Source organism: Colletes latitarsis, chromosome 8 (assembly GCF_051014445.1).
Source record: "Colletes latitarsis isolate SP2378_abdomen chromosome 8, iyColLati1, whole genome shotgun sequence".
NCBI lineage: Eukaryota > Metazoa > Arthropoda > Insecta > Hymenoptera > Colletidae > Colletes > Colletes latitarsis.
This window is the reverse complement of record NC_135141.1, coordinates 9324055-9396143: the sequence shown is the minus strand read 5'-3', so window position 1 is coordinate 9396143 and position 72089 is coordinate 9324055.

Genomic DNA, 72089 nt, shown 5'->3' with positions numbered 1-72089 from the left:
TAATTGACTGCTACTGTGTGGTACCACATTACTACGTGATTCAAACCGGAAAAAACCCAGGATCTGGCCAATAAGTATGCGGAAAATGCAAATTCATGTGCCAGATTCGGGCATAATCCAGACCTAACCCAGACCTAACCGGTGTTATCCTCTAAAATACTGACCGAATCCAGGTTTAATTGACTGTTACTGTGTGATACCACATTACTACGTGATTCAAACCCGAAAAAAAACCAGGATCTGGCCAACAAGTATGCGAAGTTGGCAAAATCATCAGTCAGATGAGGGCATAACCCAGACCTATCCCAGACCTAGCTGGTTTTGTCCTGTAAAATATTGATCGAATCCAGGTTTAATTGACTGTGTCAATGTGGTACCACATTATTACGTGATAGAAACCAGCGAAAACCAAGGATCTGGCCAACAAGAATGCGGAAAAGGCAAAATCAAGAGCCAGATGCGGGCTTAACCCAGACCTAACCAGTGTAATCCTCTAAAATATTGATCGAAACCAAGTTTAATGGACCGTTTCTGTGTGGTACCACATTACTACGTGATGCAAACCCGAAAAAACCCAGGATCTGGCCAACAAGTATGCGAAAAAGGCAAAATCATGAGCCAGATGCGTTCATAACCCACGTCTAACCCTGACATAACCGGTGACACCGACCAAAATACTGACCGAATCCAGGTTTAATTAGCTGCAACTGTGAGGTACCACATTACTACGTGATTCAAACCCGAAAAAACCCAGGATCTGGCCAACAAGTATGCGAAGAATGCAAAATCATGTGCCAGATGCGGGCATAACCCAGACCTAACTCAGACCTAACCGGATTTATCCTCTAAATTATTGATCGAAACCAGTTTTTATAGTCTGCTTCAGTGTGGTACCACATTACTACGTGATTTAAACCAGACAAAACCAAGGATCTGGCCAGCAAGAAAGCAGAAAGGGCAAAATCATGAGCCAGATTCGGGCATGACCCACACCTAACCCAGACCTAACCGGTGTTATCCCCTAAAATACTGACCGAATCCAGGTTTAGTTGACTGTTACTGTGTGGTACCACAGTACTACATGATTCAAACCAGAGGAAACCAAGAATCTGGCCAACAAGAATGTGGAAAAGGCAAAATCATGAGCCAGATGCGTGCATAACCCACACCTAACCCAGTCCTAACCGGTGTTATCCTCTAAAATACTGACCGAATCCAGGTTTAATTAGCTGCTACTGAGAGGTACCACATTACTACGTGATTCAAACCCGAAAAAACCCAGGATCTGGCCAACAAGAATGCGGAAAAGGCAAAATCATGAGCCAGATTCGGGCATGACCCAGACCTAACCCAGACATAACCAGTGTTATCCTCTAAAATACTGACCGAATCCAGGTTTAATTGACTGTTACTGTGTGGTATCACATTACTACGTGATTCAAACCCGAAAAAACCCAGGATCAGGCCAATAAGTATGCGGAAAATGCAAAATCATGAGCCAGATTCGGTCATAACCCAGACCTAACCCAGACCTAACCGGTGTTATCCTCTAAAATACTGACCGAATCCGGGTTTAATTGTCCGTTTCAGTGTGGTACCACATTACTACGTAATTCAAACCAGAGGAAACCAAGAATCTGGCCAACAAGAATGTGGAAAAGGCAAAATCATGAGCCAGATGCGTGCATAACCCACACCTAACCCAGTCCTAACCGGTGTTATCCTCTAAAATACTGACCGAATCCAGGTTTAATTAGCTGCTACTGAGAGGTACCACATTACTACGTGATTCAAACCCGAAAAAACCCAGGATCTGGCCAACAAGAATGCGGAAGAGGCAAAATCATGAGCCAGATTCGGGCATGACCCAGACCTAACCCAGACATAACCAGTGTTATCCTCTAAAATACTGACCGAATCCAGGTTTAATTGACTGTTACTGTGTGGTATCACATTACTACGTGATTCAAACCCGAAAAAACCCAGGATCTGGCCAATAAGTATGCGGAAAATGCAAAATCATGAGCCAGATTCGGTCATAACCCAGACCTAACCCAGACCTAACCGGTGTTATCCTCTAAAATACTGACCGAATCCAGGTTTAATTGTCCGTTTCAGTGTGGTACCACATTACTACGTAATTCAAACCAGAGAATACCAAGGATCTCGCCAACAAGAATACGGAAAAGGCAAAATCATGAGCCAGATTCGGGCATAACCCAGACCTAATCCAGACCTAACCGGTTTTAGCCTGTAAAATAAAGATCGAAACCAGGTTTAATTGACTGTTTCAATGTGGTACCACATTACTACGTGATACAAACCAGAGAAAACCCAGGATCTGGCCAATATGTATGCGGAAAAGGCAAAATCATGAGCCAGATGCGGGCATAACCCAGACCTAACCCAGACCTAACCGGAGTTATCCTCTGAAATACTGACCGAATCCAGGTTTAATTAGCTGCTACTGTGTGGTACCACATTACTACGTGATTCAAACCCGAAAAAACCCAGGATCTGGCCAACAAGTATGCGAAGAAGGCAAAATCATGTGCCAGATGCGGGCATAACCCAGACCTAACTCAGACCTAACCGGATTTATCCTCTAAATTATTGATCGAAACCAGGTTTAATAGTCTGCTTCAGTGTGGTACCACATTACTACGTGATTCAAACCAGAGAAAACCAAGGAACTGGCCAGCAAGAATGCAGAAATGGCAAAATCATGAGCCAGATTCGGGCATGACCCACACCTAACCCAGACCTAACCGGTGTTATCCTCTAAAATACTGACCGAATCCAGGTTTAATTGACTGCTACTGTGTGGTACCACATTACTACGTGATTCAAACCGGAAACAACCCAGGATCTGGCCAATAAGTATGCGGAAAATGCAAATTCATGTGCCAGATTCGGGCACAATCCAGACCTAACCCAGACCTAACCGGTGTTATCCTCTAAAATACTGACCGAATCCAGGTTTAATTGACTGTTACTGTGTGATGCCACACTACTACGTGATTCAAACCCGAAAAAAAACCAGGATCTGGCCAACAAGTATGCGAAGTTGGCAAAATCATGAGTCAGATGAGGGCATAACCCAGACCTATCCCAGACCTAGCTGGTTTTGTCCTGTAAAATATTGATCGAATCCAGGTTTAATTGACTGTGTCAATGTGGTACCACATTACTACGTGATAGAATCCAGCGAAAACCAAGGATCTGGCCAACAAGAATGCGGAAAAGGCAAAATCAAGAGCCAGATGCGGGCATAACCCAGACCTAACCGGTGTAATCCTCTAAAATATTGATCGAAACCAAGTTTAATGGACCGTTTCTGTGTGGTACCACATTACTACGTGATGCAAACCCGAAAAAACCCAGGATCTGGCCAACAAGTATGCGAAAAAGGCAAAATCATGAGCCAGATGCGTTCATAACCCAGGTCTAACCCAGACATAACCGGTGACACCGACCAAAATACTGACCGAAACCAGGTTTAATTAGCTGCTACTGTGAGGTACCACATTACTACGTGATTCAAACCCGAAGAAACCCAGTATCTGGCCAACAAGATTGCGGAAAAGGCAAAATCATGAGCCAGATTCGGGCATAACCCAGACCTAACCCAGACCTAACCGGTGTTATCCTCTGAAATACTGACCGAATCCAGGTTTAATTAGCTGCTACTGTGTGGTACCACATTACTACGTGATTCAAACCCGAAGAAACCCAGGATCTGGCCAACAAGATTGCGGAAAAGGCAAAATCATGAGCCAGATTCGGGCATAACCCAGACCTAACCCAGACCTAACCGGTGTTATCCTCTGAAATACTGATCGAATCCAGGTTTAATTAGCTGCTACTGTGTGGTACCACATTACTACGTGATTCAAACCCGAAAAAACCCAGGATCTGGCCAACAAGTATGCGAAGAATGCAAAATCATGTGCCAGATGCGAGCATAACCCAGACCTAACCCAGACCTAACCGGTGTTATCCTCTAAAATACTGACCGAATCCAGGTTTAATTGACTGTTACTGTGTGGTACCACAGTACTACATGATTCAAACCAGAGGAAACCAAGAATCTGGCCAACAGGAATGTGGAAAAGGCAAAATCATGAGCCAGATGCGTGCATAACCCACACCTAACCCAGTCCTAACCGGTGTTATCCTCTAAAATACTGACCGAATCCAGGTTTAATTAGCTGCTACTGAGAGGTACCACATTACTACGTGATTCAAACCCGAAAAAACCCAGGATCTGGCCAACAAGAATGCGGAAAAGGCAAAATCATGAGCCAGATTCGGGCATGACCCAGACCTAACCCAGACATAACCAGTGTTATCCTCTAAAATACTGACCGAATCCAGGTTTAATTGACTGTTACTGTGTGGTATCACATTACTACGTGATTCAAACCCGAAAAAACCCAGGATCTGGCCAATAAGTATGCGGAAAATGCAAAATCATGAGCCAGATTCGGTCATAACCCAGACCTAACCCAGACCTAACCGGTGTTATCCTCTAAAATACTGACCGAATCCGGGTTTAATTGTCCGTTTCAGTGTGGTACCACATTACTACGTAATTCAAACCAGAGGAAACCAAGAATCTGGCCAACAAGAATGTGGAAAAGGCAAAATCATGAGCCAGATGCGTGCATAACCCACACCTAACCCAGTCCTAACCGGTGTTATCCTCTAAAATACTGACCGAATCCAGGTTTAATTAGCTGCTACTGAGAGGTACCACATTACTACGTGATTCAAACCCGAAAAAACCCAGGATCTGGCCAACAAGAATGTGGAAAAGGCAAAATCATGAGCCAGATTCGGGCATGACCCAGACCTAACCCAGACATAACCAGTGTTATCCTCTAAAATACTGACCGAATCCAGGTTTAATTGACTGTTACTGTGTGGTATCACATTACTACGTGATTCAAACCCGAAAAAACCCAGGATCTGGCCAATAAGTATGCGGAAAATGCAAAATCATGAGCCAGATTCGGTCATAACCCAGACCTAACCCAGACCTAACCGGTGTTATCCTCTAAAATGCTGACCGAATCCGGGTTTAATTGTCCGTTTCAGAGTGGTACCACATTAATACGTAATTCAAACCAGAGGAAACCAAGAATCTGGCCAACAAGAATGTGGAAAAGGCAAAATCATGAGCCAAATGCGGGCATAACCCAGACCTATCCCAGACCTAGCTGGTTTTGTCCTGTAAAATATTGATCGAATCCAGGTTTAATTGACTGTGTCAATGTGGTACCACATTACTACGTGATAGAAACCAGCGAAAACCAAGGATCTGGCCAACAAGAATGCGGAAAAGGCAAAATCAAGAGCCAGATGCGGGCATAACCCAGACCTAACCGGTGTAATCCTCTATAATATTGATCGAAACCAAGTTTAATGGACCGTTTCTGTGTGGTACCACATTACTACGTGATGCAAACCCGAAAAAACCCAGGATCTGGCCAACAAGTATGCGAAAAAGGCAAAATCATGAGCCAGATGCGTTCATAACCCAGGTCTAACCCAGACATAACCGGTGACACCGACCAAAATACTGACCGAATCCAGGTTTAATTAGCTGCTACTGTGAGGTACCACATTACTACGTGATTCAAACCCGAAGAAACCCAGGATCTGGCCAACAAGATTGCGGAAAAGGCAAAATCATGAGCCAGATTCGGGCATAACCCAGACCTAACCCAGACCTAACCGGTGTTATCCTCTGAAATACTGACCGAATCCAGGTTTAATTAGCTGCTACTGTGTGGTACCACATTACTACGTGATTCAAACCCGAAAAAACCCAGGATCTGGCCAACAAGTATGCGAAGAATGCAAAATCATGTGCCAGATGCGGGCATAACCCAGACCTAACTCAGACCTAACCGGATTTATCCTCTAAATTATTGATCGAAACCAGGTTTTATAGTCTGCTTCAGTGTGGTACCACATTACTACGTGATTCAAACCAGACAAAACCAAGGATCTGGCCAGCAAGAAAGCAGAAAGGGCAAAATCATGAGCCAGATTCGGGCATGACCCACACCTAACCCAGACCTAACCGGTGTTATCCCCTAAAATACTGACCGAATCCAGGTTTGATTGACTGTTACTGTGTGGTACCACAGTACTACATGATTCAAACCAGAGGAAACCAAGAATCTGGCCAACAAGAATGTGGAAAAGGCAAAATCATGAGCCAGATGCGTGCATAACCCACACCTAACCCAGACTTAGCCGGTGTTATCCTCTAAAATACTGACCGAATCCAGGTTTAATTGACTGTTACTGTGTGGTACCACAGTACTACATGATACAAACCCGAAAAAACCCAGGATATGGCCAACAAGTATGCGAAGAAGGCAAAATCATGAGCCAGATTCGGGCATAACCCAGACCTAACCCAGACCTAACCGGTGTTATCCTCTAAAATACTGACCGAATCCAGGTTTAATTAGCTGCTACTGAGAGGTACCACATTACTACGTGATTCAAACCCGAAAAAACCCAGGATCTGGCCAACAAGAATGCGGAAAAGGCAAAATCATGAGCCAGATTCGGGCATGACCCAGACCTAACCCAGACATAACCAGTGTTATCCTCTAAAATACTGACCGAATCCAGGTTTAATTGACTGTTACTGTGTGGTATCACATTACTACGTGATTCAAACCCGAAAAAACCCAGGATCTGGCCAATAAGTATGCGGAAAATGCAACATCATGAGCCAGATTCGGTCATAACCCAGACCTAACCCAGACCTAACCGGTGTTATCCTTTAAAATACTGACCGAATCCAGGTTTAATTGTCCGTTTCAGTGTGGTACCACATTACTACGTAATTCAAACCAGAGAATACCAAGGATCTCGCCAACAAGAATACGGAAAAGGCAAATTTATGAGCCAGATGCGGGCATAACCCAGGTCTAACCCAGACCCTACCGGTGTTACCGACTAAAATACTGACCGAATCCAGGTTTAGTTGATTGTTACAATGTGGTACCACATTACTACGTGATTCAAACCCGAAAAAACCCAGGATCTGGCCAATAAGTATGCGGAAAATGCAAAATCATGATCCAGATTCGGTCATAACCCAGACCTAACCCAGACCTAACCGGTGATATCCTCTAAAATACTGACCGAATCCAGGTTTAATTGACTGTTACTGTGTGGTACCACATTACTACGTGATTCAAACCAGTGGAAACCAAGAATCTGGCCAACAAGAATGTGGAAAAGGCAAAATCATGAGCCAGATACGTGCATAAGCCACACCAAACCCAGACTTAGCCGGTTTTATCCTGTAAAATATTGATCGAAACCAAGTTTAATGGACTGTTTCTGTGTGGTACCACATTACTACGTGACTCAAACCCGAAAAAACCCAGGATCTGTCCAGCAAGTATACGGAAAAGGCAAAAACATGAGCCAGATTCGGGCATGACCCAGACCTAACCCAGACCTAACCGGTGTTATCCTCTAAAATACTGACCGTATCCAGGTTTAATTGACTGTTACTGTGTGGTACCACATTACTACAGGCTTCAAACCCGAAAAAACCCAGGATCTGTCCAACAAGTATGCAAAAAAGGCAAAATCATGAGCCAGATGCGGGCATATCCCACACCTAACTCAGGCCTAACCGGATTTATCATCTAAATTATTGATTGAAACCAGGTTTAATAGTCCGGTTCAGTGTGCTGCAACATTACTACGTGATTCAAACCAGAGAAAACCCAGGATGTGGCCAATATGTATGCGGAGAAGGCAAAATCATGATCCAGATGCGGGCATAACTCAGACCTAACCGCATTTACCCTCTAAATTATTGATCGAAACCAGGTTTAATTAGCTGCTACTGTGTGGTACCACATTACTACGTGATTCAAACCCGAAAAAACCCAGGATCTGGCCAACAAGTATCTGAAGAGGGCAAAATCATGAGCCAGATGCGGGCACAACCCAGACCTAACTCAGACCTAACCGGATTTATCCTCTAAATTATTGATCGAAACCAGGTTTAATAGTCTGCTTCAGTGTGGTACCACATTACTACGTGATTCAAACCAGAGAAAACCAAGGATCTGGCCAACAAGTATGCGAAGAAGGCAAAATCATGAGCCAGATTCGGGCATAATCCAGGTCTAACCCAGACGTAACCGGTGTTACCGACTAAAATACTGACCGTATCCAGGTTTAATTGATTGTTACAGTGTGGTACCACATTACTACGTGATTCAAACCCGAAAAAACCCAGGATGTGGCCAATAAGTATGCGGAAATGCAAAATCATGATCCAGATGCGGGCATAACTCAGACCTAACCGGGTTTATCCTCTAAATTATTGATCGAAACCAGGTTTAATAGTCTGCTTCAGTGTGGTACCACATTACTACGTGATTCAAACCAGAGAAAACCACGGATCTGGCCAACAAGTATGCGAAGAAGGCAAAATCATGAGCCAGATTCGGGCATGACCCAGACCTAACCCAGACCTTACCGGTGTTATCCTCTGAAATAATGACCGAATCCAGGTTTAATTAGCTGCTACTGTGTGGTACCACATTACTACGTGATTCAAACCCGAAAAAACCCAGGATCTGGCCAACAAGTATGCGAAAAGGGCAAAATCATGAGCCAGATGCGGGCATACACCAGACCTAATCCAGACCTAACCGGTTTTAGCCTGTAAAATAAAGATCGAAACCAGGTTTAATTGACTGTTTCAATGTGGTACCACATTACTACGTGATACAAACCAGAGAAAACCCAGGATCTGGCCAATATGTATGCGGAAAAGGCAAAATCATGAGCCAGATGCGGGCATAACCCAGACCTAACCCAGACCTAACCGGTGATATCCTCTGAAATACTGACCGAATCAAGGTTTAATTAGATGCTAGTGTGTGGTACCACATTACTACGTGATTCAAACACGAAAAAACCCAGGATCTAGCAAACAAGTATGCGAAGAAGGCAAAATCATGTGCCAGATGCGGGCATAACCCAGACCTAACTCAGACCTAACCGGATTTATCCTCAAACTATTGATCGAAACCAGGTTTTATAGTCTGCTTCAGTGTGGTACCACATTACTACGTGATTCAAACCAGAGAAAACCCAGGATCTGGCCAATAAGTATGCGGAAAATGCAAAATCATGATCCAGATTCGGTCATAACCCAGACCTAACCCAGACCTAACCGGTGATATCCTCTAAAATACTGGCCGAATCCAGGTTTGATTGACTGTTACTGTGTGGTACCACATTACTACGTGATTCAAACCAGAGGAAACCAAGAATCTGGCCAACAAGAATGTGGAAAAGGCAAAATCATGAGTCAGATGCGTTCATAACCCAGGTCTAATCAAGACAAAACCGGTGTTACCGACTAAAATACTGACCGAATCGAGGTTTAATTGACTGTTACTGTGTGGTACCACGTAACCACGTGATTGAACCCCGAAAAAACCCAGGATCTGACCAATAAGTATGCGGAAAAGGCAAAACCATGAGCAAGATTCGGGCATAACCCAGACCTAACCCAGACCTAATCGGTGATATCCTCTGAAATATTGACCGAATCCAGGTTTAATTGACTGTTACTGTGTGGTACCACATTGCTACAGGCTTCAAACCCGAAAAAACCCAGGATCTGTCCAACAAGTATGCAAAAAAGGCAAAATCATGAGCCAGATGCGGGCATATCCCACACCTAACTCAGACCTAACCGGATTTATCCTCTAAATTATTGATCGAAACCAGGTTTAATAGTCTGTTTCAGTATGGTGCAACATTACTACGTGATTCAAACCAGAGAAAACCAAGGATCTGCCCAACAAGAATGCGGAAAAGGCAAAATCATGAGCCAGATTCTGGCATAACACAGACCTAATCCAGACCTAACCGGTTTTAGCCTGTAAAATAAAGATCGAAACCAGGTTTAATTGACTGTTTCAATGTGGTACCACATTACTACGTGATACAAACAGAGAAAACCCAGGATCTGGCCAATATGTATGCGAAGAAGGCAAAATCATGTGCCAGATGCGGGCATAACCTAGACCTTACTCAGACCTAACCGGATTTATCCTCTAAATTACTGGCCGAATCCAGGTTTGATTGACTGTTACTGTGTGGTACCACATTACTACGTGATTCAAACCAGAGGAAACCAAGAATCTGGCCAACAAGAATGTGGAAAAGGCAAAATCATGAGTCAGATGCGTTCATAACCCAGGTCTAATCAAGACAGAACCGGTGTTACCGACTAAAATACTGACCGAATCGAGGTTTAATTGACTGTTACTGTGTGGTACCACATTGCTACAGGCTTCAAACCCGAAAAAACCCAAGATCTGTCCAACAAGTATGCAAAAAAGGCAAAATCATGAGCCAGATGCGGGCATATCCCACACCTAACTCAGACCTAACCGGATTTATCCTCTAAATTATTGATCGAAACCAGGTTTAATAGTCTGTTTCAGTATGGTACAACATTACTACGTGATTCAAACCAGAGAAAACCAAGGATCTGCCCAACAAGAATGCGGAAAAGGCAAAATCATGAGCCAGATTCGGGCATAACACAGACCTAATCCAGACCTAACCGGTTTTAGCCTGTAAAATAAAGATCGAAACCAGGTTTAATTGAGTGTTTCAATGTGGTACCACATTACTACGTGATACAAACAGAGAAAACCCAGGATCTGGCCAATATGTATGCGAAGAAGGCAAAATCATGTGCCAGATGCGGGCATAACCTAGACCTAACTCAGACCTAACCGGAGTTATCCTCTAAATTATTGATCGAAACCAGGTTTTATAGTCTGCTTCAGTGTGGTACCACATTACTACGTGATTCAAACCAGAGAAAACCCAGGATCTGGCCAATAAGTATGTGGAAAATGCAAAATCATGAGCCAGATGCGCGCATAACCCAGACCTAACCCAGACCTAACCGGTGTTATCCTCTGAAATACTGACCGAATCAAGGTTTAATTAGATGCTACTGTGTGGTACCACATTACTACGTGATTCAAACCCGAAAAAACCCAGGATCTGGCCAACAAGCATGCGAAGAAGGCAAAATCATGTGCCAGATGCGGGCATAACCTAGACCTAACTCAGACCTAACCGGATTTATCCTCTAAATTATTGATCGAAACCAGGTTTTATAGTCTGCTTCAGTGTGGTACCACATTACTACGTGATTCAAACCAGAGAAAACCCAGGATCTGGCCAGGAAGTATGCGAAGAAGGCAAAATCATGAGCCAGATTCGGGCATAACCCAGGACTAACCCAGACATAACCGGTGTTACCGACTAAAATACTGACCGTATCCAGGTGTAATTGACTGTTACAGTGTGGTACCACATTACTACGTGGTTCAAACCCGAAAAAACCCAGGATGTGGCCAATAAGTATGCGGAAAAGGTATAATCATGATCCAGATGCGGGCATAACTCAGACCTAACCGGGTTTATCCTCTAAATTATTGATCGAAACCAGGTTTAATAGTCTGCTTCAGTGTGGTACCACATTACTACGTGATTCAAACCAGAGAAAACCAAGGATCTGGCCAACAAGTATGCGAAGAAGGCAAAATCATGAGCCAGATTCGGGCATAACACAGACCTAATCCAGACCTAACCGGTTTTAGCCTGTAAAATAAAGATCGAAACCAGGTTTAATTGACTGTTTCAATGTGGTACCACATTACTACGTGATACAAACAGAGAAAACCCAGGATCTGGCCAATAAGTATGTGGAAAATGCAAAATCATGATCCAGATTCGGTCATAACCCAGGTCTAACCCAGACCTAACCGGTGATATCCTCTAAAATACTGACCGAATCCAGGTTTAATTGACTGTTACTGTGTGGTACCACATTACTACGTGATTCAAACCAGAGGAAACCAAGAATCTGGCTAACAAGAATGTGGAAAAGGCAAAATCATGAGCCAGATGCGGGCATTACCCAGACCTAACCCAGACCTAACCGGTGTAATCCTCTAAAATATTGATCGAAACCAAGTTTAATGGACTGTTTCTGTGTGGTACCACATTACTACGTGACTCAAACCCGAAAAAACCCAGGATCTGGCCAGCAAGTATGCGAAGAAGGCAAAATCATGAGCCAGATTCGGGCATAACCCAGGACTAACCCAGACATAACCGGTGTTACCGACTAAAATACTGACCGTATCCAGGTGTAATTGACTGTTACAGTGTGGTACCACATTACTACGTGATTCAAACCCGAAAAAACCCCAGGATGTGGCCAATAAGTATGCGGAAAAGGCAAAATCATGATCCAGATGCGGGCACAACTCAGACCTAACCGGGTTTATCCTCTAAATTATTGATCGAAACCAGGTTTAATAGTCTGCTTCAGTGTGGCACCACATTACTACGTGATTCAAACCAGAGAAGACCAAGGATCTGGCCAACAAGTATGCGAAGAAGGCAAAATCATGAGCCAGATTCGGGCATAACCCAGGTCTAACCCCGACATAACCGGTGTTACCGACTAAAATACTGACCGTATCCAGGTGTAATTGACTGTTACAGTGTGGTACCACATTACTACGTGATTCAAACCCGAAAAAACCCAGGATGTGGCCAATAAGTATGCGGAAAAGGCAAAATCATGATCCAGATGCGGGCATAACTCAGACCTAACCGGGTTTATCCTCTAAATTATTGATCGAAACCAGGTTTAATAGTCTGCTTCAGTGTGGTACCACATTACTACGTGATTCAAACCAGAGAAAACCAAGGATCTGGCCAACAAGTATGCGAAGAAGGCAAAATCATGAGCCAGATTCGGGCATAACCCAGACCTAACCCAGACCTAACCGGAGTTATCCTCTGAAATAATGACCGAATCCAGGTTTAATTAGCTGCTACTGTGTGGTACCACATTACTACGTGATTCATACCCGAAAAAACCCAGGATCTGGCCAACAAGTATGCGAAAAAGGCAAAATCATGAGCCAGATGCGTTCATAACCCAGGTCTAATCCAGACATAACCGGTGTTACCGACTAAAATACTGACCGAATCCAGGTTTAATTGACTGTTACTGTGTGGTACCACGTAACTACGTGATTCAACCCCGAAAAAACCCAGGATCTGACCAATAAGTATGCGGAAAAGGCAAAAACATGAGCCAGATTCGGGCATGACCCAGACCTAACCCAGACCTAACCGGTGTTATCCTCTAAAATACTCACCGTATCCAGGTTTAATTGACTGTTACTGTGTGGTTCCACATTACTACAGGCTTCAAACCCGAAAAAACCCAGGATCTGTCCAACAAGTATGCAAAAAAGGCAAAATCATGAGCCTGATGCGGGCATATCCCACACCTAACTCAGACCTAACCGGATTTATCATCTAAATTATTGATTGAAACCAGGTTTAATAGTCTGGTTCAGTGTGCTGCAACATTACTACGTGATTCAAACCAGAGAAAACCCAGGATGTGGCCAATATGTATGCGGAGAAGGCAAAATCATGATCCAGATGCGGGCATAACTCAGACCTAACCGGATTTATCCTCTAAATTATTGATCGAAACCAGGTTTAATTAGCTGCTACTGTGTGGTACCACATTACTACGTGATTCAAACCCGAAAAAACCCAGGATCTGGCCAACAAGTATCTGAAGAGGGCAAAATCATGAGCCAGATGCGGGCACAACCCAGACCTAACTCAGACCTAACCGGATGTATCCTCTAAATTATTGATCGAAACCAGGTTTTATAGTCTGCTTCAGTGTGGTACCACATTACTACGTGATTCAAACCAGAGAAAACCAAGGATCTGGCCAACAAGTATGCGAAGAAGGCAAAATCATGAGCCAGATTCGGGCATAATCCAGGTCTAACACAGACATAACCGGTGTTACCGACTAAAATACTGACCGTATCCAGGTTTAATTGATTGTTACAGTGTGGTACCACATTACTACGTGATTCAAACCCGAAAAAACCCAGGATGTGGCCAATAAGTATGCGGAAATGCAAAATCATGATCCAGATGCGGGCATAACTCAGACCTAACCGGGTTTATCCTCTAAATTATTGATCGAAACCAGGTTTAATAGTCTGCTTCAGTGTGGTACCACATTACTACGTGATTCAAACCAGAGAAAACCAAGGATCTGGCCAACAAGTATGCGAAGAAGGCAAAATCATGAGCCAGATTCGGGCATGACCCAGACCTAACCCAGACCTTACCGGTGTTATCCTCTGAAATAATGACCGAATCCAGGTTTAATTAGCTGCTACTGTGTGGTACCACATTACTACGTGATTCAAACCCGAAAAAACCCAGGATCTGGCCAACAAGTATGCGAAAAGGGCAAAATCATGAGCCAGATGCGTTCATAACCCCGGTCTAATCCAGACATAACCGGTGTTACCGACTTAAATACTGACCGAATCCAGGTTTAATTGACTGTTACTGTGTGGTACCAAGTAACTACGTGATTCAACCCCGAAAAACCCCAGGATCTGACCAATAGGTATGCGGAACAGGCAAAACCATGAGCAAGATTCGGGCATAACCCAGTCCTAACCCAGACCTAATCGGTGATACCCTCTGAAATACTGACCGAATCCAGGTTTAATTGACTGTTACTGTGTGGTACCACATTACTACAGGCTTCAAACCCGAAAAAACCCAGGATCTGTCCAACAAGTATGCAAAAAAGGCAAAATCATGAGCCAGATGCGGGCATATCCCACACCTAACTCAGACCTAACCGGATTTATCCTCTAAATTATTGATCGAAACCAGGTTTAATAGTCTGTTTCAGTATGGTACAACATTACTACGTGATTCAAACCAGAGAAAACCGAGGATCTGCCCAACAAGAATGCGGAAAAGGCAAAATCATGAGCCAGATTCGGGCATACACCAGACCTAATCCAGACCTAACCGGTTTTAGCCTGTAAAATAAAGATCGAAACCAGGTTTAATTGACTGTTTCAATGTGGTACCACATTACTACGTGATACAAACCAGAGAAAACCCAGGATCTGGCCAATATGTATGCGGAAAAGGCAAAATCATGAGCCAGATGCGGGCATAACCCAGACCTAACCCAGACCTAACCGGTGATATCCTCTGAAATACTGACCGAATCAAGGTTTAATTAGATGCTAGTGTGTGGTACCACATTACTACGTGATTCAAACCCGAAAAAACCCAGGATCTGGCAAACAAGTATGCGAAGAAGGCAAAATCATGTGCCAGATGCGGGCATAACCCAGACCTAACTCAGACCTAACCGGATTTATCCTCAAAGTATTGATCGAAACCAGGTTTTATAGTCTGCTTCAGTGTGGTACCACATTACTACGTGATTCAAACCAGAGAAAACCCAGGATCTGGCCAATAAGTATGCGGAAAATGCAAAATCATGATCCAGATTCGGTCATAACCCAGACCTAACCCAGACCTAACCGGTGATATCCTCTAAAATACTGGCCGAATCCAGGTTTGATTGACTGTTACTGTGTGGTACCACATTACTACGTGATTCAAACCAGAGGAAACCAAGAATCTGGCCAACAAGAATGTGGAAAAGGCAAAATCATGAGTCAGATGCGTTCATAACCCAGGTCTAATCAAGACAGAACCGGTGTTACCGACTAAAATACTGACCGAATCGAGGTTTAATTGACTGTTACTGTGTGGTACCACGTAACCACGTGATTCAACCCCGAAAAAACCCAGGATCTGACCAATAAGTATGCGGAAAAGGCAAAAACATGAGCAAGATTCGGGCATAACCCAGACCTAACCCAGACCTAATCGGTGATATCCTCTGAAATATTGACCGAATCCAGGTTTAATTGACTGTTACTGTGTGGTACCACATTGCTACAGGCTTCAAACCCGAAAAAACCCAGGATCTGTCCAACAAGTATGCAAAAAAGGCAAAATCATGAGCCAGATGCGGGCATATCCCACACCTAACTCAGACCTAACCGGATTTATCCTCCAAATTATTGATCGAAACCAGGTTTAATAGTCTGTTTCAGTATGGTATAACATTACTACGTGATTCAAACCAGAGAAAACCAAGGATCTGCCCAACAAGAATGCGGAAAAGGCAAAATCATGAGCCAGATTCGGGCATAACACAGACCTAGTCCAGACCTAACCGGTTTTAGCCTGTAAAATAAAGATGGAAACCAGGTTTAATTGACTGTTTCAATGTGGTACCACATTACTACGTGATTCAAACCCGAAAAAAAAAGGATCTGGCCAACAAGCATGCGAAGAAGGCAAAATCATATGCCAGATGCGGGCATAACCTAGACCTAACTCAGACCTAACCGGATTTATCCTCTAAATTATTGATCGAAACCAGGTTTTATAGTCTGCTTCAGTGTGGTACCACATTACTACGTGATTCAAACCAGAGAAAACCCAGGATCTGGCCAATAAGTATGTGGAAAATGCAAAATCATGATCCAGATTCGGTCATAACCCAGACCTAACCCAGACCTAACCGGTGATATCCTCAAAAATACTGACCGAATCCAGGTTTAATTGACTGTTACTGTGTGGTACCACATTACTACGTGATTCAAACCAGAGGAAACCAAGAATCTGGCCAACAAGAATTTGGAAAAGGCAAAATCATGAGCCAGATGCGGGCATTACCCAGACCTAACCCAGACCTAACCGGTGTAATCCTCTAAAATATTGATCGAAACCAAGTTTAATGGACTGTTTCTGTGTGGTACCACATTACTACCTGACTCAAACCCGAAAAAACCCAGGATCTGGCCAGCAAGTATGCGAAGAAGGCAAAATCATGAGCCAGATTCGGGCATAACCCAGGACTAACCCAGACATAACCGGTGTTACCGACTAAAATACTGACCGTATCCAGGTGTCATTGACTGTTACAGTGTGGTACCACATTACTACGTGATTCAAACCCGAAAAAAACCCAGGATGTGGCCAATAAGTATGCGGAAAAGGCAAAATCATGATCCAGATACGGGCATAACTCAGACCTAACCGGGTTTATCCTCTAAATTATTGATCGAAACCAGGTTTAATAGTCTGCTTCAGTGTGGTACCACATTACTACGTGATTCAAACCAGAGAAAACCAAGGATCTGGCCAACAAGTATGCCAAGAAGGCAAAATCATGAGCCAGATTCGGGCATAACCCAGACCTAACCCAGACCTAACCGGAGTTATCCTCTGAAATAATGACCGAATCCAGGTTTAATTAGCTGCTACTGTGTGGTACCACATTACTACGTGATTCAAACCCGAAAAAACCCAGGATCTGGCCAACAAGTATGCGAAAAATGCAAAATCATGAGCCAGATGCGTTCATAACCCAGGTCTAATCCAGACATAACCGGTGTTACCAACTAAAATACTGACCGAATCCAGGTTTAATTGACTGTTACTGTGTGGTACCACGTAACTACGTGATTCAACCCCGAAAAAACCCAGGATCTGACCAATAAGTATGCGGAAAAGGCAAAACCATGAGCAAGATTCGGGCATAACCCAGACCTAACCCAGACCTAATCGGTGATATCCTCTGAAATACTGACCGAATCCAGGTTTAATTGACTGTTACTGTGTGGTACCACATTACTACAGGCTTCAAACCCGAAAAAACCCAGGATCTGTCCAACAAGTATGCAAAAAATGCAAAATCATGAGCCAGATGCGGGCATATCCCACACCTAACTCAGACCTAACCGGATTTATCCTCTAAATTATTGATCGAAACCAGGTTTAATAGTCTGTTTCAGTATGGTACAACATTACTACGTGATTCAAACCAGAGAAAACCAAGGATCTGCCCAACAAGAATGCGGAAAAGGCAAAATCATGAGCCAGATTCGGGCATAACACAGACCTAATCCAGACCTAGCCGGTTTTAGCCTGTAAAATAAAGATCGAAACCAGGTTTAATTGACTGTTTCAATGTGGTACCACATTACTGCGTGATACAAACAGAGAACACCCAGGATCTGGCCAATATGTATGCGGAAAAGGCAAAATCATGAGCCAGATGCGGGCATAACCCAGGTCTAACCCAGACCTAACCGGTGTTATCCTCTGAAATACTGACCGAATCAAGGTTTAATTAGATGCTACTGTGTGGTACCACATTACTACGTGATTCAAACCCGAAAAAACACAGGATCTGGCCAACAAGCATGCGAAGAAGGCAAAATCATGTGCCAGATGCGGGCATAACCCAGACCTAACTCAGACCTAACCGGATTTATCCTCTAAATTATTGATCGAAACCAGGTTTTATAGTCTGCTTCAGTGTGGTACCACATTACTACGTGATTCAAACCAGAGAAAACCCAGGATCTGGCCAATAAGTATGTGGAAAATGCAAAATCATGATCCAGATTCGGTCATAACCCAGACCTAACCCAGACCTAACCGGTGATATCCTCTAAAATACTGACCGAATCCAGGTTTAATTGACTGTTACTGTGTGGTACCACATTACTACGTGATTCAAACCAGAGGAAACCAAGAATCTGGCTAACAAGAATGTGGAAAAGGCAAAATCATGAGCCAGATGCGGGCATTACCCAGACCTAACCCAGACCTAACCGGTGTAATCCTCTAAAATATTGATCGAAACCAAGTTTAATGGACCGTTTCTGTGTGGTACCACATTACTACGTGACTCAAACCCGAAAAAACCCAGGATCTGGCCAGCAAGTATGCGAAGAAGGCAAAATCATGAGCCAGATTCGGGCATAACCCAGGACTAACCCAGACATAACCGGTGTTACCGACTAAAATACTGACCGTATCCAGGTGTAATTGACTGTTACAGTGTGGTACCACATTACTACGTGATTCAAACCCGAAAAAACCCCAGGATGTGGCCAATAAGTATGCGGAAAAGGCAAAATCATGATCCAGATGCGGGCACAACTCAGACCTAACCGGGTTTATCCTCTAAATTATTGATCGAAACCAGGTTTAATAGTCTGCTTCAGTGTGGCACCACATTACTACGTGATTCAAACCACAGAAAACCAAGGATCTGGCCAACAAGTATGCGAAGAAGGCAAAATCATGAGCCAGATTCGGGCATAACCCAGGTCTAACCCCGACATAACCGGTGTTACCGACTAAAATACTGACCGTATCCAGGTGTAATTGACTGTTACAGTGTGGTACCACATTACTACGTGGTTCAAACCCGAAAAAACCCAGGATGTGGCCAATAAGTATGCGGAAAAGGTATAATCATGATCCAGATGCGGGCATAACTCAGACCTAACCGGGTTTATCCTCTAAATTATTGATCGAAACCAGGTTTAATAGTCTGCTTCAGTGTGGTACCACATTACTACGTGATTCAAACCAGAGAAAACCAAGGATCTGGCCAACAAGTATGCGAAGAAGGCAAAATCATGAGCCAGATTCGGGCATAACACAGACCTAATCCAGACCTAACCGGTTTTAGCCTGTAAAATAAAGATCGAAACCAGGTTTAATTGACTGTTTCAATGTGGTACCACATTACTACGTGATACAAACAGAGAAAACCCAGGATCTGGCCAATAAGTATGTGGAAAATGCAAAATCATGATCCAGATTCGGTCATAACCCAGGTCTAACCCAGACCTAACCGGTGATATCCTCTAAAATACTGACCGAATCCAGGTTTAATTGACTGTTACTGTGTGGTACCACATTACTACGTGATTCAAACCAGAGGAAACCAAGAATCTGGCTAACAAGAATGTGGAAAAGGCAAAATCATGAGCCAGATGCGGGCATTACCCAGACCTAACCCAGACCTAACCGGTGTAATCCTCTAAAATATTGATCGAAACCAAGTTTAATGGACTGTTTCTGTGTGGTACCACATTACTACGTGACTCAAACCCGAAAAAACCCAGGATCTGGCCAGCAAGTATGCGAAGAAGGCAAAATCATGAGCCAGATTCGGGCATAACCCAGGACTAACCCAGACATAACCGGTGTTACCGACTAAAATACTGACCGTATCCAGGTGTAATTGACTGTTACAGTGTGGTACCACATTACTACGTGATTCAAACCCGAAAAAACCCCAGGATGTGGCCAATAAGTATGCGGAAAAGGCAAAATCATGATCCAGATGCGGGCACAACTCAGACCTAACCGGGTTTATCCTCTAAATTATTGATCGAAACCAGGTTTAATAGTCTGCTTCAGTGTGGCACCACATTACTACGTGATTCAAACCAGAGAAGACCAAGGATCTGGCCAACAAGTATGCGAAGAAGGCAAAATCATGAGCCAGATTCGGGCATAACCCAGGTCTAACCCCGACATAACCGGTGTTACCGACTAAAATACTGACCGTATCCAGGTGTAATTGACTGTTACAGTGTGGTACCACATTACTACGTGATTCAAACCCGAAAAAACCCAGGATGTGGCCAATAAGTATGCGGAAAAGGCAAAATCATGATCCAGATGCGGGCATAACTCAGACCTAACCGGGTTTATCCTCTAAATTATTGATCGAAACCAGGTTTAATAGTCTGCTTCAGTGTGGTACCACATTACTACGTGATTCAAACCAGAGAAAACCAAGGATCTGGCCAACAAGTATGCGAAGAAGGCAAAATCATGAGCCAGATTCGGGCATAACCCAGACCTAACCCAGACCTAACCGGAGTTATCCTCTGAAATAATGACCGAATCCAGGTTTAATTAGCTGCTACTGTGTGGTACCACATTACTACGTGATTCATACCCGAAAAAACCCAGGATCTGGCCAACAAGTATGCGAAAAAGGCAAAATCATGAGCCAGATGCGTTCATAACCCAGGTCTAATCCAGACATAACCGGTGTTACCGACTAAAATACTGACCGAATCCAGGTTTAATTGACTGTTACTGTGTGGTACCACGTAACTACGTGATTCAACCCCGAAAAAACCCAGGATCTGACCAATAAGTATGCGGAAAAGGCAAAAACATGAGCCAGATTCGGGCATGACCCAGACCTAACCCAGACCTAACCGGTGTTATCCTCTAAAATACTCACCGTATCCAGGTTTAATTGACTGTTACTGTGTGGTTCCACATTACTACAGGCTTCAAACCCGAAAAAACCCAGGATCTGTCCAACAAGTATGCAAAAAAGGCAAAATCATGAGCCTGATGCGGGCATATCCCACACCTAACTCAGACCTAACCGGATTTATCATCTAAATTATTGATTGAAACCAGGTTTAATAGTCTGGTTCAGTGTGCTGCAACATTACTACGTGATTCAAACCAGAGAAAACCCAGGATGTGGCCAATATGTATGCGGAGAAGGCAAAATCATGATCCAGATGCGGGCATAACTCAGACCTAACCGGATTTATCCTCTAAATTATTGATCGAAACCAGGTTTAATTAGCTGCTACTGTGTGGTACCACATTACTACGTGATTCAAACCCGAAAAAACCCAGGATCTGGCCAACAAGTATCTGAAGAGGGCAAAATCATGAGCCAGATGCGGGCACAACCCAGACCTAACTCAGACCTAACCGGATGTATCCTCTAAATTATTGATCGAAACCAGGTTTTATAGTCTGCTTCAGTGTGGTACCACATTACTACGTGATTCAAACCAGAGAAAACCAAGGATCTGGCCAACAAGTATGCGAAGAAGGCAAAATCATGAGCCAGATTCGGGCATAATCCAGGTCTAACACAGACATAACCGGTGTTACCGACTAAAATACTGACCGTATCCAGGTTTAATTGATTGTTACAGTGTGGTACCACATTACTACGTGATTCAAACCCGAAAAAACCCAGGATGTGGCCAATAAGTATGCGGAAATGCAAAATCATGATCCAGATGCGGGCATAACTCAGACCTAACCGGGTTTATCCTCTAAATTATTGATCGAAACCAGGTTTAATAGTCTGCTTCAGTGTGGTACCACATTACTACGTGATTCAAACCAGAGAAAACCAAGGATCTGGCCAACAAGTATGCGAAGAAGGCAAAATCATGAGCCAGATTCGGGCATGACCCAGACCTAACCCAGACCTTACCGGTGTTATCCTCTGAAATAATGACCGAATCCAGGTTTAATTAGCTGCTACTGTGTGGTACCACATTACTACGTGATTCAAACCCGAAAAAACCCAGGATCTGGCCAACAAGTATGCGAAAAGGGCAAAATCATGAGCCAGATGCGTTCATAACCCCGGTCTAATCCAGACATAACCGGTGTTACCGACTTAAATACTGACCGAATCCAGGTTTAATTGACTGTTACTGTGTGGTACCAAGTAACTACGTGATTCAACCCCGAAAAACCCCAGGATCTGACCAATAGGTATGCGGAACAGGCAAAACCATGAGCAAGATTCGGGCATAACCCAGTCCTAACCCAGACCTAATCGGTGATACCCTCTGAAATACTGACCGAATCCAGGTTTAATTGACTGTTACTGTGTGGTACCACATTACTACAGGCTTCAAACCCGAAAAAACCCAGGATCTGTCCAACAAGTATGCAAAAAAGGCAAAATCATGAGCCAGATGCGGGCATATCCCACACCTAACTCAGACCTAACCGGATTTATCCTCTAAATTATTGATCGAAACCAGGTTTAATAGTCTGTTTCAGTATGGTACAACATTACTACGTGATTCAAACCAGAGAAAACCGAGGATCTGCCCAACAAGAATGCGGAAAAGGCAAAATCATGAGCCAGATTCGGGCATACACCAGACCTAATCCAGACCTAACCGGTTTTAGCCTGTAAAATAAAGATCGAAACCAGGTTTAATTGACTGTTTCAATGTGGTACCACATTACTACGTGATACAAACCAGAGAAAACCCAGGATCTGGCCAATATGTATGCGGAAAAGGCAAAATCATGAGCCAGATGCGGGCATAACCCAGACCTAACCCAGACCTAACCGGTGATATCCTCTGAAATACTGACCGAATCAAGGTTTAATTAGATGCTAGTGTGTGGTACCACATTACTACGTGATTCAAACCCGAAAAAACCCAGGATCTGGCAAACAAGTATGCGAAGAAGGCAAAATCATGTGCCAGATGCGGGCATAACCCAGACCTAACTCAGACCTAACCGGATTTATCCTCAAAGTATTGATCGAAACCAGGTTTTATAGTCTGCTTCAGTGTGGTACCACATTACTACGTGATTCAAACCAGAGAAAACCCAGGATCTGGCCAATAAGTATGCGGAAAATGCAAAATCATGATCCAGATTCGGTCATAACCCAGACCTAACCCAGACCTAACCGGTGATATCCTCTAAAATACTGGCCGAATCCAGGTTTGATTGACTGTTACTGTGTGGTACCACATTACTACGTGATTCAAACCAGAGGAAACCAAGAATCTGGCCAACAAGAATGTGGAAAAGGCAAAATCATGAGTCAGATGCGTTCATAACCCAGGTCTAATCAAGACAGAACCGGTGTTACCGACTAAAATACTGACCGAATCGAGGTTTAATTGACTGTTACTGTGTGGTACCACGTAACCACGTGATTCAACCCCGAAAAAACCCAGGATCTGACCAATAAGTATGCGGAAAAGGCAAAAACATGAGCAAGATTCGGGCATAACCCAGACCTAACCCAGACCTAATCGGTGATATCCTCTGAAATATTGACCGAATCCAGGTTTAATTGACTGTTACTGTGTGGTACCACATTGCTACAGGCTTCAAACCCGAAAAAACCCAGGATCTGTCCAACAAGTATGCAAAAAAGGCAAAATCATGAGCCAGATGCGGGCATATCCCACACCTAACTCAGACCTAACCGGATTTATCCTCTAAATTATTGATCGAAACCAGGTTTAATAGTCTGTTTCAGTATGGTATAACATTACTACGTGATTCAAACCAGAGAAAACCAAGGATCTGCCCAACAAGAATGCGGAAAAGGCAAAATCATGAGCCAGATTCGGGCATAACACAGACCTAGTCCAGACCTAACCGGTTTTAGCCTGTAAAATAAAGATGGAAACCAGGTTTAATTGACTGTTTCAATGTGGTACCACATTACTACGTGATTCAAACCCGAAAAAAAAAGGATCTGGCCAACAAGCATGCGAAGAAGGCAAAATCATATGCCAGATGCGGGCATAACCTAGACCTAACTCAGACCTAACCGGATTTATCCTCTAAATTATTGATCGAAACCAGGTTTTATAGTCTGCTTCAGTGTGGTACCACATTACTACGTGATTCAAACCAGAGAAAACCCAGGATCTGGCCAATAAGTATGTGGAAAATGCAAAATCATGATCCAGATTCGGTCATAACCCAGACCTAACCCAGACCTAACCGGTGATATCCTCTAAAATACTGACCGAATCCAGGTTTAATTGACTGTTACTGTGTGGTACCACATTACTACGTGATTCAAACCAGAGGAAACCAAGAATCTGGCCAACAAGAATTTGGAAAAGGCAAAATCATGAGCCAGATGCGGGCATTACCCAGACCTAACCCAGACCTAACCGGTGTAATCCTCTAAAATATTGATCGAAACCAAGTTTAATGGACTGTTTCTGTGTGGTACCACATTACTACCTGACTCAAACCCGAAAAAACCCAGGATCTGGCCAGCAAGTATGCGAAGAAGGCAAAATCATGAGCCAGATTCGGGCATAACCCAGGACTAACCCAGACATAACCGGTGTTACCGACTAAAATACTGACCGTATCCAGGTGTCATTGACTGTTACAGTGTGGTACCACATTACTACGTGATTCAAACCCGAAAAAAACCCAGGATGTGGCCAATAAGTATGCGGAAAAGGCAAAATCATGATCCAGATACGGGCATAACTCAGACCTAACCGGGTTTATCCTCTAAATTATTGATCGAAACCAGGTTTAATAGTCTGCTTCAGTGTGGTACCACATTACTACGTGATTCAAACCAGAGAAAACCAAGGATCTGGCCAACAAGTATGCCAAGAAGGCAAAATCATGAGCCAGATTCGGGCATAACCCAGACCTAACCCAGACCTAACCGGAGTTATCCTCTGAAATAATGACCGAATCCAGGTTTAATTAGCTGCTACTGTGTGGTACCACATTACTACGTGATTCAAACCCGAAAAAACCCAGGATCTGGCCAACAAGTATGCGAAAAATGCAAAATCATGAGCCAGATGCGTTCATAACCCAGGTCTAATCCAGACATAACCGGTGTTACCAACTAAAATACTGACCGAATCCAGGTTTAATTGACTGTTACTGTGTGGTACCACGTAACTACGTGATTCAACCCCGAAAAAACCCAGGATCTGACCAATAAGTATGCGGAAAAGGCAAAACCATGAGCAAGATTCGGGCATAACCCAGACCTAACCCAGACCTAATCGGTGATATCCTCTGAAATACTGACCGAATCCAGGTTTAATTGACTGTTACTGTGTGGTACCACATTACTACAGGCTTCAAACCCGAAAAAACCCAGGATCTGTCCAACAAGTATGCAAAAAATGCAAAATCATGAGCCAGATGCGGGCATATCCCACACCTAACTCAGACCTAACCGGATTTATCCTCTAAATTATTGATCGAAACCAGGTTTAATAGTCTGTTTCAGTATGGTACAACATTACTACGTGATTCAAACCAGAGAAAACCAAGGATCTGCCCAACAAGAATGCGGAAAAGGCAAAATCATGAGCCAGATTCGGGCATAACACAGACCTAATCCAGACCTAGCCGGTTTTAGCCTGTAAAATAAAGATCGAAACCAGGTTTAATTGACTGTTTCAATGTGGTACCACATTACTGCGTGATACAAACAGAGAACACCCAGGATCTGGCCAATATGTATGCGGAAAAGGCAAAATCATGAGCCAGATGCGGGCATAACCCAGGTCTAACCCAGACCTAACCGGTGTTATCCTCTGAAATACTGACCGAATCAAGGTTTAATTAGATGCTACTGTGTGGTACCACATTACTACGTGATTCAAACCCGAAAAAACACAGGATCTGGCCAACAAGCATGCGAAGAAGGCAAAATCATGTGCCAGATGCGGGCATAACCCAGACCTAACTCAGACCTAACCGGATTTATCCTCTAAATTATTGATCGAAACCAGGTTTTATAGTCTGCTTCAGTGTGGTACCACATTACTACGTGATTCAAACCAGAGAAAACCCAGGATCTGGCCAATAAGTATGTGGAAAATGCAAAATCATGATCCAGATTCGGTCATAACCCAGACCTAACCCAGACCTAACCGGTGATATCCTCTAAAATACTGACCGAATCCAGGTTTAATTGACTGTTACTGTGTGGTACCACATTACTACGTGATTCAAACCAGAGGAAACCAAGAATCTGGCTAACAAGAATGTGGAAAAGGCAAAATCATGAGCCAGATGCGGGCATTACCCAGACCTAACCCAGACCTAACCGGTGTAATCCTCTAAAATATTGATCGAAACCAAGTTTAATGGACCGTTTCTGTGTGGTACCACATTACTACGTGACTCAAACCCGAAAAAACCCAGGATCTGGCCAGCAAGTATGCGAAGAAGGCAAAATCATGAGCCAGATTCGGGCATAACCCAGGACTAACCCAGACATAACCGGTGTTACCGACTAAAATACTGACCGTATCCAGGTGTAATTGACTGTTACAGTGTGGTACCACATTACTACGTGATTCAAACCCGAAAAAACCCCAGGATGTGGCCAATAAGTATGCGGAAAAGGCAAAATCATGATCCAGATGCGGGCACAACTCAGACCTAACCGGGTTTATCCTCTAAATTATTGATCGAAACCAGGTTTAATAGTCTGCTTCAGTGTGGCACCACATTACTACGTGATTCAAACCACAGAAAACCAAGGATCTGGCCAACAAGTATGCGAAGAAGGCAAAATCATGAGCCAGATTCGGGCATAACCCAGGTCTAACCCCGACATAACCGGTGTTACCGACTAAAATACTGACCGTATCCAGGTGTAATTGACTGTTACAGTGTGGTACCACATTACTACGTGATTCAAACCCGAAAAAACCCAGGATGTGGCCAATAAGTATGCGGAAAAGGCAAAATCATGATCCAGATGCGGGCATAACTCAGACCTAACCGGGTTTATCCTCTAAATTATTGATCGAAACCAGGTTTAATAGTCTGCTTCAGTGTGGTACCACATTACTACGTGATTCAAACCAGAGAAAACCAAGGATCTGGCCAACAAGTATGCGAAGAAGGCAAAATCATGAGCCAGATTCGGGCATAACCCAGACCTAACCCAGACCTAACCGGAGTTATCCTCTGAAATAATGACCGAATCCAGGTTTAATTAGCTGCTACTGTGTGGTACCACATTACTACGTGATTCAAACCCGAAAAAACCCAGGATCTGGCCAACAAGTATGCGAAAAAGGCAAAATCATGAGCCAGATGCGTTCATAACCCAGGTCTAATCCAGACATAACCGGTGTTACCGACTAAAATACTGACCGAATCCAGGTTTAATTGACTGTTACTGTGTGGTACCACGTAACTACGTGATTCAACCCCGAAAAAACCCAGGATCTGACCAATAAGTATGCGGAAAAGGCAAAACCATGAGCAAGATTCTGGCATAACCCAGACCTAACCCAGACCTAATCGGTGATATTCTCTGAAATACTGACCGAATCCAGGTTTAATTGACTGTTACTGTGTGGTACCACATTACTACAGGCTTCAAACCCGAAAAAACCCAGGATCTGTCCAACAAGTATGCAAAAAATGCAAAATCATGAGCCAGATGCGGGCATATCCCACACCTAACTCAGACCTAACCGGATTTATCCTCTAAATTATTGATCGAAACCAGGTTTAATAGTCTGTTTCAGTATGGTTCAACATTACTACGTGATTCAAACCAGAGAAAACCAAGGATCTGCCAAACAAGAATGCGGAAAAGGCAAAATCATGAGCCAGATTCGGGCATAACCCAGACCTAATCCAGACCTAACCGGTTTTAGCCTGTAAAATAAAGATCGAAACCAGGTTTAGTTGACAGTTTCAATGTGGTACCACATTACTACGTGATACAAACCAGAGAAAACCCAGGATCTGGCCAATATGTATGCGGAAAAGGCAAAATCATGAGCCAGATGCGTGCATAACCCAGACCTAACCCAGACCTAACCGGTGTTATCCTCTGAAATACTGACCGAATCAAGGTTTAATTAGATGCTACTGTGTGGTACCACATTACTGCGTGATTCAAACCCGAAAAAACCCAGGATCTGGCCAACAAGTATGCGAAGAAGGCAAAGTCATGTGCCAGATGCGGGCATAACCCCGACCTAACTCAGACCTAACCGGATTTATCCTCTAAATTATTGATCGAAACCAGGTTTTATAGTCTGCTTCAGTGTGGTACCACATTACTACGTGATTCAAACCAGAGAAAACCAAGGATCTGGCCAACAAGTATGCGAAGAAGGCAAAATCATGAGCCAGATTCGGGCATAACCCAGACCTAACCCAGACCTAACCGGAGTTATCCTCTGAAATAATGACCGAATCCAGGTTTAATTAGCTGCTACTGTGTGGTACCACATTACTACGTGATTCAAACCCGAAAGAACCCAGGATCAGGCCAACAAGTATGCGAAAAAGGCAAAATCATGAGCCAGATGCGTTCATAACCCAGGTCTAATCCAGACATAACCGGTGTTACCGACTAAAATACTGACCGAATCCAGGTTTAATTGACTGTTACTGTGTGGTACCACGTAACTACGTGATTCAACCCCGAAAAAACCCAGGATCTGACCAATAAGTATGCGGAAAAGGCAAAACCATGAGCAAGATTCTGGCATAACCCAGACCTAACCCAGACCTAATCGGTGATATTCTCTGAAATACTGACCGAATCCAGGTTTAATTGACTGTTACTGTGTGGTACCACATTACTACAGGCTTCAAACCCGAAAAAACCCAGGATCTGTCCAACAAGTATGCAAAAAATGCAAAATCATGAGCCAGATGCGGGCATATCCCACACCTAACTCAGACCTAACCGGATTTATCCTCTAAATTATTGATCGAAACCAGGTTTAATAGTCTGTTTCAGTATGGTACAACATTACTACGTGATTCAAACCAGAGAAAACCAAGGATCTGCCCAACAAGAATGCGGAAAAGGCAAAATCATGAGCCAGATTCGGGCATAACACAGACCTAATCCAGACCTAGCCGGTTTTAGCCTGTAAAATAAAGATCGAAACCAGGTTTAATTGACTGTTTCAATGTGGTACCACATTACTGCGTGATACAAACAGAGAACACCCAGGATCTGGCCAATATGTATGCGGAAAAGGCAAAATCATGAGCCAGATGCGGGCATAACCCAGGTCTAACCCAGACCTAACCGGTGTTATCCTCTGAAATACTGACCGAATCAAGGTTTAATTAGATGCTACTGTGTGGTACCACATTACTACGTGATTCAAACCCGAAAAAACACAGGATCTGGCCAACAAGCATGCGAAGAAGGCAAAATCATGTGCCAGATGCGGGCATAACCCAGACCTAACTCAGACCTAACCGGATTTATCCTCTAAATTATTGATCGAAACCAGGTTTTATAGTCTGCTTCAGTGTGGTACCACATTACTACGTGATTCAAACCAGAGAAAACCCAGGATCTGGCCAATAAGTATGTGGAAAATGCAAAATCATGATCCAGATTCGGTCATAACCCAGACCTAACCCAGACCTAACCGGTGATATCCTCTAAAATACTGACCGAATCCAGGTTTAATTGACTGTTACTGTGTGGTACCACATTACTACGTGATTCAAACCAGAGGAAACCAAGAATCTGGCTAACAAGAATGTGGAAAAGGCAAAATCATGAGCCAGATGCGGGCATTACCCAGACCTAACCCAGACCTAACCGGTGTAATCCTCTAAAATATTGATCGAAACCAAGTTTAATGGACCGTTTCTGTGTGGTACCACATTACTACGTGACTCAAACCCGAAAAAACCCAGGATCTGGCCAGCAAGTATGCGAAGAAGGCAAAATCATGAGCCAGATTCGGGCATAACCCAGGACTAACCCAGACATAACCGGTGTTACCGACTAAAATACTGACCGTATCCAGGTGTAATTGACTGTTACAGTGTGGTACCACATTACTACGTGATTCAAACCCGAAAAAACCCCAGGATGTGGCCAATAAGTATGCGGAAAAGGCAAAATCATGATCCAGATGCGGGCACAACTCAGACCTAACCGGGTTTATCCTCTAAATTATTGATCGAAACCAGGTTTAATAGTCTGCTTCAGTGTGGCACCACATTACTACGTGATTCAAACCACAGAAAACCAAGGATCTGGCCAACAAGTATGCGAAGAAGGCAAAATCATGAGCCAGATTCGGGCATAACCCAGGTCTAACCCCGACATAACCGGTGTTACCGACTAAAATACTGACCGTATCCAGGTGTAATTGACTGTTACAGTGTGGTACCACATTACTACGTGATTCAAACCCGAAAAAACCCAGGATGTGGCCAATAAGTATGCGGAAAAGGCAAAATCATGATCCAGATGCGGGCATAACTCAGACCTAACCGGGTTTATCCTCTAAATTATTGATCGAAACCAGGTTTAATAGTCTGCTTCAGTGTGGTACCACATTACTACGTGATTCAAACCAGAGAAAACCAAGGATCTGGCCAACAAGTATGCGAAGAAGGCAAAATCATGAGCCAGATTCGGGCATAACCCAGACCTAACCCAGACCTAACCGGAGTTATCCTCTGAAATAATGACCGAATCCAGGTTTAATTAGCTGCTACTGTGTGGTACCACATTACTACGTGATTCAAACCCGAAAAAACCCAGGATCTGGCCAACAAGTATGCGAAAAAGGCAAAATCATGAGCCAGATGCGTTCATAACCCAGGTCTAATCCAGACATAACCGGTGTTACCGACTAAAATACTGACCGAATCCAGGTTTAATTGACTGTTACTGTGTGGTACCACGTAACTACGTGATTCAACCCCGAAAAAACCCAGGATCTGACCAATAAGTATGCGGAAAAGGCAAAACCATGAGCAAGATTCTGGCATAACCCAGACCTAACCCAGACCTAATCGGTGATATTCTCTGAAATACTGACCGAATCCAGGTTTAATTGACTGTTACTGTGTGGTACCACATTACTACAGGCTTCAAACCCGAAAAAACCCAGGATCTGTCCAACAAGTATGCAAAAAATGCAAAATCATGAGCCAGATGCGGGCATATCCCACACCTAACTCAGACCTAACCGGATTTATCCTCTAAATTATTGATCGAAACCAGGTTTAATAGTCTGTTTCAGTATGGTTCAACATTACTACGTGATTCAAACCAGAGAAAACCAAGGATCTGCCAAACAAGAATGCGGAAAAGGCAAAATCATGAGCCAGATTCGGGCATAACCCAGACCTAATCCAGACCTAACCGGTTTTAGCCTGTAAAATAAAGATCGAAACCAGGTTTAGTTGACAGTTTCAATGTGGTACCACATTACTACGTGATACAAACCAGAGAAAACCCAGGATCTGGCCAATATGTATGCGGAAAAGGCAAAATCATGAGCCAGATGCGTGCATAACCCAGACCTAACCCAGACCTAACCGGTGTTATCCTCTGAAATACTGACCGAATCAAGGTTTAATTAGATGCTACTGTGTGGTACCACATTACTGCGTGATTCAAACCCGAAAAAACCCAGGATCTGGCCAACAAGTATGCGAAGAAGGCAAAGTCATGTGCCAGATGCGGGCATAACCCCGACCTAACTCAGACCTAACCGGATTTATCCTCTAAATTATTGATCGAAACCAGGTTTTATAGTCTGCTTCAGTGTGGTACCACATTACTACGTGATTCAAACCAGAGAAAACCAAGGATCTGGCCAACAAGTATGCGAAGAAGGCAAAATCATGAGCCAGATTCGGGCATAACCCAGACCTAACCCAGACCTAACCGGAGTTATCCTCTGAAATAATGACCGAATCCAGGTTTAATTAGCTGCTACTGTGTGGTACCACATTACTACGTGATTCAAACCCGAAAGAACCCAGGATCAGGCCAACAAGTATGCGAAAAAGGCAAAATCATGAGCCAGATGCGTTCATAACCCAGGTCTAATCCAGACATAACCGGTGTTACCGACTAAAATACTGACCGAATCCAGGTTTAATTGACTGTTACTGTGTGGTACCACGTAACTACGTGATTCAACCCCGAAAAAACCCAGGATCTGACCAATAAGTATGCGGAAAAGGCAAAACCATGAGCAAGATTCTGGCATAACCCAGACCTAACCCAGACCTAATCGGTGATATTCTCTGAAATACTGACCGAATCCAGGTTTAATTGACTGTTACTGTGTGGTACCACATTACTACAGGCTTCAAACCCGAAAAAACCCAGGATCTGTCCAACAAGTATGCAAAAAATGCAAAATCATGAGCCAGATGCGGGCATATCCCACACCTAACTCAGACCTAACCGGATTTATCCTCTAAATTATTGATCGAAACCAGGTTTAATAGTCTGTTTCAGTATGGTTCAACATTACTACGTGATTCAAACCAGAGAAAACCAAGGATCTGCCCAACAAGAATGCGGAAAAGGCAAAATCATGAGCCAGATTCGGGCATAACCCAGACCTAATCCAGACCTAACCGGTTTTAGCCTGTAAAATAAAGATCGAAACCAGGTTTAATTGACAGTTTCAATGTGGTACCACATTACTACGTGATACAAACCAGAGAAAACCCAGGATCTGGCCAATATGTATGCGGAAAAGGCAAAATCATGAGCCAGATGCGGGCATAACCCAGACCTAACCCAGACCTAACCGGTGTTATCCTCTGAAATACTGACCGAATCAAGGTTTAATTAGATGCTACTGTGTGGTACCACATTACTGCGTGATTCAAACCCGAAAAAACCCAGGATCTGGCCAACAAGTATGCGAAGAAGGCAAAGTCATGTGCCAGATGCGGGCATAACCCCGACCTAACTCAGACCTAACCGGATTTATCCTCTAAATTATTGATCGAAACCAGGTTTTATAGTCTGCTTCAGTGTGGTACCACATTACTACGTGATTCAAACCAGAGAAAACCAAGGATCTGGCCAACAAGTATGCGAAGAAGGCAAAATCATGAGCCAGATTCGGGCATAACCCAGGTCTAACCCAGCCATAACCGGTGTTACCGACTAATATACTGACCGTATCCAGGTTTAATTAGCTGCTACTGTGAGGTACCACATTACTACGTGATTCAAACCCGAAAAAACCCAGGATCTGGCCAGCAAGTATACCGAAAAGGCAAAAACATGAGCCAGATGCGGGCGTAACCCCGACCTAACCCAGACCTAACCGGTGTAATCCTCTAAAATATTGATCGAAACCAAGTTTAATGGACTGTTTCTGTGTGGTACCACATTACTACGTGACTCAAACCCGAAAAAACCCAGGATCTGGCCAGCAAGTATACCGAAAAGGCAAAAACATGAGCCAGATTCGGGCATGACCCAGACCTAACCCAGACCTCACCGGTGTTATCCTCTAAAATACTGACCGTATCCAGGTTTAATTGACTGTTACTGTGTGGTACCACATTACTACAGGCTTCAAACCCGAAAAAACCCAGGATCTGTCCAAGAAGTATGCAAAAAAGGCAAAATCATGAGCCAGATGCGGGCATATCCCACACCTAACTCAGACCTAACCGGATTTATCATCTAAATTATTGATTGAAACCAGGTTTAATAGTCTGGTTCAGTGTGCTGCAACATTACTACGTGATTCAAACCAGAGAAGACCCAGGATGTGGCCAATATGTATGCGGAGAAGGCAAAATCATGATCCAGATGCGGGCATAACTCAGACCTAACCGGATTTATCCTCTAAATTATTGATCGAAACCAGGTTTAATTAGCTGCTACTGTGTGGTACCACATTACTACGTGATTCAAACCCGAAAAAACCCAGGATCTGGCCAACAAGTATCTGATGAGGGCAAAATCATGAGCCAGATGCGGGCATAACCCAGACCTAACTCAGACCTAACCCGTGATATCCTCTAAAATACTGACCGAATCCAGGTTTAATTTACTGTTACTGTGTGGTACCACATTACTACGTGATTCAAACTAGAGGAAACCAAGGATCTGGCCAACAAGTATGCGAAGAAGGCAAAATCATGAGCCAGATTCGGCCATAACCCAGGTCTAACCCAGACATAACCGGTGTTACCGACTAAAATACTGACCGTATCCAGGTTTAATTGACTGTTACAGTGTGGTACCACATTACTACGTGATTCAAACCCGAAAAAACCCAGGATGTGGCCAATAAGTATGCGGAAATGCAAAATCATGATCCAGATGCGGGCATAACTCAGACCTAACCGGGTTTATCCTCTAAATTATTGATCGAAACCAGGTTTAATAGTCTGCTTCAGTGTGCTACCACATTACTACGTGATTCAAACCAGAGAAAACCAAGGATCTGGCCAACAAGTATGCGAAGAAGGCAAAATCATGAGCCAGATTCGGCCATAACCCAGGCCTAATCCAGACATAACCGGTGTTACCGACTAAAATACTGACCGAATCCAGGTTTAATTGATTGTTACTGTGTGGTATCACGTAACTACGTGATTCAACCCCGAAAAAACCCAGGATCTGACCAATAAGTATGCGGAAAAGGCAAAACCATGAGCAAGATTCGGGCATAACCCAGTCCTAACCCAGACCTAATCGGTGATATCCTCTGAAATACTGACCGAATCCAGGTTTAATTGACTGTTACTGTGTGGTACCACATTACTACAGGCTTCAAACCCGAAAAAACCCAGGATCTGTCCAACAAGTATGCAAAAAATGCAAAATCATGAGCCAGATGCGGGCATATCCCACACCTAACTCAGACCTAACCGGATTTATCCTCTAAATTATTGATCGAAACCAGGTTTAATAGTCTGTTTCAGTATGGTACAACATTACTACGTGATTCAAACCAGAGAAAACCAAGGATCTGCCCAACAAGAATGCGGAAAAGGCAAAATCATGAGCCAGATTCGGGCATAACCCAGACCTAATCCAGACCTAACCGGTTTTAGCCTGTAAAATAAAGATCGAAACCAGGTTTAATTGACTGTTTCAATGTGGTACCACATTACTACGTGATACAAACCAGAGAAAACCCAGGATCTGGCCAATATGTATGCGGAAAAGGCAAAATCATGAGCCAGATGCGGGCATAACCCAGACCTAACCCAGACCTAACAGGTGTTATCCTCTGAAATACTGACCGAATCAAGGTTTAATTAGATGCTACTGTGTGGTACCACATTCCTACGTGATTCAAACCCGAAAAAACCCAGGATCTGGCCAATATGTATGCGGAAAAGGCAAAATCATGAGCCAGATGCGGGCATTACCCAGACCTAACCCAGACCTAACCGGTGTTATCCTCTGAAATACTGACCGAATCCAGGTTTAATTAGCTGCTACTGTGTGGTACCACATTACTACGTGATTCAAACCCGAAAAAACCCAGGATATGGCCAACAAGCATGCGAAGAAGGCAAAATCATGTGCCAGATGCGGGCATTACCCAGACCTAACTCAGACCTAACCGGATTTATCCTCTAAATTATTGATCGAAACCAGGTTTTATAGTCTGCTTCAGTGTGGTACCACATTACTACGTGATTCAACCCAGAGAAAACCCAGGAGCTGGCCAATAAGTATGCGGAAAATGCAAAATCATGATCCAGATTCGGTCATAACCCAGACCTAACCCAGACCTAACCGGTGATACCCTCTAAAATACTGACCGAATCCAGGTTTAATTGACTGTTACTGTGTGGTGCCACATTACTACGTGATTCAAACCAGAGGAAACCAAGAATCTGGCCAACAAGAATGTGGAAAAGGCAAAATCATGAGCCAGATGCGCTCGTAACCCAGGTCTAATCCAGACATAACCGGTGTTACCGACTAAAATACTGACCGAATCCAGGTTTAATTGACTGTTACTGTGTGGTACTACATTACTACGTGATTCAAACCCGAAAAAACCCAGGATCTGGCCAACAAGTATGCGAAGAAGGCAAAATCATGAGCCAGATGCGGGCATATCCCACACCTAACTCAGACCTAACCGGATTTATCCTCTAAATTATTGGTCGAAACCAGGTTTAATAGTCTGTTTCAGTATGGTACAACATTACTACGTGATTCAAACCAGAGGAAACCAAGGATCTGCCCAACAAGAATGCGGAAAAGGCAAAATCATGAGCCAGATTCGGGCGTAACCCAGACCTAATCCAGACCTAACCGGTTTTAGCCTGTAAAATAAAGATCGAAACCAGGTTCAATTGACTGTTTCAATGTGGTACCACATTACTACGTGATACAAACCAGAGAAAACCCAGGATCTGGCCAATATGTATGCGGAAAAGGCGAAATCATGAGCCAGATGCGGGCATAACCCAGACCTACCCCAGACCTAACCGGTGTTATCCTCTGAAATACTGACCGAATCAAGGTTTAATTAGATGCTACTGTGTGGTACCACATTACTACGTGATTCAAACCCGAAAAAACCCAGGATCTGGCCAACAAGCATGCGAAGAAGGCAAAATCATGTGCCAGATGCGGGCATAACCCAGACCGAACTCAGACCTAACCGGATTTATCCTCTAAATTATTGATCGAAACCAGGTTTTATAGTCTGCTTCAGTGTGGTACCACATTACTACGTGATTCAAACCAGAGAAAACCCAGGATCTGGCCAATAAGTATGCGGAAAATGCAAAATCATGATCCAGATTCAGGCATGACCCAGACCTAACCCAGACCTAGCCGGTGTTATCCTCTAAAATACTGACCGTATCCAGGTTTAATTGACCGTTACTGTGTGGTACCACATTACTACAGGCTTCAAACCCGAAAAAACCCAGGATCTGTCCAACAAGTATGCAAAAAAGGCAAAATCATGAGCCAGATGTGGGCATATCCCACACCTAACTCAGACCTAACCGAATTTATCCTCTAAAATATTGATCGATACCAAGTTTAATGGACTGTTTCTGTGTGGTACCACATTACTACGTGACTCAAACCCGAAAAAACCCAGGATCTGGCCAGCAAGTATGCGGAAAATGCAAAAACATGAGCCAGATTCAGGCATGACCCAGACCTAACCCAGACCTAGCCGGTGTTATCCTCTAAAATACTGACCGTATCCAGGTTTAATTGACCGTTACTGTGTGGTACCACATTACTACAGGCTTCAAACCCGAAAAAACCCAGGATCTGTCCAACAAGTATGCAAAAAAGGCAAAATCATGAGCCAGATGTGGGCATATCCCACACCTAACTCAGACCTAACCGGATTTATCCTCTAAATTATTGATTGAAACCAGGTTTAATAGTCTGGTTCAGTGTGCTGCAACATTACTACGTGATACAAACCAGAGAAAACCAAGGATCTGGCCAACAAGTATGCGAAGAAGGCAAAATCATGAGCCAGATTCGGGCATAACCCAGACCTAACCCAGACCTAACCGGTGTTATCCTCAGAAATAATGACCGAATACAGGTTTAATTAGCTGCTACTGTGTGGTACCACATTACTACGTGATTCAAACCCAAAAAAACCCAGGATCTGGCCAACAAGTATGCGAAAAAGGCAAAATCATGAGCCAGATGCGTTCATAACCCAGGTCTAATCCAGACATAACCGGTGTTACCGACTAAAATACTGACCGAATCCAGGTTTAATTGACTGTTACTGTGTGGTACCACGTAACTACGTGATTCAACCCCGAAAAAACCCAGGATCTGACCAATAAGTATGCGGAAAAGGCAAAACCATGAGCAAGATTCGGGCATAACCCAGACCTAACCCAGACCTTATCGGTGATATCCTCTGAAATACTGACCGAATCAAGGTTTAATTAGATGCTACTGTGTGGTACCACATTACTACGTGATTCAAACCCGAAAAAACCCAGGATCTGGCCAACAAGTATGCGAAGAAGGCAAAATCATGTGCCAAATGCGTGCATAACCCAGACCTAACTCAGACCTAACCGGATTTATCCTAGAAATTATTGATCGAAACCAGGTTTTATAGTCTGCTTCAGTGTGGTACCACATTACTACGTGATTCAAACCAGAGAAAACCCAGGATCTGGCCAATAAGTATGCGGAAAATGCAAAATCATGATCCAGATTCGGGCATGACCCAGACCTAACCCAGACCTTACCGGTGTTATCCTCTGAAATAATGACCGAATCCAGGTTTAATTAGCTGCTACTGTGTGGTACCACATTACTACGTGATTCAAACCCGAAAAAACCCAGGATCTGGCCAACAAGTATGCGAAAAGGGCAAAATCATGAGCCAGATGCGGGCATACACCAGACCTAATCCAGACCTAACCGGTTTTAGCCTGTAAAATAAAGATCGAAACCAGGTTTAATTGACTGTTTCAATGTGGTACCACATTACTACGTGATACAAACCAGAGAAAACCCAGGATCTGGCCAATATGTATGCGGAAAAGGCAAAATCATGAGCCAGATGCGGGCATAACCCAGACCTAACCCAGACCTAACCGGTGATATCCTCTGAAATACTGACCGAATCAAGGTTTAATTAGATGCTAGTGTGAGGTACCACATTACTACGTGATTCAAACACGAAAAAACCCAGGATCTAGCAAACAAGTATGCGAAGAAGGCAAAATCATGTGCCAGATGCGGGCATAACCCAGACCTAACTCAGACCTAACCGGATTTATCCTCAAACTATTGATCGAAACCAGGTTTTATAGTCTGCTTCAGTGTGGTACCACATTACTACGTGATTCAAACCAGAGAAAACCCAGGATCTGGCCAATAAGTATGCGGAAAATGCAAAATCATGATCCAGATTCGGTCATAACCCAGACCTAACCCAGACCTAACCGGTGATATCCTCTAAAATACTGGCCGAATCCAGGTTTGATTGACTGTTACTGTGTGGTACCACATTACTACGTGATTCAAACCAGAGGAAACCAAGAATCTGGCCAACAAGAATGTGGAAAAGGCAAAATCATGAGTCAGATGCGTTCATAACCCAGGTCTAATCAAGACAAAACCGGTGTTACCGACTAAAATACTGACCCAATCGAGGTTTAATTGACTGTTACTGTGTGGTACCACGTAACCACGTGATTGAACCCCGAAAAAACCCAGGATCTGACCAATAAGTATGCGGAAAAGGCAAAACCATGAGCAAGATTCGGGCATAACCCAGACCTAACCCAGACCTAATCGGTGATATCCTCTGAAATATTGACCGAATCCAGGTTTAATTGACTGTTACTGTGTGGTACCACATTGCTACAGGCTTCAAACCCGAAAAAACCCAGGATCTGTCCAACAAGTATGCAAAAAAGGCAAAATCATGAGCCAGATGCGGGCATATCCCACACCTAACTCAGACCTAACCGGATTTATCCTCTAAATTATTGATCGAAACCAGGTTTAATAGTCTGTTTCAGTATGGTGCAACATTACTACGTGATTCAAACCAGAGAAAACCAAGGATCTGCCCAACAAGAATGCGGAAAAGGCAAAATCATGAGCCAGATTCTGGCATAACACAGACCTAATCCAGACCTAACCGGTTTTAGCCTGTAAAATAAAGATCGAAACCAGGTTTAATTGACTGTTTCAATGTGGTACCACATTACTACGTGATACAAACAGAGAAAACCCAGGATCTGGCCAATATGTATGCGAAGAAGGCAAAATCATGTGCCAGATGCGGGCATAACCTAGACCTTACTCAGACCTAACCGGATTTATCCTCTAAATTATTGATCGAAACCAGGTTTTATAGTCTGCTTCAGTGTGGTACCACATTACTACGTGATTCAAACCAGAGAAAACCCAGGATCTGGCCAATAAGTATGCGGAAAAGGCAAAATCATGAGCCAGATTCGGGCATACACCAGACCTAATCCAGACCTAACCGGTTTTAGCCTGTAAAATAAAGATCGAAACCAGGTTTAATTGACTGTTTCAATGTGGTACCACATTACTACGTGATACAAACCAGAGAAAACCCAGGATCTGGCCAATATGTATGCGGAAAAGGCAAAATCATGAGCCAGATGCGGGCATAACCCAGACCTAACCCAGACCTAACCGGTGATATCCTCTGAAATACTGACCGAATCAAGGTTTAATTAGATGCTAGTGTGTGGTACCACATTACTACGTGATTCAAACCCGAAAAAACCCAGGATCTGGCAAACAAGTATGCGAAGAAGGCAAAATCATGTGCCAGATGCGGGCATAACCCAGACCTAACTCAGACCTAACCGGATTTATCCTCAAACTATTGATCGATACCAGGTTTTATAGTCTGCTTCAGTGTGGTACCACATTACTACGTGATTCAAACCAGAGAAAACCCAGGATCTGGCCAATAAGTATGCGGAAAATGCAAAATCATGATCCAGATTCGGTCATAACCCAGACCTAACCCAGACCTAACCGGTGATATCCTCTAAAATACTGGCCGAATCCAGGTTTGATTGACTGTTACTGTGTGGTACCACATTACTACGTGATTCAAACCAGAGGAAACCAAGAATCTGGCCAACAAGAATGTGGAAAAGGCAAAATCATGAGTCAGATGCGTTCATAACCCAGGTCTAATCAAGACAGAACCGGTGTTACCGACTAAAATACTGACCGAATCGAGGTTTAATTGACTGTTACTGTGTGGTACCACGTAACCACGTGATTGAACCCCGAAAAAACCCAGGATCTGACCAATAAGTATGCGGAAAAGGCAAAACCATGAGCAAGATTCGGGCATAACCCAGACCTAACCCAGACCTAATCGGTGATATCCTCTGAAATATTGACCGAATCCAGGTTTAATTGACTGTTACTGTGTGGTACCACATTGCTACAGGCTTCAAACCCGAAAAAACCCAAGATCTGTCCAACAAGTATGCAAAAAAGGCAAAATCATGAGCCAGATGCGGGCATATCCCACACCTAACTCAGACCTAACCGGATTTATCCTCTAAATTATTGATCGAAACCAGGTTTAATAGTCTGTTTCAGTATGGTACAACATTACTACGTGATTCAAACCAGAGAAAACCAAGGATCTGCCCAACAAGAATGCGGAAAAGGCAAAATCATGAGCCAGATTCGGGCATAACACAGACCTAATCCAGACCTAACCGGTTTTAGCCTGTAAAATAAAGATCGAAACCAGGTTTAATTGACTGTTTCAATGTGGTACCACATTACTACGTGATACAAACAGAGAAAACCCAGGATCTGGCCAATATGTATGCGAAGAAGGCAAAATCATGTGCCAGATGCGGGCATAACCTAGACCTAACTCAGACCTAACCGGAGTTATCCTCTAAATTATTGATCGAAACCAGGTTTTATAGTCTGCTTCAGTGTGGTACCACATTACTACGTGATTCAAACCAGAGAAAACCCAGGATCTGGCCAATAAGTATGTGGAAAATGCAAAATCATGAGCCAGATGCGCGCATAACCCAGACCTAACCCAGACCTAACCGGTGTTATCCTCTGAAATACTGACCGAATCAAGGTTTAATTAGATGCTACTGTGTGGTACCACATTACTACGTGATTCAAACCCGAAAAAACCCAGGATCTGGCCAACAAGCATGCGAAGAAGGCAAAATCATGTGCCAGATGCGGGCATAACCTAGACCTAACTCAGACCTAACCGGATTTATCCTCTAAATTATTGATCGAAACCAGGTTTTATAGTCTGCTTCAGTGTGGTACCACATTACTACGTGATTCAAACCAGAGAAAACCCAGGATCTGGCCAGGAAGTATGCGAAGAAGGCAAAATCATGAGCCAGATTCGGGCATAACCCAGGACTAACCCAGACATAACCGGTGTTACCGACTAAAATACTGACCGTATCCAGGTGTAATTGACTGTTACAGTGTGGTACCACATTACTACGTGGTTCAAACCCGAAAAAACCCAGGATGTGGCCAATAAGTATGCGGAAAAGGTATAATCATGATCCAGATGCGGGCATAACTCAGACCTAACCGGGTTTATCCTCTAAATTATTGATCGAAACCAGGTTTAATAGTCTGCTTCAGTGTGGTACCACATTACTACGTGATTCAAACCAGAGAAAACCAAGGATCTGGCCAACAAGTATGCGAAGAAGGCAAAATCATGAGCCAGATTCGGGCATAACACAGACCTAATCCAGACCTAACCGGTTTTAGCCTGTAAAATAAAGATCGAAACCAGGTTTAATTGACTGTTTCAATGTGGTACCACATTACTACGTGATACAAACAGAGAAAACCCAGGATCTGGCCAATAAGTATGTGGAAAATGCAAAATCATGATCCAGATTCGGTCATAACCCAGGTCTAACCCAGACCTAACCGGTGATATCCTCTAAAATACTGACCGAATCCAGGTTTAATTGACTGTTACTGTGTGGTACCACATTACTACGTGATTCAAACCAGAGGAAACCAAGAATCTGGCTAACAAGAATGTGGAAAAGGCAAAATCATGAGCCAGATGCGGGCATTACCCAGACCTAACCCAGACCTAACCGGTGTAATCCTCTAAAATATTGATCGAAACCAAGTTTAATGGACTGTTTCTGTGTGGTACCACATTACTACGTGACTCAAACCCGAAAAAACCCAGGATCTGGCCAGCAAGTATGCGAAGAAGGCAAAATCATGAGCCAGATTCGGGCATAACCCAGGACTAACCCAGACATAACCGGTGTTACCGACTAAAATACTGACCGTATCCAGGTGTAATTGACTGTTACAGTGTGGTACCACATTACTACGTGATTCAAACCCGAAAAAACCCCAGGATGTGGCCAATAAGTATGCGGAAAAGGCAAAATCATGATCCAGATGCGGGCACAACTCAGACCTAACCGGGATTATCCTCTAAATTATTGATCGAAACCAGGTTTAATAGTCTGCTTCAGTGTGGCACCACATTACTACGTGATTCAAACCAGAGAAGACCAAGGATCTGGCCAACAAGTATGCGAAGAAGGCAAAATCATGAGCCAGATTCGGGCATAACCCAGGTCTAACCCCGACATAACCGGTGTTACCGACTAAAATACTGACCGTATCCAGGTGTAATTGACTGTTACAGTGTGGTACCACATTACTACGTGATTCAAACCCGAAAAAACCCAGGATGTGGCCAATAAGTATGCGGAAAAGGCAAAATCATGATCCAGATGCGGGCATAACTCAGACCTAACCGGGTTTATCCTCTAAATTATTGATCGAAACCAGGTTTAATAGTCTGCTTCAGTGTGGTACCACATTACTACGTGATTCAAACCAGAGAAAACCAAGGATCTGGCCAACAAGTATGCGAAGAAGGCAAAATCATGAGCCAGATTCGGGCATAACCCAGACCTAACCCAGACCTAACCGGAGTTATCCTCTGAAATAATGACCGAATCCAGGTTTAATTAGCTGCTACTGTGTGGTACCACATTACTACGTGATTCATACCCGAAAAAACCCAGGATCTGGCCAACAAGTATGCGAAAAAGGCAAAATCATGAGCCAGATGCGTTCATAACCCAGGTCTAATCCAGACATAACCGGTGTTACCGACTAAAATACTGACCGAATCCAGGTTTAATTGACTGTTACTGTGTGGTACCACGTAACTACGTGATTCAACCCCGAAAAAACCCAGGATCTGACCAATAAGTATGCGGAAAAGGCAAAAACATGAGCCAGATTCGGGCATGACCCAGACCTAACCCAGACCTAACCGGTGTTATCCTCTAAAATACTCACCGTATCCAGGTTTAATTGACTGTTACTGTGTGGTTCCACATTACTACAGGCTTCAAACCCGAAAAAACCCAGGATCTGTCCAACAAGTATGCAAAAAAGGCAAAATCATGAGCCTGATGCGGGCATATCCCACACCTAACTCAGACCTAACCGGATTTATCATCTAAATTATTGATTGAAACCAGGTTTAATAGTCTGGTTCAGTGTGCTGCAACATTACTACGTGATTCAAACCAGAGAAAACCCAGGATGTGGCCAATATGTATGCGGAGAAGGCAAAATCATGATCCAGATGCGGGCATAACTCAGACCTAACCGGATTTATCCTCTAAATTATTGATCGAAACCAGGTTTAATTAGCTGCTACTGTGTGGTACCACATTACTACGTGATTCAAACCCGAAAAAACCCAGGATCTGGCCAACAAGTATCTGAAGAGGGCAAAATCATGAGCCAGATGCGGGCACAACCCAGACCTAACTCAGACCTAACCGGATGTATCCTCTAAATTATTGATCGAAACCAGGTTTAATAGTCTGCTTCAGTGTGGTACCACATTACTACGTGATTCAAACCAGAGAAAACCAAGGATCTGGCCAACAAGTATGCGAAGAAGGCAAAATCATGAGCCAGATTCGGGCATAATCCAGGTCTAACACAGACATAACCGGTGTTACCGACTAAAATACTGACCGTATCCAGGTTTAATTGATTGTTACAGTGTGGTACCACATTACTACGTGATTCAAACCCGAAAAAACCCAGGATGTGGCCAATAAGTATGCGGAAATGCAAAATCATGATCCAGATGCGGGCATAACTCAGACCTAACCGGGTTTATCCTCTAAATTATTGATCGAAACCAGGTTTAATAGTCTGCTTCAGTGTGGTACCACATTACTACGTGATTCAAACCAGAGAAAACCAAGGATCTGGCCAACAAGTATGCGAAGAAGGCAAAATCATGAGCCAGATTCGGGCATGACCCAGACCTAACCCAGACCTTACCGGTGTTATCCTCTGAAATAATGACCGAATCCAGGTTTAATTAGCTGCTACTGTGTGGTACCACATTACTACGTGATTCAAACCCGAAAAAACCCAGGATCTGGCCAACAAGTATGCGAAAAGGGCAAAATCATGAGCCAGATGCGTTCATAACCCCGGTCTAATCCAGACATAACCGGTGTTACCGACTTAAATACTGACCGAATCCAGGTTTAATTGACTGTTACTGTGTGGTACCAAGTAACTACGTGATTCAACCCCGAAAAACCCCAGGATCTGACCAATAGGTATGCGGAACAGGCAAAACCATGAGCAAGATTCGGGCATAACCCAGTCCTAACCCAGACCTAATCGGTGATACCCTCTGAAATACTGACCGAATCCAGGTTTAATTGACTGTTACTGTGTGGTACCACATTACTACAGGCTTCAAACCCGAAAAAACCCAGGATCTGTCCAACAAGTATGCAAAAAAGGCAAAATCATGAGCCAGATGCGGGCATATCCCACACCTAACTCAGACCTAACCGGATTTATCCTCTAAATTATTGATCGAAACCAGGTTTAATAGTCTGTTTCAGTATGGTACAACATTACTACGTGATTCAAACCAGAGAAAACCGAGGATCTGCCCAACAAGAATGCGGAAAAGGCAAAATCATGAGCCAGATTCGGGCATACACCAGACCTAATCCAGACCTAACCGGTTTTAGCCTGTAAAATAAAGATCGAAACCAGGTTTAATTGACTGTTTCAATGTGGTACCACATTACTACGTGATACAAACCAGAGATAACCCAGGATCTGGCCAATATGTATGCGGAAAAGGCAAAATCATGAGCCAGATGCGGGCATAACCCAGACCTAACCCAGACCTAACCGGTGATATCCTCTGAAATACTGACCGAATCAAGGTTTAATTAGATGCTAGTGTGTGGTACCACATTACTACGTGATTCAAACCCGAAAAAACCCAGGATCTGGCAAACAAGTATGCGAAGAAGGCAAAATCATGTGCCAGATGCGGGCATAACCCAGACCTAACTCAGACCTAACCGGATTTATCCTCAAAGTATTGATCGAAACCAGGTTTTATAGTCTGCTTCAGTGTGGTACCACATTACTACGTGATTCAAACCAGAGAAAACCCAGGATCTGGCCAATAAGTATGCGGAAAATGCAAAATCATGATCCAGATTCGGTCATAACCCAGACCTAACCCAGACCTAACCGGTGATATCCTCTAAAATACTGGCCGAATCCAGGTTTGATTGACTGTTACTGTGTGGTACCACATTACTACGTGATTCAAACCAGAGGAAACCAAGAATCTGGCCAACAAGAATGTGGAAAAGGCAAAATCATGAGTCAGATGCGTTCATAACCCAGGTCTAATCAAGACAGAACCGGTGTTACCGACTAAAATACTGACCGAATCGAGGTTTAATTGACTGTTACTGTGTGGTACCACGTAACCACGTGATTCAACCCCGAAAAAACCCAGGATCTGACCAATAAGTATGCGGAAAAGGCAAAAACATGAGCAAGATTCGGGCATAACCCAGACCTAACCCAGACCTAATCGGTGATATCCTCTGAAATATTGACCGAATCCAGGTTTAATTGACTGTTACTGTGTGGTACCACATTGCTACAGGCTTCAAACCCGAAAAAACCCAGGATCTGTCCAACAAGTATGCAAAAAAGGCAAAATCATGAGCCAGATGCGGGCATATCCCACACCTAACTCAGACCTAACCGGATTTATCCTCTAAATTATTGATCGAAACCAGGTTTAATAGTCTGTTTCAGTATGGTATAACATTACTACGTGATTCAAACCAGAGAAAACCAAGGATCTGCCCAACAAGAATGCGGAAAAGGCAAAATCATGAGCCAGATTCGGGCATAACACAGACCTAATCCAGACCTAACCGGTTTTAGCCTGTAAAATAAAGATGGAAACCAGGTTTAATTGACTGTTTCAATGTGGTACCACATTACTACGTGATTCAAACCCGAAAAAAAAAGGATCTGGCCAACAAGCATGCGAAGAAGGCAAAATCATATGCCAGATGCGGGCATAACCTAGACCTAACTCAGACCTAACCGGATTTATCCTCTAAATTATTGATCGAAACCAGGTTTTATAGTCTGCTTCAGTGTGGTACCACATTACTACGTGATTCAAACCAGAGAAAACCCAGGATCTGGCCAATAAGTATGTGGAAAATGCAAAATCATGATCCAGATTCGGTCATAACCCAGACCTAACCCAGACCTAACCGGTGATATCCTCTAAAATACTGACCGAATCCAGGTTTAATTGACTGTTACTGTGTGGTACCACATTACTACGTGATTCAAACCAGAGGAAACCAAGAATCTGGCCAACAAGAATTTGGAAAAGGCAAAATCATGAGCCAGATGCGGGCATTACCCAGACCTAACCCAGACCTAACCGGTGTAATCCTCTAAAATATTGATCGAAACCAAGTTTAATGGACTGTTTCTGTGTGGTACCACATTACTACCTGACTCAAACCCGAAAAAACCCAGGATCTGGCCAGCAAGTATGCGAAGAAGGCAAAATCATGAGCCAGATTCGGGCATAACCCAGGACTAACCCAGACATAACCGGTGTTACCGACTAAAATACTGACCGTATCCAGGTGTCATTGACTGTTACAGTGTGGTACCACATTACTACGTGATTCAAACCCGAAAAAAACCCAGGATGTGGCCAATAAGTATGCGGAAAAGGCAAAATCATGATCCAGATACGGGCATAACTCAGACCTAACCGGGTTTATCCTCTAAATTATTGATCGAAACCAGGTTTAATAGTCTGCTTCAGTGTGGTACCACATTACTACGTGATTCAAACCAGAGAAAACCAAGGATCTGGCCAACAAGTATGCCAAGAAGGCAAAATCATGAGCCAGATTCGGGCATAACCCAGACCTAACCCAGACCTAACCGGAGTTATCCTCTGAAATAATGACCGAATCCAGGTTTAATTAGCTGCTACTGTGTGGTACCACATTACTACGTGATTCAAACCCGAAAAAACCCAGGATCTGGCCAACAAGTATGCGAAAAATGCAAAATCATGAGCCAGATGCGTTCATAACCCAGGTCTAATCCAGACATAACCGGTGTTACCAACTAAAATACTGACCGAATCCAGGTTTAATTGACTGTTACTGTGTGGTACCACGTAACTACGTGATTCAACCCCGAAAAAACCCAGGATCTGACCAATAAGTATGCGGAAAAGGCAAAACCATGAGCAAGATTCGGGCATAACCCAGACCTAACCCAGACCTAATCGGTGATATCCTCTGAAATACTGACCGAATCCAGGTTTAATTGACTGTTACTGTGTGGTACCACATTACTACAGGCTTCAAACCCGAAAAAACCCAGGATCTGTCCAACAAGTATGCAAAAAATGCAAAATCATGAGCCAGATGCGGGCATATCCCACACCTAACTCAGACCTAACCGGATTTATCCTCTAAATTATTGATCGAAACCAGGTTTAATAGTCTGTTTCAGTATGGTACAACATTACTACGTGATTCAAACCAGAGAAAACCAAGGATCTGCCCAACAAGAATGCGGAAAAGGCAAAATCATGAGCCAGATTCGGGCATAACACAGACCTAATCCAGACCTAGCCGGTTTTAGCCTGTAAAATAAAGATCGAAACCAGGTTTAATTGACTGTTTCAATGTGGTACCACATTACTGCGTGATACAAACAGAGAACACCCAGGATCTGGCCAATATGTATGCGGAAAAGGCAAAATCATGAGCCAGATGCGGGCATAACCCAGGTCTAACCCTGACCTAACCGGTGTTATCCTCTGAAATACTGACCGAATCAAGGTTTAATTAGATGCTACTGTGTGGTACCACATTACTACGTGATTCAAACCCGAAAAAACCCAGGATCTGGCCAGCAAGTATGCGAAGAAGGCAAAATCATGAGCCAGATTCGGGCATAACCCAGGACTAACCCAGACATAACCGGTGTTACCGACTAAAATACTGACCGTATCCAGGTGTAATTGACTGTTACAGTGTGGTACCACATTACTACGTGATTCAAACCCGAAAAAACCCCAGGATGTGGCCAATAAGTATGCGGAAAAGGCAAAATCATGATCCAGATGCGGGCACAACTCAGACCTAACCGGGTTTATCCTCTAAATTATTGATCGAAACCAGGTTTAATAGTCTGCTTCAGTGTGGCACCACATTACTACGTGATTCAAACCACAGAAAACCAAGGATCTGGCCAACAAGTATGCGAAGAAGGCAAAATCATGAGCCAGATTCGGGCATAACCCAGGTCTAACCCCGACATAACCGGTGTTACCGACTAAAATACTGACCGTATCCAGGTGTAATTGACTGTTACAGTGTGGTACCACATTACTACGTGATTCAAACCCGAAGAAACCCAGGATGTGGCCAATAAGTATGCGGAAAAGGCAAAATCATGATCCAGATGCGGGCATAACTCAGACCTAACCGGGTTTATCCTCTAAATTATTGATCGAAACCAGGTTTAATAGTCTGCTTCAGTGTGGTACCACATTACTACGTGATTCAAACCAGAGAAAACCAAGGATCTGGCCAACAAGTATGCGAAGAAGGCAAAATCATGAGCCAGATTCGGGCATAACCCAGACCTAACCCAGACCTAACCGGAGTTATCCTCTGAAATAATGACCGAATCCAGGTTTAATTAGCTGCTACTGTGTGGTACCACATTACTACGTGATTCAAACCCGAAAGAACCCAGGATCAGGCCAACAAGTATGCGAAAAAGGCAAAATCATGAGCCAGATGCGTTCATAACCCAGGTCTAATCCAGACATAACCGGTGTTACCGACTAAAATACTGACCGAATCCAGGTTTAATTGACTGTTACTGTGTGGTACCACGTAACTACGTGATTCAACCCCGAAAAAACCCAGGATCTGACCAATAAGTATGCGGAAAAGGCAAAACCATGAGCAAGATTCTGGCATAACCCAGACCTAACCCAGACCTAATCGGTGATATTCTCTGAAATACTGACCGAATCCAGGTTTAATTGACTGTTACTGTGTGGTACCACATTACTACAGGCTTCAAACCCGAAAAAACCCAGGATCTGTCCAACAAGTATGCAAAAAATGCAAAATCATGAGCCAGATGCGGGCATATCCCACACCTAACTCAGACCTAACCGGATTTATCCTCTAAATTATTGATCGAAACCAGGTTTAATAGTCTGTTTCAGTATGGTTCAACATTACTACGTGATTCAAACCAGAGAAAACCAAGGATCTGCCCAACAAGAATGCGGAAAAGGCAAAATCATGAGCCAGATTCGGGCATAACCCAGACCTAATCCAGACCTAACCGGTTTTAGCCTGTAAAATAAAGATCGAAACCAGGTTTAATTGACAGTTTCAATGTGGTACCACATTACTACGTGATACAAACCAGAGAAAACCCAGGATCTGGCCAATATGTATGCGGAAAAGGCAAAATCATGAGCCAGATGCGGGCATAACCCAGACCTAACCCAGACCTAACCGGTGTTATCCTCTGAAATACTGACCGAATCAAGGTTTAATTAGATGCTACTGTGTGGTACCACATTACTGCGTGATTCAAACCCGAAAAAACCCAGGATCTGGCCAACAAGTATGCGAAGAAGGCAAAGTCATGTGCCAGATGCGGGCATAACCCCGACCTAACTCAGACCTAACCGGATTTATCCTCTAAATTATTGATCGAAACCAGGTTTTATAGTCTGCTTCAGTGTGGTACCACATTACTACGTGATTCAAACCAGAGAAAACCAAGGATCTGGCCAACAAGTATGCGAAGAAGGCAAAATCATGAGCCAGATTCGGGCATAACCCAGGTCTAACCCAGCCATAACCGGTGTTACCGACTAATATACTGACCGTATCCAGGTTTAATTAGCTGCTACTGTGAGGTACCACATTACTACGTGATTCAAACCCGAAAAAACCCAGGATCTGGCCAGCAAGTATACCGAAAAGGCAAAAACATGAGCCAGATGCGGGCGTAACCCCGACCTAACCCAGACCTAACCGGTGTAATCCTCTAAAATATTGATCGAAACCAAGTTTAATGGACTGTTTCTGTGTGGTACCACATTACTACGTGACTCAAACCCGAAAAAACCCAGGATCTGGCCAGCAAGTATACCGAAAAGGCAAAAACATGAGCCAGATTCGGGCATGACCCAGACCTAACCCAGACCTCACCGGTGTTATCCTCTAAAATACTGACCGTATCCAGGTTTAATTGACTGTTACTGTGTGGTACCACATTACTACAGGCTTCAAACCCGAAAAAACCCAGGATCTGTCCAAGAAGTATGCAAAAAAGGCAAAATCATGAGCCAGATGCGGGCATATCCCACACCTAACTCAGACCTAACCGGATTTATCATCTAAATTATTGATTGAAACCAGGTTTAATAGTCTGGTTCAGTGTGCTGCAACATTACTACGTGATTCAAACCAGAGAAGACCCAGGATGTGGCCAATATGTATGCGGAGAAGGCAAAATCATGATCCAGATGCGGGCATAACTCAGACCTAACCGGATTTATCCTCTAAATTATTGATCGAAACCAGGTTTAATTAGCTGCTACTGTGTGGTACCACATTACTACGTGATTCAAACCCGAAAAAACCCAGGATCTGGCCAACAAGTATCTGATGAGGGCAAAATCATGAGCCAGATGCGGGCATAACCCAGACCTAACTCAGACCTAACCCGTGATATCCTCTAAAATACTGACCGAATCCAGGTTTAATTTACTGTTACTGTGTGGTACCACATTACTACGTGATTCAAACTAGAGGAAACCAAGGATCTGGCCAACAAGTATGCGAAGAAGGCAAAATCATGAGCCAGATTCGGCCATAACCCAGGTCTAACCCAGACATAACCGGTGTTACCGACTAAAATACTGACCGTATCCAGGTTTAATTGACTGTTACAGTGTGGTACCACATTACTACGTGATTCAAACCCGAAAAAACCCAGGATGTGGCCAATAAGTATGCGGAAATGCAAAATCATGATCCAGATGCGGGCATAACTCAGACCTAACCGGGTTTATCCTCTAAATTATTGATCGAAACCAGGTTTAATAGTCTGCTTCAGTGTGGTACCACATTACTACGTGATTCAAACCAGAGAAAACCAAGGATCTGGCCAACAAGTATGCGAAGAAGGCAAAATCATGAGCCAGATTCGGCCATAACCCAGGCCTAATCCAGACATAACCGGTGTTACCGACTAAAATACTGACCGAATCCAGGTTTAATTGATTGTTACTGTGTGGTATCACGTAACTACGTGATTCAACCCCGAAAAAACCCAGGATCTGACCAATAAGTATGCGGAAAAGGCAAAACCATGAGCAAGATTCGGGCATAACCCAGTCCTAACCCAGACCTAATCGGTGATATCCTCTGAAATACTGACCGAATCCAGGTTTAATTGACTGTTACTGTGTGGTACCACATTACTACAGGCTTCAAACCCGAAAAAACCCAGGATCTGTCCGTCAAGTATGCAAAAAAGGCAAAATCATGAGCCAGATGCGGGCATATCCCACACCTAACTCAGACCTAACCGGATTTATCCTCTTAATTATTGATCGAAACCAGGTTTAATAGTCTGTTTCAGTATGGTACAACATTACTACGTGATTCAAACCAGAGAAAACCAAGGATCTGCCCAACAAGAATGCGGAAAAGGCAAAATCATGAGCCAGATTCGGGCATAACCCAGACCTAATCCAGACCTAACCGGTTTTAGCCTGTAAAATAAAGATCGAAACCAGGTTTAATTGACTGTTTCAATGTGGTACCACATTACTACGTGATACAAACCAGAGAAAACCCAGGATCTGGCCAATATGTATGCGGAAAAGGCAAAATCATGAGCCAGATGCGGGCATAACCCAGACCTAACCCAGACCTAACAGGTGTTATCCTCTGAAATACTGACCGAATCAAGGTTTAATTAGATGCTACTGTGTGGTACCACATTCCTACGTGATTCAAACCCGAAAAAACCCAGGATCTGGCCAATATGTATGCGGAAAAGGCAAAATCATGAGCCAGATGCGGGCATTACCCAGACCTATCCCAGACCTAACCGGTGTTATCCTCTGAAATACTGACCGAATCCAGGTTTAATTAGCTGCTACTGTGTGGTACCACATTACTACGTGATTCAAACCCGAAAAAACCCAGGATATGGCCAACAAGCATGCGAAGAAGGCAAAATCATGTGCCAGATGCGGGCATTACCCAGACCTAACTCAGACCTAACCGGATTTATCCTCTAAATTATTGATCGAAACCAGGTTTTATAGTCTGCTTCAGTGTGGTACCACATTACTACGTGATTCAACCCAGAGAAAACCCAGGAGCTGGCCAATAAGTATGCGGAAAATGCAAAATCATGATCCAGATTCGGTCATAACCCAGACCTAACCCAGACCTAACCGGTGATACCCTCTAAAATACTGACCGAATCCAGGTTTAATTGACTGTTACTGTGTGGTGCCACATTACTACGTGATTCAAACCAGAGGAAACCAAGAATCTGGCCAACAAGAATGTGGAAAAGGCAAAATCATGAGCCAGATGCGCTCGTAACCCAGGTCTAATCCAGACATAACCGGTGTTACCGACTAAAATACTGACCGAATCCAGGTTTAATTGACTGTTACTGTGTGGTACTACATTACTACGTGATTCAAACCCGAAAAAACCCAGGATCTGGCCAACAAGTATGCGAAGAAGGCAAAATCATGAGCCAGATGCGGGCATATCCCACACCTAACTCAGACCTAACCGGATTTATCCTCTAAATTATTGGTCGAAACCAGGTTTAATAGTCTGTTTCAGTATGGTACAACATTACTACGTGATTCAAACCAGAGGAAACCAAGGATCTGCCCAACAAGAATGCGGAAAAGGCAAAATCATGAGCCAGATTCGGGCGTAACCCAGACCTAATCCAGACCTAACCGGTTTTAGCCTGTAAAATAAAGATCGAAACCAGGTTCAATTGACTGTTTCAATGTGGTACCACATTACTACGTGATACAAACCAGAGAAAACCCAGGATCTGGCCAATATGTATGCGGAAAAGGCGAAATCATGAGCCAGATGCGGGCATAACCCAGACCTAACCCAGACCTAACCGGTGTTATCCTCTGAAATACTGACCGAATCAAGGTTTAATTAGATGCTACTGTGTGGTACCACATTACTACGTGATTCAAACCCGAAAAAACCCAGGATCTGGCCAACAAGCATGCGAAGAAGGCAAAATCATGTGCCAGATGCGGGCATAACCCAGACCGAACTCAGACCTAACCGGATTTATCCTCTAAATTATTGATCGAAACCAGGTTTTATAGTCTGCTTCAGTGTGGTACCACATTACTACGTGATTCAAACCAGAGAAAACCCAGGATCTGGCCAATAAGTATGCGGAAAATGCAAAATCATGATCCAGATTCAGGCATGACCCAGACCTAACCCAGACCTAGCCGGTGTTATCCTCTAAAATACTGACCGTATCCAGGTTTAATTGACCGTTACTGTGTGGTACCACATTACTACAGGCTTCAAACCCGAAAAAACCCAGGATCTGTCCAACAAGTATGCAAAAAAGGCAAAATCATGAGCCAGATGTGGGCATATCCCACACCTAACTCAGACCTAACCGGATTTATCCTCTAAAATATTGATCGATACCAAGTTTAATGGACTGTTTCTGTGTGGTACCACATTACTACGTGACTCAAACCCGAAAAAACCCAGGATCTGGCCAGCAAGTATGCGGAAAATGCAAAAACATGAGCCAGATTCAGGCATGACCCAGACCTAACCCAGACCTAGCCGGCGTTATCCTCTAAAATACTGACCGTATCCAGGTTTAATTGACCGTTACTGTGTGGTACCACATTACTACAGGCTTCAAACCCGAAAAAACCCAGGATCTGTCCAACAAGTATGCAAAAAAGGCAAAATCATGAGCCAGATGTGGGCATATCCCACACCTAACTCAGACCTAACCGGATTTATCCTCTAAATTATTGATTGAAACCAGGTTTAATAGTCTGGTTCAGTGTGCTGCAACATTACTACGTGATACAAACCAGAGAAAACCAAGGATCTGGCCAACAAGTATGCGAAGAAGGCAAAATCATGAGCCAGATTCGGGCATAACCCAGACCTAACCCAGACCTAACCGGTGTTATCCTCAGAAATAATGACCGAATACAGGTTTAATTAGCTGCTACTGTGTGGTACCACATTACTACGTGATTCAAACCCGAAAAAACCCAGGATCTGGCCAACAAGTATGCGAAAAAGGCAAAATCATGAGCCAGATGCGTTCATAACCCAGGTCTAATCCAGACATAACCGGTGTTACCGACTAAAATACTGACCGAATCCAGGTTTAATTGACTGTTACTGTGTGGTACCACGTAACTACGTGATTCAACCCCGAAAAAACCCAGGATCTGACCAATAAGTATGCGGAAAAGGCAAAACCATGAGCAAGATTCGGGCATAACCCAGACCTAACCCAGACCTTATCGGTGATATCCTCTGAAATACTGACCGAATCAAGGTTTAATTAGATGCTACTGTGTGGTACCACATTACTACGTGATTCAAACCCGAAAAAACCCAGGATCTGGCCAACAAGTATGCGAAGAAGGCAAAATCATGTGCCAAATGCGTGCATAACCCAGACCTAACTCAGACCTAACCGGATTTATCCTAGAAATTATTGATCGAAACCAGGTTTTATAGTCTGCTTCAGTGTGGTACCACATTACTACGTGATTCAAACCAGAGAAAACCAAGGAACTGGCCAACAAGAATGCGGAAAAGGCAAAATCATGAGCCAGATTCGGGCATGACCCAGACCTAACCCAGACCTAACCGGTGTTATCCTCTAAAATACTGACCGAATCCAGGTTTAATTGACTGTTACAGTGTGGTACCACATTACTACGTGATTCAAACCCGAAAAAACCCAGGATCTGGCCAATAAGTATGCGGAAAATGCAAAATCATGTGCCAGATTCGGGCATAATCCAGACCTAACCCAGACCTAACCGGTGTTATCCTCTAAAATACTGACCGAATCCAGGTTTAATTGACTGTTACTGTGTGATACCACATTACTACGTGATTCAAACCCGAAAAAAACCCAGGATCTGGCCAACAAGTATGCGAAGTAGGCAAAATCATGAGTCAGATGAGGGCATAACCCAGACCTAACCCAGACCTAGCTGGTTTTGTCCTGTAAAATATTGATCGAAACCAGGTTTAATTGACTGTGTCAATGTGGTACCACATTACTACGTGTTACAAACCAGCGAAAACCAAGGATCTGGCCAACAAGAATGCGGAAAAGGCAAAATCAAGAGCCAGATGCGGGCATAACCCAGACCTAACCGGTGTAATCCTCTAAAATATTGATCGAAACCAAGTTTAATGGACCGTTTCTGTGTGGTACCACATTACAACGTGATGCAAACCCGAAAAAACCCAGGATCTGGCCAACAAGTATGCGAAGAAGGCAAAATCATGAGCCAGATGCGTTCATAACCCAGGTCTAACCCAGACATAAGCGGTGTTACCGACTAAAATACTGACCGAATCCAGGTTTAATTAGCTGCTACTGTGTGGTACCACATTACTACGCGATTCAAACCCGAAAAAAACCCAGGATCTGGCCAACAAGTATGCGAAGAAGGCAAAATCATGTGCCAGATGCGGGCATAACCCAGACCTAACTCAGACCTAACCGGATTTATCCTCTAAATTATTGATCGAAACCAGGATTAATAGTCTGTTTCAGTGTGGTACCACATTACTACGTGATTCAAACCAGAGAAAACCAAGGATCTGGCCAACAAGAATGTGGAAAAGGCAAAATCATGAGCCAGATGCGGGCATAACCAACACCAAACCCAGACTTAGCCGGTTTTATCCTGTAAAATATTGATCGAAACCAGGTTTAATTGACTGTTTCAATGTGGTACCACATTACTACGTGATTCAAACCAGAGAAAACCAAGGATCTGGCCAACAAGTATGCGAAGAAGGCAAAATCATGAGCCAGATGCGTTCATAACCCAGGTCTAACCCAGACATAACCGGTGTTACCGACTAAAATACTGACCGAATCCAGGTTTAATTAGCTGCTACAGTGAGTTACCACATTACTACGTGATTCAAACCCGAAATAACCCAGGATCTGGCCAACAAGAATGCGGAAAAGGCAAAATCATGAGCCAGATTCGGGCATGACCCAGACCTAACCCAGACCTAACCAGTGTTATCCTCTAAAATACTGACCGAATCCAGGTTTAATTGACTGTTTCTGTGTGGTATCACATTACTACGTGATTCAAACCCGAAAAAACCCGGGATCTGGCCAATAAGTATGCGGAAAATGCAAAATCATGATCCAGATTCGGTCATAACCCAGAGCTAACCCAGACCTAACCGGTGATATCCTCTAAAATACTGACCGAATCCAGGTTTAATTGACTGTTACTGTGTGGTACCACATTACTACGTGATTCAAACCAGAGGAAACCAAGAATCTGGCCAACAAGAATGTGGAAAAGGCAAAATCATGAGCCAGATGCGGGCATAACCCACACCAAACCCAGACTTAGCCGGTTTTATCCTGTAAAATATTGATCGAAACCAGGTTTAATTGACTGTTTCAATGTGGTACCACATTACTACGTGATTCAAACCAGAGAAAACCAAGGATCTGGCCAACAAGTATGCGAAGAAGGCAAAATCATGAGCCAGATGCGGGCATAACCCAGAACTAACTCAGACCTAACCGGATTTATCCTCTAAATTATTGATTGAAACCAGGTTTAATAGTCTCTTTCAGTGTGCTGCAACATTACTACGTGATTCAAACCAGAGAAAACCCAGGATGTGGCCAATATGTATGCGGAGAAGGCAAAACCATGATCCAGATGCGGGGATAACTCAGACCTAACCGGATTTATCCTCTAAATTATTGATTGAAACCAGGTTTAATAGTCTCTTTCAGTGTGCTGCAACATTACTACGTGATTCAAACCAGAAAAAACCCAGGATGTGGCCAATATGTATGCGGAGAAGGCAAAATCATGAGCCAGATGCGGGCATAACCCAGACCTAACTCAGACCAAACCGGATTTATCCTCTAAATTATTGATCGAAACCAGGTTTAATAGTCTGCTTCAGTGTGGTACCACATTACTACGTGATTCAAACCAGAGAAAACCAAGGATCTGGCCAGCAAGTATGCGAAGAAGGCAAAATCATGAGCCAGATTTGGGCATAACCCAGGTCTAACCCAGACATAACCGGTGTTACCGACTAAAATACTGACCGTATCCAGGTTTAATTGACTGTTACAATGTGGCACCACATTACTACGTGATACAAACCAGAGGAAACCAAGGATCTGGCCAACAAGTATGCGAAGAAGGCAAAATCATGAGCCAGATGCGTTCATAACCCAGGTCTAATCCAGACATAACCGGTGTTACCGACTAAAATACTGACCGAATCCAGGTTTAATTGACTGTTACTGTGTGGTACCACGTAACTACGTGATTCAACCCCGAAAAAACCCAGGATCTGACCAATAAGTATGCGGAAAAGGCAAAACCATGAGCAAGATTCGGGCATAACCCAGACCTAACCCAGACCTAATCGGTGATATCCTCTGAAATACTGACCGAATCAAGGTTTAATTAGATGCTACTGTGTGGTACCACATTACTACGTGATTCAAACCCGAAAAAACCCAGGATCTGGCCAACAAGTATGCGAAGAAGGCAAAATCATGTGCCAGATGCGTGCATAACCCAGACCTAACTCAGACCTAACCGGATTTATCCTATAAATTATTGATCGAAACCAGGTTTTATAGTCTGCTTCAGTGTGGTACCACATTACTACGTGATTCAAACCAGAGAAAACCAAGGAACTGGCCAACAAGAATGCGGAAAAGGCAAAATCATGAGCCAGATTCGGGCATGACCCAGACCTAACCCAGACCTAACCGGTGTTATCCTCTAAAATACTGACCGAATCCAGGTTTAATTGACTGTTACAGTGTGGTACCACATTACTACGTGATTCAAACCCGAAAAAACCCAGGATCTGGCCAATAAGTATGCGGAAAATGCAAAATCATGTGCCAGATTCGGGCATAATCCAGACCTAACCCAGACCTAACCGGTGTTATCCTCTAAAATACTGACCGAATCCAGGTTTAATTGACTGTTACTGTGTGACACCACATTACTACGTGATTCAAACCCGAAAAAAACCCAGGATCTGGCCAACAAGTATGCGAAGTAGGCAAAATCATGAGTCAGATGAGGGCATAACCCAGACCTAACCCAGACCTAGCTGGTTTTGTCCTGTAAAATATTGATCGAAACCAGGTTTAATTGACTGTGTCAATGTGGTACCACATTACTACGTGATACAAACCAGCGAAAACCAAGGATCTGGCCAACAAGAATGTGGAAAAGGCAAAATCAAGAGCCAGATGCGGGCATAACCCAGACCTAACCGGTGTAATCCTCTAAAATATTGATCGAAACCAAGTTTAATGGACCGTTTCTGTGTGGTACCACATTACAACGTGATGCAAACCCGAAAAAACCCAGGATCTGGCCAACAAGTATGCGAAGAAGGCAAAATCATTAGCCAGATGCGTTCATAACCCAGGTCTAACCCAGACATAACCGGTGTTACCGACTAAAATACTGACCGAATCCAGGTTTAATTAGCTGCTACAGTGAGTTACCACATTACTACGTGATTCAAACCCGAAAAAACCCAGGATCTGGCCAACAAGAATGCGGAAAAGGCAAAATCATGAGCCAGATTCGGGCATGACCCAGACCTAACCCAGACCTAACCAGTGTTATCCTCTAAAATACTGACCGAATCCAGGTTTAATTGACTCTTTCTGTGTGGTATCACATTACTACGTGATTCAAACCCGAAAAAACCCAGGATCTGGCCAATAAGTATGCGGAAAATGCAAAATCATGATCCAGATTCGGTCATAACCCAGAGCTAACCCAGACCTAACCGGTGATATCCTCTAAAATACTGACCGGATCCAGGTTTAATTGACTGTTACTGTGTGGTACCACATGACTACGTGATTCAAACCAGAGGAAACCAAGAATCTGGCCAACAAGAATGTGGAAAAGGCAAAATCATGAGCCAGATGCGGGCATAACCCACACCAAACCCAGACTTAGCCGGTTTTATCCTGTAAAATATTGATCGAAACCAGGTTTAATTGACTGTTTCAATGTGGTACCACATTACTACGTGATTCAAACCAGAGAAAACCAAGGATCTGGCCAACAAGTATGCGAAGAAGGCAAAATCATGAGCCAGATTCGGGCATAACCCAGGTCAAACCCAGACATAACCGGTGTTACCGTCTAAAATACTGACCGTATCCAGGTTTAATTGACTGTTACTGTGTGGTACTACATTACTACGTGATTCAAACCCGAAAAAACCCAGGATCTGGCCAACAAGTATGCGAAGAAGGCAAAATCATGAGCCAGATGCGGGCATAACCCAGAACTAACTCAGACCTAACCGGATTTATCCTCTAAATTATTGATTGAAACCAGGTTTAATAGTCTCTTTCAGTGTGCTGCAACATTACTACGTGATTCGAACCAGAGAAAACCCAGGATGTGGCCAATATGTATGCGGAGAAGGCAAAATCATGATCCAGATGCGGGGATAACTCAGACCTAACCGGATTTATCCTCTAAATTATTGATCGAAACCAGGTTTAATTAGATGCTACTGTGTGGTACCACATTACTACATGATTCAAACCCGAAAAAACCCAGGATCTGGCCAACAAGTATCTGAAGAGGGCAAAATCATGAGCCAGATGCGGGCATAACCCAGACCTAACTCAGACCAAACCGGATTTATCCTCTAAATTATTGATCGAAACCAGGTTTAATAGTCTGCTTCAGTGTGGTACCACATTACTACGTGATTCAAACCAGAGAAAACCAAGGATCTGGCCAGCAAGTATGCGAAGAAGGCAAAATCATGAGCCAGATTTGGGCGTAACCCAGGTCTAACCCAGACATAACCGGTGTTACCGACTAAAATACTGACCGTATCCAGGTTTAATTGACTGTTACAATGTGGTACCACATTACTACGTGATACAAACCAGGGAAAACCCTGGAGCTGGCCAATATGTATGCGGAAAAGGCAAAATCATGAGCCAGATGCGGGCATAACCCAGACCTAACCCAGACCTAACCGGTGTTATCCTCTGAAACACTGACCGAATTAAGGTTTAATTAGATGCTACTGTGTGGTACCACATTACTACGTGATTCAAACCCGAAAAAACCCAGGATCTGGCCAACAAGTATGCGAAGAAGACAAAATCATGTGCCAGATGCGGGCATAACCCAGACCTAACTCAGACCTAACCGGATTTATCCTCTAAATTATTGATCGTAACCAGTGTTTATAGTCTGCTTCAGTGTGGTACCACATTACTACGTGATTCAAACCAGAGAAAACCAAGGAACTGGCCAACAAGAATGCGGAAATGCAAAATCATGAGCCAGATTCGGGCATGACCCAGACCTAACCCAGACCTAACCGGTGTTATCCTCTAAAATACTGGCCGAATCCAGGTTTAATTGACTGTTACAGTGTGGTACCACATTACTACGTGATTCAAACCCGAAAAAACCCAGGATCTGGCCAATAAGTATGCGGAAAATGCAAAATCATGTGCCAGATTCGGGCATAATCCAGACCTAACCCAGACCTAACCGGTGTTATCCTCTAAAATACTGACCGAATCCAGGTTTAATTGACTGTTACTGAGTGATACCACATTACTACGTGATTCAAAACCGAAAGAAACCCAGGATCTGGCCAAAAAGTATGCGAAGTAGGCAAAATCATGAGCCAGATTTGGGCATAACCCAGGTCTAACCCAGACATAACCGGTGTTACCGACTAAAATACTGACCGTATCCAGGTTTAATTGACTGTTACAATGTGGTACCACATTACTACGTGATACAAACCAGAGAAAACCCTGGAGCTGGCCAATATGTATGCGGAAAAGGCAAAATCATGAGCCAGATGCGGGCATAACCCAGACCTAACCCAGACCTAATCGGTGATATCCTCTGAAATACAGACCGAATCCAGGTTTAATTGACTGTTACTGTGTGGTACCACATTACTACAGGCTTCAAACCCGAAAAAACCCAGGATCTGTCCAACAAGTATGCAAAAAAGGCAAAATCATGAGCCAGATGCGGGCATATCCCACACCTAACTGAGACCTAACCGGATTTATCCTCTAAATTATTGATTGAAACCAGGTTTAATAGTCTGGTTCAGTGTGCTGCAACATTACTACGTGATACAAACCAGAGAAAACCAAGGATCTGGCCAACAAGTATGCGAAGAAGGCAAAATCATGAGCCAGATGCGTTCATAACCCAGGTCTAATCCAGACATAACCGGTGTTACCGACTAAAATACTGACCGAATCCAGGTTTAATTGACTGTTACTGTGTGGTACCACGTAACTACGTGATTCAACCCCGAAAAAACCCAGGATCTGACCAATAAGTATGCGGAAAAGGCAAAACCATGAGCAAGATTCGGGCATAACCCAGACCTAACCCAGACCTAATCGGTGATATCCTCTGAAATACTGACCGAATCAAGGTTTAATTAGATGCTACTGTGTGGTACCACATTACTACGTGATTCAAACCCGAAAAAACCCAGGATCTGGCCAACAAGTATGCGAAGAAGGCAAAATCATGTGCCAGATGCGTGCATAACCCAGACCTAACTCAGACCTAACCGGATTTATCCTATAAATTATTGATCGAAACCAGGTTTTATAGTCTGCTTCAGTGTGGTACCACATTACTACGTGATTCAAACCAGAGAAAACCAAGGAACTGGCCAACAAGAATGCGGAAAAGGCAAAATCATGAGCCAGATTCGGGCATGACCCAGACCTAACCCAGACCTAACCGGTGTTATCCTCTAAAATACTGACCGAATCCAGGTTTAATTGACTGTTACAGTGTGGTACCACATTACTACGTGATTCAAACCCGAAAAAACCCAGGATCTGGCCAATAAGTATGCGGAAAATGCAAAATCATGTGCCAGATTCGGGCATAATCCAGACCTAACCCAGACCTAACCGGTGTTATCCTCTAAAATACTGACCGAATCCAGGTTTAATTGACTGTTACTGTGTGATACCACATTACTACGTGATTCAAACCCGAAAAAAATCCAGGATCTGGCCAACAAGTATGCGAAGTAGGCAAAATCATGAGTCAGATGAGGGCATAACCCAGACCTAACCCAGACCTAGCTGGTTTTGTCCTGTGAAATATTGATCGAAACCAGGTTTAATTGACTGTGTCAATGTGGTACCACATTACTACGTGATACAAACCAGCGAAAACCAAGGATCTGGCCAACAAGAATGTGGAAAAGGCAAAATCAAGAGCCAGATGCGGGCATAACCCAGACCTAACCGGTGTAATCCTCTAAAATATTGATCGAAACCAAGTTTAATGGACCGTTTCTGTGTGGTACCACATTACAACGTGATGCAAACCCGAAAAAACCCAGGATCTGGCCAACAAGTATGCGAAGAAGGCAAAATCATGAGCCAGATGCGTTCATAACCCAGGTCTAACCCAGACATAAGCGGTGTTACCGACTAAAATACTGACCGAATCCAGGTTTAATTAGCTGCTACTGTGTGGTACCACATTACTACGCGATTCAAACCCGAAAAAAACCCAGGATCTGGCCAACAAGTATGCGAAGAAGGCAAAATCATGTGCCAGATGCGGGCATAACCCAGACCTAACTCAGACCTAACCGGATTTATCCTCTAAATTATTGATCGAAACCAGGTTTAATAGTCTGTTTCAGTGTGGTACCACATTACTACGTGATTCAAACCAGAGAAAACCAAGGATCTGGCCAGCAAGAATGCAGAAAGGGCAAAATCATGAGCCAGATTCGGGCATGACCCACACGTAACCCAGACCTAACCGGTGTTATCCTCTAAAATACTGACCGAATCCAGGTTTAATTGACTGTTACTGTGTGGTACCACATTACTACCTGATTCAAACCCGAAAAAACCCAGGATCTGGCCAACAAGTATGCGAAAAAGGCAAAATCATGAGCCAGATGCGTTCATAACCCAGGTCTAACCCAGACATAACCGGTGTTACCGACTAAAATACTGACCGAATCCAGGTTTAATTAGCTGCTACAGTGAGTTACCACATTACTACGTGATTCAAACCCGAAAAAACCCAGGATCTGGCCAACAAGAATGCGGAAAAGGCAAAATCATGAGCCAGATGCGGGCATAACCCACACCAAACCCAGACTTAGCCGGTTTTATCCTGTAAAATATTGATTGAAACCAGGTTTAATAGTCTCTTTCAGTGTGCTGCAACATTACTACGTGATTCGAACCAGAGAAAACCCAGGATGTGGCCAATATGTATGCGGAGAAGTCAAAATCATGATCCAGATGCGGGGATAACTCAGACCTAACCGGATTTATCCTCTAAATTATTGATCGAAACCAGGTTTAATTAGATGCTACTGTGTGGTACCACATTACTACGTGATTCAAACCCGAAAAAACCCAGGATCTGGCCAACAAGTATCTGAAGAGGGCAAAATCAGGAGCCAGATGCGGGCATAACCCAGACCTAACTCAGACCAAACCGGATTTATCCTCTAAATTATTGATCGAAACCAGGTTTAATAGTCTGCTTCAGTGTGGTACCACATTACTACGTGATTCAAACCAGAGAAAACCAAGGATCTGGCCAGCAAGTATGCGAAGAAGGCAAAATCATGAGCCAGATTTGGGCATAACCCAGGTCTAACCCAGACATAACCGGTGTTACCGACTAAAATACTGACCGTATCCAGGTTTAATTGACTGTTACAATGTGGTACCACATTACTACGTGATACAAACCAGAGAAAACCCTGGAGCTGGCCAATATGTATGCGGAAAAGGCAAAATCATGAGCCAGATGCGGGCATAACCCAGACCTAACCCAGACCTAACCGGTGTTATCCTCTGAAACACTGACCGAATTAAGGTTTAATTAGATGCTACTGTGTGGTACCACATTACTACGTGATTCAAACCCGAAAAAACCCAGGATCTGGCCAACAAGTATGCGAAGAAGACAAAATCATGTGCCAGATGCGGGCATAACCCAGACCTAACTCAGACCTAACCGGATTTATCCTCTAAATTATTGATCGTAACCAGTGTTTATAGTCTGCTTCAGTGTGGTACCACATTACTACGTGATTCAAACCAGAGAAAACCAAGGAACTGGCCAACAAGAATGCGGAAATGCAAAATCATGAGCCAGATTCGGGCATGACCCAGACCTAACCCAGACCTAACCGGTGTTATCCTCTAAAATACTGGCCGAATCCAGGTTTAATTGACTGTTACAGTGTGGTACCACATTACTACGTGATTCAAACCCGAAAAAACCCAGGATCTGGCCAATAAGTATGCGGAAAATGCAAAATCATGTGCCAGATTCGGGCATAATCCAGACCTAACCCAGACCTAACCGGTGTTATCCTCTAAAATACTGACCGAATCCAGGTTTAATTGACTGTTACTGAGTGATACCACATTACTACGTGATTCAAAACCGAAAGAAACCCAGGATCTGGCCAAAAAGTATGCGAAGTAGGCAAAATCATGAGTCAGATGCGGGCATAACCCAGACCTAACTCAGACCTAACCGGATTTATCCTCTAAATTATTGATCGAAACCAGGATTAATAGTCTGTTTCAGTGTGGTACCACATTACTACGTGATTCAAACCAGAGAAAACCAAGGATCTGGCCAACAAGAATGTGGAAAAGGCAAAATCATGAGCCAGATGCGGGCATAACCAACACCAAACCCAGACTTAGCCGGTTTTATCCTGTAAAATATTGATCGAAACCAGGTTTAATTGACTGTTTCAATGTGGTACCACATTACTACGTGATTCAAACCAGAGAAAACCAAGGATCTGGCCAACAAGTATGCGAAGAAGGCAAAATCATGAGCCAGATGCGTTCATAACCCAGGTCTAACCCAGACATAACCGGTGTTACCGACTAAAATACTGACCGAATCCAGGTTTAATTAGCTGCTACAGTGAGTTACCACATTACTACGTGATTCAAACCCGAAATAACCCAGGATCTGGCCAACAAGAATGCGGAAAAGGCAAAATCATGAGCCAGATTCGGGCATGACCCAGACCTAACCCAGACCTAACCAGTGTTATCCTCTAAAATACTGACCGAATCCAGGTTTAATTGACTGTTTCTGTGTGGTATCACATTACTACGTGATTCAAACCCGAAAAAACCCGGGATCTGGCCAATAAGTATGCGGAAAATGCAAAATCATGATCCAGATTCGGTCATAACCCAGAGCTAACCCAGACCTAACCGGTGATATCCTCTAAAATACTGACCGAATCCAGGTTTAATTGACTGTTACTGTGTGGTACCACATTACTACGTGATTCAAACCAGAGGAAACCAAGAATCTGGCCAACAAGAATGTGGAAAAGGCAAAATCATGAGCCAGATGCGGGCATAACCCACACCAAACCCAGACTTAGCCGGTTTTATCCTGTAAAATATTGATCGAAACCAGGTTTAATTGACTGTTTCAATGTGGTACCACATTACTACGTGATTCAAACCAGAGAAAACCAAGGATCTGGCCAACAAGTATGCGAAGAAGGCAAAATCATGAGCCAGATGCGGGCATAACCCAGAACTAACTCAGACCTAACCGGATTTATCCTCTAAATTATTGATTGAAACCAGGTTTAATAGTCTCTTTCAGTGTGCTGCAACATTACTACGTGATTCAAACCAGAGAAAACCCAGGATGTGGCCAATATGTATGCGGAGAAGGCAAAACCATGATCCAGATGCGGGGATAACTCAGACCTAACCGGATTTATCCTCTAAATTATTGATTGAAACCAGGTTTAATAGTCTCTTTCAGTGTGCTGCAACATTACTACGTGATTCAAACCAGAAAAAACCCAGGATGTGGCCAATATGTATGCGGAGAAGGCAAAATCATGAGCCAGATGCGGGCATAACCCAGACCTAACTCAGACCAAACCGGATTTATCCTCTAAATTATTGATCGAAACCAGGTTTAATAGTCTGCTTCAGTGTGGTACCACATTACTACGTGATTCAAACCAGAGAAAACCAAGGATCTGGCCAGCAAGTATGCGAAGAAGGCAAAATCATGAGCCAGATTTGGGCATAACCCAGGTCTAACCCAGACATAACCGGTGTTACCGACTAAAATACTGACCGTATCCAGGTTTAATTGACTGTTACAATGTGGCACCACATTACTACGTGATACAAACCAGAGGAAACCAAGGATCTGGCCAACAAGTATGCGAAGAAGGCAAAATCATGAGCCAGATGCGTTCATAACCCAGGTCTAATCCAGACATAACCGGTGTTACCGACTAAAATACTGACCGAATCCAGGTTTAATTGACTGTTACTGTGTGGTACCACGTAACTACGTGATTCAACCCCGAAAAAACCCAGGATCTGACCAATAAGTATGCGGAAAAGGCAAAACCATGAGCAAGATTCGGGCATAACCCAGACCTAACCCAGACCTAATCGGTGATATCCTCTGAAATACTGACCGAATCAAGGTTTAATTAGATGCTACTGTGTGGTACCACATTACTACGTGATTCAAACCCGAAAAAACCCAGGATCTGGCCAACAAGTATGCGAAGAAGGCAAAATCATGTGCCAGATGCGTGCATAACCCAGACCTAACTCAGACCTAACCGGATTTATCCTATAAATTATTGATCGAAACCAGGTTTTATAGTCTGCTTCAGTGTGGTACCACATTACTACGTGATTCAAACCAGAGAAAACCAAGGAACTGGCCAACAAGAATGCGGAAAAGGCAAAATCATGAGCCAGATTCGGGCATGACCCAGACCTAACCCAGACCTAACCGGTGTTATCCTCTAAAATACTGACCGAATCCAGGTTTAATTGACTGTTACAGTGTGGTACCACATTACTACGTGATTCAAACCCGAAAAAACCCAGGATCTGGCCAATAAGTATGCGGAAAATGCAAAATCATGTGCCAGATTCGGGCATAATCCAGACCTAACCCAGACCTAACCGGTGTTATCCTCTAAAATACTGACCGAATCCAGGTTTAATTGACTGTTACTGTGTGACACCACATTACTACGTGATTCAAACCCGAAAAAAACCCAGGATCTGGCCAACAAGTATGCGAAGTAGGCAAAATCATGAGTCAGATGAGGGCATAACCCAGACCTAACCCAGACCTAGCTGGTTTTGTCCTGTAAAATATTGATCGAAACCAGGTTTAATTGACTGTGTCAATGTGGTACCACATTACTACGTGATACAAACCAGCGAAAACCAAGGATCTGGCCAACAAGAATGTGGAAAAGGCAAAATCAAGAGCCAGATGCGGGCATAACCCAGACCTAACCGGTGTAATCCTCTAAAATATTGATCGAAACCAAGTTTAATGGACCGTTTCTGTGTGGTACCACATTACAACGTGATGCAAACCCGAAAAAACCCAGGATCTGGCCAACAAGTATGCGAAGAAGGCAAAATCATTAGCCAGATGCGTTCATAACCCAGGTCTAACCCAGACATAACCGGTGTTACCGACTAAAATACTGACCGAATCCAGGTTTAATTAGCTGCTACAGTGAGTTACCACATTACTACGTGATTCAAACCCGAAAAAACCCAGGATCTGGCCAACAAGAATGCGGAAAAGGCAAAATCATGAGCCAGATTCGGGCATGACCCAGACCTAACCCAGACCTAACCAGTGTTATCCTCTAAAATACTGACCGAATCCAGGTTTAATTGACTCTTTCTGTGTGGTATCACATTACTACGTGATTCAAACCCGAAAAAACCCAGGATCTGGCCAATAAGTATGCGGAAAATGCAAAATCATGATCCAGATTCGGTCATAACCCAGAGCTAACCCAGACCTAACCGGTGATATCCTCTAAAATACTGACCGGATCCAGGTTTAATTGACTGTTACTGTGTGGTACCACATGACTACGTGATTCAAACCAGAGGAAACCAAGAATCTGGCCAACAAGAATGTGGAAAAGGCAAAATCATGAGCCAGATGCGGGCATAACCCACACCAAACCCAGACTTAGCCGGTTTTATCCTGTAAAATATTGATCGAAACCAGGTTTAATTGACTGTTTCAATGTGGTACCACATTACTACGTGATTCAAACCAGAGAAAACCAAGGATCTGGCCAACAAGTATGCGAAGAAGGCAAAATCATGAGCCAGATTCGGGCATAACCCAGGTCAAACCCAGACATAACCGGTGTTACCGTCTAAAATACTGACCGTATCCAGGTTTAATTGACTGTTACTGTGTGGTACTACATTACTACGTGATTCAAACCCGAAAAAACCCAGGATCTGGCCAACAAGTATGCGAAGAAGGCAAAATCATGAGCCAGATGCGGGCATAACCCAGAACTAACTCAGACCTAACCGGATTTATCCTCTAAATTATTGATTGAAACCAGGTTTAATAGTCTCTTTCAGTGTGCTGCAACATTACTACGTGATTCGAACCAGAGAAAACCCAGGATGTGGCCAATATGTATGCGGAGAAGGCAAAATCATGATCCAGATGCGGGGATAACTCAGACCTAACCGGATTTATCCTCTAAATTATTGATCGAAACCAGGTTTAATTAGATGCTACTGTGTGGTACCACATTACTACATGATTCAAACCCGAAAAAACCCAGGATCTGGCCAACAAGTATCTGAAGAGGGCAAAATCATGAGCCAGATGCGGGCATAACCCAGACCTAACTCAGACCAAACCGGATTTATCCTCTAAATTATTGATCGAAACCAGGTTTAATAGTCTGCTTCAGTGTGGTACCACATTACTACGTGATTCAAACCAGAGAAAACCAAGGATCTGGCCAGCAAGTATGCGAAGAAGGAAAAATCATGAGCCAGATTTGGGCGTAACCCAGGTCTAACCCAGACATAACCGGTGTTACCGACTAAAATACTGACCGTATCCAGGTTTAATTGACTGTTACAATGTGGTACCACATTACTACGTGATACAAACCAGGGAAAACCCTGGAGCTGGCCAATATGTATGCGGAAAAGGCAAAATCATGAGCCAGATGCGGGCATAACCCAGACCTAACCCAGACCTAACCGGTGTTATCCTCTGAAACACTGACCGAATTAAGGTTTAATTAGATGCTACTGTGTGGTACCACATTACTACGTGATTCAAACCCGAAAAAACCCAGGATCTGGCCAACAAGTATGCGAAGAAGACAAAATCATGTGCCAGATGCGGGCATAACCCAGACCTAACTCAGACCTAACCGGATTTATCCTCTAAATTATTGATCGTAACCAGTGTTTATAGTCTGCTTCAGTGTGGTACCACATTACTACGTGATTCAAACCAGAGAAAACCAAGGAACTGGCCAACAAGAATGCGGAAATGCAAAATCATGAGCCAGATTCGGGCATGACCCAGACCTAACCCAGACCTAACCGGTGTTATCCTCTAAAATACTGGCCGAATCCAGGTTTAATTGACTGTTACAGTGTGGTACCACATTACTACGTGATTCAAACCCGAAAAAACCCAGGATCTGGCCAATAAGTATGCGGAAAATGCAAAATCATGTGCCAGATTCGGGCATAATCCAGACCTAACCCAGACCTAACCGGTGTTATCCTCTAAAATACTGACCGAATCCAGGTTTAATTGACTGTTACTGAGTGATACCACATTACTACGTGATTCAAAACCGAAAGAAACCCAGGATCTGGCCAAAAAGTATGCGAAGTAGGCAAAATCATGAGCCAGATTTGGGCATAACCCAGGTCTAACCCAGACATAACCGGTGTTACCGACTAAAATACTGACCGTATCCAGGTTTAATTGACTGTTACAATGTGGTACCACATTACTACGTGATACAAACCAGAGAAAACCCTGGAGCTGGCCAATATGTATGCGGAAAAGGCAAAATCATGAGCCAGATGCGGGCATAACCCAGACCTAACCCAGACCTAATCGGTGATATCCTCTGAAATACAGACCGAATCCAGGTTTAATTGACTGTTACTGTGTGGTACCACATTACTACAGGCTTCAAACCCGAAAAAACCCAGGATCTGTCCAACAAGTATGCAAAAAAGGCAAAATCATGAGCCAGATGCGGGCATATCCCACACCTAACTGAGACCTAACCGGATTTATCCTCTAAATTATTGATTGAAACCAGGTTTAATAGTCTGGTTCAGTGTGCTGCAACATTACTACGTGATACAAACCAGAGAAAACCAAGGATCTGGCCAACAAGTATGCGAAGAAGCCAAATCATGAGCCAGATGCGTTCATAACCCAGGTCTAATCCAGACATAACCGGTGTTACCGACTAAAATACTGACCGAATCCAGGTTTAATTGACTGTTACTGTGTGGTACCACGTAACTACGTGATTCAACCCCGAAAAAACCCAGGATCTGACCAATAAGTATGCGGAAAAGGCAAAACCATGAGCAAGATTCGGGCATAACCCAGACCTAACCCAGACCTAATCGGTGATATCCTCTGAAATACTGACCGAATCAAGGTTTAATTAGATGCTACTGTGTGGTACCACATTACTACGTGATTCAAACCCGAAAAAACCCA